Source organism: Cibotium barometz, chromosome 15 (genome assembly GCF_041138505.1).
Source record: "Cibotium barometz isolate CiBa-2024 chromosome 15, ASM4113850v1, whole genome shotgun sequence".
Lineage (NCBI taxonomy): Eukaryota > Viridiplantae > Streptophyta > Polypodiopsida > Cyatheales > Cibotiaceae > Cibotium > Cibotium barometz.
Genome location: NC_141060.1, coordinates 57944696 through 58016784, shown reverse-complemented (window position 1 = coordinate 58016784; position 72089 = coordinate 57944696). Strand labels below are relative to the sequence as shown.

At 41.4% G+C, this 72089-nt stretch overlaps 1 protein-coding gene across 1 annotated transcript; it reads right to left on the bottom strand.

The window, feature by feature from the left end:
* Nucleotides 1-37038: 37038 nt before the first annotated feature.
* Nucleotides 37039-53857, bottom strand: LOC147631473 (SNF1-related protein kinase regulatory subunit beta-2-like). Its single transcript, XM_086809871.1, has 4 exons — nt 53305-53857; nt 52072-52244; nt 51761-51923; nt 37039-37638 (listed from the first exon to the last, which is right to left on the bottom strand). Exons 1-4 carry the CDS (start codon nt 53641-53643, stop codon nt 37282-37284), a joined length of 1032 nt encoding a protein of 343 aa, XP_086665997.1. The 5' UTR covers nt 53644-53857; the 3' UTR covers nt 37039-37281.
* Between the last annotated feature and the right edge of the window lie 18232 nt (nt 53858-72089).

Here is a 72089-nt window from a genome sequence, read left to right as displayed (position 1 = left end):
GGCTCAACAACCAACCAATCAGGAGGACATGAAGATAGGCACATCAACCGAGTGCACGAGGATGTCGATTCCCATCTATACAGTGCAACCAGATGAAGACACATGCACAACACTCCGATGGGCGACATCGAATGGAGAACAAATGCATGATGAACAGCAAAGGTATGGGAACGTGGAGCAAAGAGCAGTCACATCAATGGCATGCAAGATAGCAAACACCTCGAAAACATAGCCCCAAGCAAGGAACCCTAGCACAACCAAACTCCTCAACCCTTGCTCTCCCTAAATCATTTGTAAATCGCTCTCTTGCTCTTTTTCGTTGCTTTGACTTCTCAAGCTCCCTTGCTATCAACCATGTTTCTCTCTTCTTGCTGCAGAACCTACCATGGCTAGCAGCGGCAAGCCAGTGGAGTTTGATTCCTGCAGCACCATGATGGACCCTGTGTTTCAGCAAGATTGGCTGAAGGTTAAATTGTCTTGTTTGACAGCAAAGAACTAGACAAGGCTGCAAGAAAATATGGAAGCTAAAGTGCAGCTAGTAGAGTTGTCAAAGAACATCATAGGCAAGATGGAAGGATGCAAGGCGGTGCCGGTCACGCCAAAAAACATTGCCAAGGCATTCAATCTTCCTGCACGGGAAGGCATCACCAATGCTAACTCCTATGATGTGGGTATTGAGAAGAAGCTCTCAAAATTCGATAAGGAATTCTCTGTTTGCCACATGTTGTGATCCACACAGGCAAAAACAATTCAGATTTTACCTAGACATGATCTGTTTGCTTTCCAAAAACACCAACATAAGTAGCAAAAATTGCCAGAAGGTGAACTGGGCAACGGTGGTGGGTGGTTAAAAACATGCAGCAACAAGCTCAGAAGCTGCCGCTATCCAAGGTCACACAAAGATGGTAGGACATTTAAAAGCCTTGGCACAGGTCGGTGAGATGGAGAAGGATAGCTCCACTACAAACCAGGAAAGTGTGTAGAAGGAAAAGAAAGAAAAAGCAGGACGAGGAAGAGACTAGAGGAAGAGTCTCAAAAACAAAAGAGAGGAAAAGACTAGAGGAAGAGTATCAAAAATAGAAGCGAGGAAGAGTATCAAAAACAGAAGCGAGGAAGAGACTAGGGGAAGAGTCTCAAAAACAAAAGCTGGAAGAAGAAGCAACGAGGAAGAGACTAGAGGAGGAGTCTCAAAAACAGAAGATGGAAGAAGAAGCAACCATGAAGAGACTAAAGGAGGAGTCTTAGAGGCAGAATCTAGAAGAAGAAGCGGCCAGAAAGAGTGTTGGTCGTTGGGCTAGCCTATGCCGCGGGCTAGAGCCGTAGAGCAGCAGCCGGAGCAGTTGCCTTGCCACAAAGTCGGATGTCAGCAGTGCCAATTTTTAGGGGCCTTAGCTAAAGTACTTTATTATGAGAACACGCTTCCTTAACACCCAGTCGATGCACCTGATCACCGGGGGAATCACAGTACCAACGAATACTCAAAGCAAGTAGTATAAAAGGATGGATCCTGAGCTTTGCAAGGCTGGCTACCGATTGTATCATATTTTCTCTTTGAAATAAAGCAAGATTGTTCTTCTATTTCTTCTTTCTATATATGCGTTTTTCCTAATTGTGTCTCTGTATATTCATTTTCGTTCAAATATTACGTTGAGTAAGGTTTTCATTCATATATTATATTGAGTAAGGTTTTATGTTAAGTCATCGTGTCTTTGTACCCCTTTCATTAGGCAATCACCATAGCGTGTGGACTGTGTCTGTTTTGTGTTAGGTTCGTATCCGCCTAGTGTATGTTACACGCATATAACCAGAGAATCTCAACAGATTGCTCAGGGGAATAAGCGGTCAATTCCCTTGCCAACACTTTGGCAACCACGATGCTTTTTCCTGCTTCTGGTTGGTGCCATTTTGCTTGTTGCTTGCTTGTCATTGTGTTTGAATCTACTCTCCTTGTTTTCAAACCCGTCCTTCATGATGTCAACACATGAAAGGCGCTACTTGGTGCGTGACCAAGCTCGGGAATTCCTTTTCCCCGGATCTAAAGAGCAACTCACCACCTCCGAACTAGAACAACTGACTCCCAATCACTAGAAGAGCTAGTCACCCCTAATACCCCACCCCCACCACTATTCATACCACCTTCACCACCACCACCCCCACAGCCACCTTCCCTCAACTACAACATGCTGCAGTGACCAATTGACCATGAAGTACCCCAAGTTCTCCAAGAAATCCTCAGAGGATGCGGACGCTCATATCCTGCTGTTTGATAGTGCTTGGCATGTGAATGTACCCGCCTGATGGACCAGCACCTCAAAAAGGTCGTGTTTGTCCCGTTACTCCAAAAGAGTGCCACTTTCTGGGTTGCTCAGTATGAGTACAACCATTTTCCCACTTATGATGCCATACATGATGCCTTCCTTCAATGGTTCAGGGAAGACAAGACATTCGTGCAGGATGAACCAGAAGAGACTAACATTGGAAGATTATGCTGCAAAATTCAAGAAGCTTCTCCATCGACTAGATGCAACCAATCAGTAGGCGGGAGAAATCCTCAATTCTTACTTCATGAAGGGTCTCAGCAAGCAACTCAAATGCTCCGTCTGGTGCCGACCTAGCTATCATAACTATGGAGCACCTTGTTGACTCAACTCTCAGAGCCAAGCGTGTGCTGGTAGGCTTCATCAAAGGCAAAGGCAAGTCCAAGAGTAAAAGGAAGTCCAAGAAGTCCTCATCCGGGTCTTTGGACAAGGAGGATGATTTCGATGATTCCACAGCAAGTGAGGAATCAAAGGAGGAGGAGGAACATCGCAAGGCACGGTTGAAGAGTAAGAAGGCAGGAAAGACAGCCAAGGAACCAGCTGCAGCCATGGATCAGATGACCATGGAAGGTGCGAAGTCCACTCCAACCATCCAATCAGGCACTTGGTGTGCGAGGTGCACAATCATGGACACAAAGCCAAAGAGTGCGGCTTGAATGAACTCTGGTGCGCCATTTGCAAAATGGCCACACATACAACTGAAGCTTGCTGCTACAATGGCAAGAGCAACCGGTGATCCTAGCTCCCATTGTGGCCGCCATCCAACCTATCGAGCCGATGGCTCCACTGGATATTGAAGACCCTAGTTTCACCCACGCGGAAAATTTTCTCCTAGGGACGTGGCCGATGCTCAAGTACTTCCTTCACATGCTTTTATTGCCATGGACAAGGCCAGACTGCGAACACTGGTTGGAGGGAGCATAGGACAAAAGTAGAGGGAGCCAAGGCTTCAGCATCTGGCCCATTGGCAGTAAATGTCGTAGAAATCCAAGCTCTGGATGAGCAAGTAGTAGCTCGGCCGACCACACATGCGATCGAATCATCCATGGTGGTGACAAGATCCATGCAACCCGAGACTTCGAAGGCGGCGAAGGAACTGACCTCGGATAAGAAAGGGAAGTATAATGTGGTCACCTGGCAGGAACAACACAAAATCTAGACGGAAGTATTCAATTGGGTGGAAAAGTAGCAAGCCAAAGAGCCACAATGGAAAAAGGAGCCAAAAAAGCTCAACCAAAGCTATCGGCCATAATCACAATTCAATGTCTCAGAGATGAACCCAGAAGAGGAAGGCAAAGTATCCTCGTGAGTGGAGATGCAACGGCGAATGCAAGGTGTGGAGACACCACGTTTGGAAGGATGTGCAGAAGCACAGAAGCGGGTGGCTTACCCAAGTATGCGCACAAAAGCCGAAAACCAGTCATACGATCTATGGGAAGATCTGAAAAGCGGCAGCCGATTCACATGTCGATGGAAAAGCTCCTCATGTTGGTGCCAAGTTTCAAGGAGCAACTGATGGGTTGCTTGAAACCTCAAGAAGAGAAGATGCCACCCTCGCAGAGCAACCGCTAGAAGCCTTGAATATTGAGAAGGCAGACACCCCACTAAGGGAAACCCTTGTCTATGTGATGAAGCCATCCCAATGATCTAGGTCAACTTGGCCGGAGTGGGTGTAGCAAAAGTTCTACCGGATGGAGGGTCTAGAGTAGCATCCTATCAAATGCAACATGCTGCATGCTCAGATTGAACAGATGGGAGCCCGCACTGTTCGCTATCAAAATGGTAGATCAGTGGTGGGTGGCCGAGTGTTGGATTGATCCACGAGCTCACACTTGAAGTATCCGGATTTAGTTTCCAGATTGTAGTAGTGGTGCTCCAGATGGAGGATATAAAAGGTGCTTACCCGATGCTTCTTGGCAGACCCTGGCTCTAGCGGGCATGGATAAAGCAAGATTGGGATGCGGATATGATCACTATCTGACATGGAAAGAAGAAATTAAGGATCTTGGTTGTAGTAGGTGGAAGTTGGATAAAACATCCCGGCCAAAATTAGCCGAGTCAACATGCTGGAAGGATTAGACCTCAATGTGAGGAGTAAGAGTATCTCCAACAAAATGCAAACTTGATCAGCCTGTTCGAGGTTGACGTAATCTGGATAATGGACAGATACCGACCAATCCCTCCACACAAGGATGAAGTCACCAAGGATCAGCCTGATCCGTAAAGCACATGGCAAAGTCTAGATGAAGCTGAAGATTTTTACAAGGCTTTGGCCGATGATGGCAGTACCTCGAGCCTACAACAGATCATTGCAGCAGAAAAAGTTTTTAACAGGGACCCGAAGCACTCGAAGTGGGTCAAGAAAGATAAGTTGATGGTAATAAATCTAGGAATTGATGATGACCCAAAGATGGTCTGGGTTAGTGCCAGGTTGGATGTTGAGTTCCAAGAGGAAGTTCGGGTGTTGCTCACGTCCTTCAAGGATGTGTTTGCATGGAGCTACACCAAGATGAAAGGGATTGATCCAAGGTTCTACCAACATTGGATCAATCTGAAGGAGGATGTCATCCTTATCCGGCAACAGAGGTACGAGATGAATCCAAACTGTGAAAGAGGAACTGGACAATTTACTTTAGGTCGGATTCATATATTCGATTGATCGGGCGACCTGGTTGTCCCCAATTGTGATTGTTCCAAAGAAAAACCAAAAGTTGCGGGTCTGTGTGGATTACCGAAAACTGAATGCTGCAACCATATTAGATCCTTTTCCTTTACCATTCACGAATTCCTTGCTTAATGCGATAGTCCGTCATGAGATGTACTCCTCCTTGGATGGGTTCAATGGATACAGTCAAGTTCAAATGACCTCAAAAGATTAGCAGAAAACAACTTTTATCATAGAATGGGGAGCGTTTTCATCCAACGTCATGATCTTTGGGCTCAAGAACACTCCCGCCACATTTCAACGCATGGTCTAGGAATTTTTTGCCAATTTTTTGACCACTTTCATGCGGGTATTCATTGATGATTTCTGTGTTTTCGGAAAATCATCACAACATTTGATGCACCTGCAGCTGTGCCTAGCCAAGTGTCGAGTTTCGAGATTAAGCCTGAATCTAGCTAAGTGTGCCTTTGCCATCCAAAGTGGTATGCTTCTGGCCACATTGTCTCCAAGGAAGGAATTGCAATCAACCCAGCCAAGGTAGAGGTAATTTGGAAAGCTCCAATTTCGACAAATGTGAAAGAGCGTGAAAGGTTTTTGGGGCAAGTCAGATGGCATAGCCACATGCTTTGGTATGTGGCTCATGTAGGAGTCCCCTTAAATCAATAGATGACGCAGATCAAAGTACCAACTACGGTAGGCCGATTTCAACTGGACCGGAGAATGTAACATCGCATTTTGGCATCTCAAGCTCATGCTGTCCAAAGGACCTATCGTTCAAGCCTCAGACTGGGAATTACCCTTTCACGTCTTCATGGATGCCTCAGATGTGGCAATTGGCAGTGTTCTGATGCAGGAGGCCGAGAAGAAATGGTTTCGACGAGTCTACTTCGCCAGTCTCGAAGGCTCTCCGATGCTAAGCGAAACTGCTCAGCCACACACAAGTAAACCCTTGGTATGATCTACTCAGTCACCAAGTTTCATCACTACTTACTAGGTAATAAGTTTACCTTTTATGTGGATCACTCTGCCTTGGTGTATTTGGTGGATAAGTAGAGTTTACCAGTCAAACTAGCAAGATGGATGCTAATACTCCAAGAGTTCGAGTTCGAGTTCACAATAGTGCACACATCGAGCACAAATTATACAACAGTAGATTATCTATCCTACCTGGAGTCAAACTAGCAAGATGGATGCTAATACTCCAAGAGTTCGAGTTCACAATAGTGCACACATCGAGCACAAATTATACAACAATAGATTATCTATCCTACCTGGAGTCCAGAGAAGCATCGAGCGGAGTAGCAGATGACCTACCGGATGCCGATCTATTCCTAGCTGCTGCGGAAATCATCCCAACTCCCAATACCTGGTATGATGAAATGCTAACATTTGTTGCCACATGTCTGATAGAGGATAATCTTTCCAAAGATCAGTAGAAGTGGATTGCGGTTTGTAGCCGGCACTTCCAAATCATAGCCAAACAGTTATACAAGAAGGGAATTAATCAGATCCTCCGACGATGCATTCCACCACGAACAAGAAGTTTTCCTCAGAGAATCTCATCAAGGAATTCGCTGGAGAAGTAACCGGAAGGAAAATCCTCCAAGCAGGTCTCTCGAGCTGACTGTACTCAATGATACCTAGCTGACTGTACTCAATGATACCTACAGATGGGCCAAGTAGTGTGACGTATGCCAATGTCTCGGCTAGCCAACAGATAGACACACAATGGCGCACAACCGGATCCTTCCCCTAGAACCATTTGAGAAATGGGGCCTCGACTTTATAGGCCCATTTAAGCCGCTAGCCCGCTTCACCGGTCTCAAGTATATCCTAGTGGCCACATCTTACAGCACACCAAGTGGGTAGACGCCTATGCTCTCCAGGATAACACAGCAAAGTCAACTGTCAAATTCCTCTATAAGATGATAATCACTAATTTTGTATGCCTGATCAAGCTCATTAGTGACCAAGGCAAGCACTTTGTCAATGATGTCATCTGGGAACTAGTCACCCAACATCTCATCATCCATGTATTATCCGCAAGCCAATGGTCAAGTCGAGTCGACCAAAAAAATCCTCAAGTAGATCCTCTCAAATTTGGTCAATGAAAATTGCACTAACTGGGATGAAAAGTTGTCTTCAGCTTTATGGGCATTCTGCCGGGGGGGGTGCACATGCTATATCAAAGAGTGAAATTAAGGAGAAAGGAGAAACATGTGGAGTCGATATGACTAAGGGTAAGGAGACATGCATGGATAGTGTTGAAGAAAATAGAGGAAAAGGGATCCTATGCAATGAAGGGGATTCCTCAGGTGAAGGGGTGTGGAGAAAAGTTAGGGAAAACTAGCCTAAGATAGGCTAAAGATGAGGCTGGAAAAACTTCCAACAAAGAGGTGGCTAGGGATAAACAAGGAAATAAACCTTTAGGTAGCCTAAGTCCTCTATTGTACTCAAAGCCCTTTAGTCCTTTAGGAGAGGAGGATAGTGGGACCTCTTCTGTTCAAAAGTTCAATTGGCATGTGGTTGAACCCTAGAAAGAGATATAAAAGGAAGGGGATCATGGAGGGAATGAGGAGGAAGTAGACATGGTGCCTAAAACCGCCCTAACATGAGTAAGTCATTGAATATTAATGGTTGTACATGGAATGTTAAGGGAATTAAAGAAGAAAAAAATAATTCTACTTTTTGGGGTTTAATTAAGGAGTGGGGATTCTCCATTTTGGCTATACAGGAACATAACTTATTTGGGCCTAGAACCTTGAGGAAAGATATATTGGGTAGTGTTGTATGGGCGTGTGAATGGGGGTTTTAGTGGAGTTATGACTATTGTAAAAGCAGCCTGAAGCCTAACATTATAGCTAACCATCCTAATGGTAGGATTTTGGTTGTTGAAATATTATTAGAAGGGGAGAGAGTGTGGTTAGTAAATATTTGTGGTGCTCATAATCATAAAATTAGAAGTGGGATGTGGGAAGAGTTGCAATGAAGTCATGGTAAGCCTCCCTTGATGAGTGTGCCCCATGCCCCTATTATATAGGAGGGCCCTCAAGTGACTCTTGACTCTCCATTTCCCATGTGTGACCCTTGGATGCCTGACCCTAACCTTAACCCTTAAGGTTAGTCCTAACCCATGCTCCACTAAAGCTTGTTCCCATGCTCCCATGCTCACAAGCCTAATGTGGGTTAGCCTCCTAGTATATGCACACATAATGTGCATATAACATACTTCCCCTCTCTCAAAACATTGCACTCTTGCAATGAAAAGAAGGAGAACTGCACTGAACAATCTCAACCGACTCCCAAGTAGAATCCTCTATTTCCCTATCTTTCCACCTAATTTTAACCTCAAGAATTAGTCAACTACAAAGTTTCCTTTCCCTGAATTCAAGTACCTTATCAGGTTCATGTGGAACATAGGATAATTCTTCGACTTCAACAAGTTCTTAAGGAGTAACTATGTTATCCTCACCTCCCAATTTCCCTTTCAATCTATTGATATGAAAGACTGGATGAACTCTAACATGTGGAGGTAGTTTAAGTTCATACACAACCGTGCCAATCCGATGTATAAATCGAAATGGACCACAATATCTAGGAGATAAATTCGAGCATTTTCCTATTGACAAAGTCTAAGAATCTTTAAGAACTTTTAAATAAACCAACGCTCTTGGTTTAAAAGACCAAGTTGAGCGTCCTCTATCAGCATAGAATCGTGCCCTATCTTGAGCACTCCTGATAGAATCCCGAGCTTCGGTTAGCATTTCCTACATATCACGCAAGAAATCCCTCGATGCATTAAGCTTGATGTCCTTAAGACCGACATCAATAGGTGCCTTGGGTTAATACCCATACATAAGCATGAATGGACTAAAACCAATAACCGTATGTTTAAAACTATTATAGGCAAATTCCATCATTGGAAGATATTTTTTCCAATTTGATGCTTTTCCAGAGACATATGTACGAAGCATATCCTCTACAATCTGATTCATACGCTCTGTTTGCCCATCAGACTGCGGATGATCAGAGAAATTCATACTCAAAGTAATTTCCTCGTTGTAAACCATTCGGAATAAAGTAGAAAAACATGGCATTATAACAGCAGGAACAATGGATTCATCGGCGCCCCGACGTACCCAAATAAAATCCTATATAAAAGGAATAAGATAGCCTTATCCTAGACTTTCACATACTAAAACCTACTCTATATTCCTAAGACTACATCAAGGAATAACTCTTTCCGAGTACATCATTAGAAAAGAATTTTGAATTATTGGCGCTTTTCTAATGATAACTACCCAATAAACACAATAAAGTTGGGGTAGAAAAATAACTCACCTAGATACATAAGCAACTAGATATCCAAGTTGGAATATGTACAAGAGTACAAGCAATATACTCCAAAATTGTGTGCAAAAAACGAAGGCAAATGCTACCCTCAAAGCACATGATATTATCCAAAAGATCAAAAGATCCTTATAAAACCATGGATAAAAGCATAGAAGCTCCTTGGATCCATGAAAACCATAGTTAATCATAACAATCAATGCGTGCCATCTAATGGTCATTAATCATGCCAAAAGAAGCATTAAAATTGGTGGCCAACTCATCAATCCGGAGTATATGAACGTGGTGTCATTCAAACAAAACTCCAAAGTAAGCAAGTGAAACACATGGGTGTAGCACTCATTGAAAAACCCCTAGACACAAGTGATCTAGGCAGAACCTAATGAGTCCATATAAAACTTGGAAAACATCCAATAAAATCCACCAAAACAAACCGATCAACTGACCCATGATAGAATTTGTCTTAGGCTTAGGAAATTAAGCATAGACCACACTTAAACAAGTGCAAAATAAATTATCATGGAAAAGTGTCAAAGGTGAAATACATTTTGAACGTAAATTATAGCCATCAAAAGAAATTAAGGAACATGTGCAAAAAGAATAGCTAAACAATGGTAAAAAATCATGAAAATATCGTTTAGAATTAATCCAAACAGAAATATCCACTAATGCGAGGTATAATCGTATTAATAATATGCGAATAACTCGTATTTATCTAATATCAACATGAGAAAATGTACTTCAACATTAAATAACCCTCACAAATATTAAATTCTCAAGAAAAAGAATTATCATGATTTTTTTCTAATTTTATAGGGCATCAAAATGTGATAAATTTGAATTCCACCAAATCTATCTTATGGCATTCCAAACCCATATTTTTCTAGAAAATTTTTACAATTAGATTTGCCAAAATACCATTGATATTTTAAAAATACCAATTTTTAAGATTTTTAAAAATAATTTCTAGACTATTCCTAATTTTTCTTGAGAATCCCATCATTCACGAAATTTCTAGTTCCACCCAACAATTCTCAAATCCAATGAAAATTTACAATTTTAATGGATTTTCTAATTTTTTGGGTCAAAAAATATATTTTTAAAGGAATTTGAATGGTCACGGGTGCCCGAATGGACACACCACATGCCAAACACCAACCCCACATTTTTTAGAAATTTAAAATAACCTTTGTCTAATTTTCCACTAATTTCTTATAATTTTTTAAAATTTTTAATTTACCCTGAACGCATTTAGAATACGAACGGTCAAAAAATTTCGGGATCCCAACGGTCTTCCCGAAATATGGAAAGCCAACAGTTTCGAGAAAATGAAAAGACAAAAAAATTCGGAATGTGAAAGGTCAAAAGTTTTCGGAATCCGAAAGGTCAAAAGTTTTTCCGGAATTCAGAAAGCCAAAAGGTTTCCCAGAAGATGAAAAGCCAAAAGGTTTTAAGACAAAAAAATTCAAAAATTTTCAGAGATTTTTTTTCTCAAATCCCATATTTTCTTATAATTTTCAAGCTTTTTTGAAAAATTTCCAAAAGCTCTTTTTTTGTAAATAAAAAACTCATTTTAAAAAAAATAATTTAAAAAAAACAACTTTAATAAACTTAGTTAAAATCTTATGGAATTTTTTTAGGGGAGGGAGGGATGTTTTTTTCGCCAACGGCTGCGCAACCCCCCCTCCCCCCCTCCCCCGCCTGTGCGCAGAAAATCAAGAGAGGGAGAGATGGAGTTCTCTCCCTTCTCCCCTCTCTCCTCTCCTTCTTCTCTCCATTCCATTCTCTCTCCTCCCATCTCTTCTCTCTTTGTTAATCAGAGAGGTTAACATTTCATTAACTTTTAATTAACCTTTTTAATCATAATTATGATTAATATTAATAAAACATATGTTTTTTTAAGAGAGGTTTATACACGCAAGAGAAAAATTCGGAATTGAGAGACGAAGAGGATCCCACGCACACGGGAGAGCATTCCATGCATCAATATGCTGCCCCCTACTACTGAATTTCAGCAGAAAATCGGCAGAAATTTAATCGCATAACCTCGGAAAAACCCACGAAAATATATATAAAAAAATACATTTTTAACCATAAAAATGCTGAAAAAAATCCTTTAAAAATCTAGAAATTTAGAAAATCCATTCTACCAAAAATATCTACAATAAAATATGTGGTATTTTTGTAAAAATTTCCATTAATGCTTATTTTAAACCACAAAAAATAGCATTAAACTCACAGAATTCCCCCGAAACGTCGATTTGCCCATTGAATAGTAGTAACATGCGTTCCAATTGCCATATCGACGATCCACGTGCAAATCATGAACACAATTCAATAAAATAATATTTTTATTAGTAAATATTAAAATTTACTTTTAAAAAATGCCCAAAATTGCAATTAGAAGAAAAATCAACAACAATTAACTAGAGATTGCTCTGATACCATTGTTAAAACCCTAAGATCTCTCTAGATAATTGTTATGCATAAACATGAATAAATCAGACATAAACTTATCCACCCAACCACCCCCGAGCCCAAGGGATGCACACATGAAATATAATGAAATACATCATACCTCTACCTTGATGTCCCATACCATTAAGAGGTATAACTCCAATCCAATAGCATGTAGCTATAGTGTGAAATGGTAGGTGAGTAGATATGATCCTCTACACAAGAGAGCATAACATAACCTTGGCCTCATAAGCCCCCAAGCCTCCAAGTCTCCCTTGAGTGTGCCCCATGCCTCTATTATATAGGAGGGCCCTCAAGTGACTCTTGACTCTCCATTTCCTATGTGTGACCCTTGGATGCCTGACCCTAACCTTAACCCTTAAGGTTAGTTCTAACCCATGCTCCCATGCTCACAAGCCTAATGTGGGTTAGCCTCCTAGTATATGCACACATAATGTGCATATAATAGTTTACGGATGAAAAGAGGCAAGGTATAGAGGGAATTAGTTTGATTGCCAAAAAATGGGTTGACTTTTTGGGCTCAACTCTCAGCCTTAAAAAGGATTGTTCAACTAGAAGATTTCAGGCTCAGAGCAAACTACTAGAACTAGTTAACAATAGAGTGGATCCTGACAAGGCTAAGTGGATAGAGAGAGATATTGAGGTTGATGAATACTGAGATGCCCTTCAAAAGTTGGGAAGAGAGAAATCACCTAGGTAGGATGGATTGTCTGTAGAGTTCTTCATGGCCATCACTAAAGGAATTAATATGGAGAATTTGTAGAGAGGCCTTCATCTCAAGTAACTTGGATAAGGATATGAAGGAGGGGCTAGTGAAACTCATCCCTAAACAAGTAGCTTGTGAAAGTTTTATCTCAAGTAACTTGGATAAGGATATGAAGGAGGGGCTAGTGAAACTCATCTCTAAACAAGTAGCTTGTGAAAGTTTTAACCATTGGAGACCCATTACCCTGCTCATTGTTATATATAAAATTTTGGCCAAAATTATTGCCATTAGGATCACCTCGGTTCTTTAGGAAGTCATCTCTAAGAGACAACATGGATTTATTAAAGGAAGGTCAATATATGACAACATTAAGTTGCCATGCTGGGGGGGATACCTAGCTCTGAGGAAAAATCAGAAGTGTATTTTATTACTTCTTAATCTAGAGAAGGCTTATGACAGGGTGCACAGTCAGGTCCTTTGTGGCTCGGGTAATGGAAAAATTGGGTTTTGGAGTTAGGATGGCTACCTGCATATATACTCTATTAACCCATTCCTAGGGTTAATAAGATCTACCGCCATTATCTTACATCAAGGAGTCACGATAGATATACCAAAGGGTCATACATTCAAGATATGAAGCAACAGTGTCCAAAGCTACAACTTGGACGGGCGCTCGTAATGGTATGACGGAGTATTTATGGCAATTCTCGCTTCAAGAGTGTGTGGTAGCAAGTTAGGATGAAGTCCTACATGATGTACTTCCTGGATATATTATGAGAGTAGTCATTGTAATAGCATTAGGTCTCTTATGAGCCTAAAGTGCCCGGCTGGCCACCACAGTTTAAGTGAGTGTGAATACTTATGGCCATGTATATAAGTGAATATCTCTCATAATACAACATAGTCTCCCATTGTGCAATTGATTCTGGCTCTTGCTAATCCTCTTGCTAATCTCTCTCCCTAATGCATGCTAGTGAGTGTGTGTGAGTGACGTGAGGTGAGAGGAGGGACGAGTACCCATAGTGCAACGCGGCGATGTGACAACGCTCACGGTAGGAATAGTGGAATTGCTTCTCAAGGAGTTATAGAGCTTGGAGACCTCAAGGGGGATGAGCTCCGCCATTAGAAATATCCTCACGATAGTTGCGGTTCACCAGGTAATCTCTTATTGGATGTGTTTCAAGGACGGTTAGGGTGAGCCTTAACATTTTTGGTGCCGCTAGCCATCCCTTGGCTTTTCCTATCGTTTTTCCTCTAATCTACGCATTACCCATTGCCCATTATCTTGATTAATGGTTTCCCATGAAAAAGATGTGGATTTGATGGTGATTTGTGTATGATTTGGTGTAAAATAGCTCTCTTTTTTGTTTTTATAAAGAATGCTTTTTGCTTAATTTTTAGCTTAATTTGTTGTTTTTATTGTTGTTATTACGATTTTTCATGTTCTTAGGGATTGCACATAGTTTGTATTAGGCCTAGTTTGCATCCATTACATCAAACAATGCAATAGAATGCAATTTTTAGTGAATATTAGCTCTCTTTAGTGTTAAACATAGAACTAAGATCATTATTAGTTTAATTGTGTGTTTGTTGTTGAAATTGTTTGGATTAGAGTGTTAGCAAGCATTAAGAGTAGCTTAATCTTTCAAAAAAAACCATCAAAAAATCCTTGAATTTGACTCATTTCTCTTAATGGACTGGTTTTTGTCATTAAGGGTGATTAATCTTGCTCAAGAGGTACAAAATTTAGAAAATGTGTTAATTGGGATCTAAATTGATCATATGGGATCTAAATTGATCATATGAGGTACAAAATTTAGAAAATGTGTTAATTGGGATCTAAATTGATCATATGAGTAGTCGAAATTGGTATTTTTGAGTGTTTTGAGAGCATATAGATGCATCAAAACACCTAATTACATCAATTTTTTCATTAATTAGAGAAATTTAACTCTCTTTGCTTAATTTTACCTTAAAAGAGAAGACCACAATTAAGAGTCTAATTAATCTCTTATTTTAGATTAATTACACATTTGTTGATGCATAAAGATTAGCATTCCCTTGCTCTATCCAATAATGTGCTCAATTGTGTGAATTAATTAGGGATTAGTGGTTAATTAGAGTCCTTGATTAGTGTAAAAAAGGAAAAGATTAATTAGACCTTGATTATTAGTGGTTAATTAGAGTCCTTGATTAGTGTAAAAGAGGAAAAGATTAGTGAAAAGATTAATATTAGATTAATTCTTAATCACTTTTTTACATAACTCATTAAGGCTAATGAGCATTTAATGAGTAGATGCTCATGAGTTGTCAAATTGTCCATTTTCGGGGTTATTTATGAAGGGTGTAAGGGGTGTCATAAGAAGGTTGACTTTTTTGATTCCCACTTACCTTACTGGGAAAATTTCCACTTACCTTACTGGGAAAATTCCCATATCTCTTTCATTTTAAATTCAAAAAATATTCCTCCCAAAAAGAAAAATTTGTATTTTCCACTAGACTCAAAAAAATTAAATTTAATTTTCTCGTGAAGTTCAATTCACGTGTGAACCATTTTGTGCAACTTCACGATGCCTAAGGGTTCACGCCCTCGGAACCCATGCCAAAAAAAAAATTAATTTTCTCATAAAGTCTAGTTCACATGAAACCATTTTCTGCGACTTCACGGCCTAAGGGTTCACCACCCGCGTCCAACAAAAAAATCAAATTTAACATTCCCGTGAAGTCCGGTTCACGCATAAACCATTTTCTGCAACTTCACAACCTAAGGATTCACGCCCTCGAAACCCGAGCCAAAAAAATCAAATTTAATTTTCTCGTAAAGTCCGGTTCATGCGTGAACCATTTTCTGCAACTTCACGGCCTAAGGGTTCACGCCCTCGGAACCCGCGACCGAAAAAAAAATCGAATTTAATTTTTTTGTGAAGTCCGGTTTACGCGTGAACCATTTTCTGTAACTTCAGGGCCTAAGGGTTCACGCCCTCGAAACCCGCGCCCAAAAAAAATGAATTTAATTTTTTCGTGAAGTCCGGTCCATTTTTTGCAACTTCACCGCCTAAGGGTTCATGCCGCCCTCGGAACCCTAGCCCAAAAAAATCCAATTTAATTTTCTCGTGAACCATTTTCTGCAACTTCACGGCCTAAGGGTTCACGCCCTCAGAACTCGCGCTTAAAAAAAATGATTTTAACTTTTTCGTGGTCCCCAAAAAAAAATCAAAATTTATAAAACCCATGAAGTCCACTTCACGGTGTGAAAAGGGGGTTCGTTGGCAAAAAAAAACACCCCTGTTTGAAGGCTCGTATCTCCTAAACCGTATATCCGATGAAGGCGCTCTAAGGCTTATCGAAAAGCTGACATCGAGCTCTTTGACTTTGGACTTGGCCATTCGAAGTCAAAATTGATCATTTCGGCCTCTGACCAAGTCTCAAAATTCGACCCAAAAATCGAGGCAAAAAAAGTCCAAAAACCACGAAAAATCACAAAAACCAGCGCGAAAACGACGACAAACCATATTCGGGCTACTTTTTAAGGGTCTAAACGATTAAATCACGGACAACTCAAGGAAGGGAAACAAAGTTGTAGTACTCCAAAAATACTATAACTCCCTCATACAGAGTTTTTCAAAATTCCTTTTCAAAAACGTGCTGCAAAATAGGGAAAAAAATCCCAAAATTTTTTTTTTCTTGAGAGAGTGATGCAAAATAGGTTTTAAGACTTCCTCTTCTATCTGGGAAGCTACCAGCATACTTTTTTTAGAGAATTATCTCTAAGGTTCACGTGCGTATACCGCCTAAGGGCGAACGGACACCCGTTTGACCCAACGAAGAGAACGCCAAGCCTCTTGAGGCTGTACGGGCTGTGGGAGAATTTAAAAAGTTAAAAAAAACCATTTTTGCTCATTAAGGAGCATTTACGCAATCAGACATGGCCACGATAGAGGGATTGCCATGGATCACAAAAGGACTGAACCCAATGGCCGACATCTTCGAGCCATTGAGATCTATGCTGCAAATGCATCTCCTAATACCATTGGCTATGCCTATAACAAGTGTGTCATCGGGTTTTACACCCCCTATCACTTCGATCCCATTGGGCTTTGGTCCCTTACCTATCATTCCCACAAATCCTATAGGTACCAACCCTTTCTTGGATGCCCACACCCTAGACATACTGACTAGTCTAGGAAGGGGGATAGCCCAAGGACTCAGTGAGTCTCTCCCAAAAAAAGCACTCACATACGGTCTCAATGACTCATACAGAAATACGGCCGTACAAATTTACAAAATTATGGGCAAATACGACGGAAAACCAGACCCTGTTCAATTCATTCAAATGTTTGAATAGAGATGTGAAGCCTTTGGAAATCCCAACTGCCCCACTAAGGTACGTACGTTAAACCTATGCTTAGAGGGAAAAGCTAGCCGTCGATGGTTCATCACATTGATGCCAGTGATCAAGACCAACTTCAAAACCTTGAAATCAACCTTTATACATGGCTTTTCGAGACAAGGTAATCGATGGAGTGCAACAACAAAACTCTATTCAATTGAGCATCAACCAAATGAATCCATCAGAGATTTTATCCTTCAAATAAAACTCTTAGACTCACGATGAACGATTCTCAATTGAAGAGATGTTTCATGATGGGCTTGAAGAATAACAGTTTACACAACTTGATCGTTGTATCCAATTTGGAAAAATTCCATCAATGTTAAAAAAGCAATACGTTTAGATGACAACATGCTGGAAGATGATCATGCTTTGAGGTGTTCCTCATCTAAACCAAGTGAAGCAATGGCAAAAGAAAGATCGATCTTGGAATTGACATTCCTCGAATTCTATGCAGCCTTGCTTAAAAACTTCCAATCGACATCTCTAAGAGAGGATGAGAACCTTCAAAACTAGACATCCTTAATGCCTCTACAAGTGAGGAACAAAATGCCTTGTGTTGAGTGCAATCACTATGACCATCCCAATCCCCTTTGTGCATACAAGGCACCTATTCTTCTATACTGCATATATTGTAAAACCTTTGACCATGATACTAAAAAGTGTCTCACTTTATCTAGAATTCACTCAAAACCTCCATCTCCGCCGGTGCACCAAACAGAAACAATCCAAAGGGTAGAAACTGCCCAAGAAGCAGTTAATCGAACACTCAGTGTTTCTATTATCGTGGACCTCACAAGGTGGCAGACTGCACAGTTTGGAATACTTCCATGCCCATAGTCACTGACACCTTGTGACCCATGTGTGAACAATGTGGCATTAATCACATGTTCCAAGATTTCCCAAGACGAGTTGCTTCAATGCAACTTGCCTCACAAAATATAACTCTTAACATCTTAAGTGTACAAAACGAGCAATTGTCCACGGTACCCTTGAATGTGCTTACACATTTACAAGCCAAGGCATGAGAAACTGTCAAAAGGAACACAAAAGACAATACCTCAACATGGGTAGAAGAACATGCTTTAAAGGAGAACCTAAAAGAAAAAGCAAAACCTTCTAAAACCAAGAAAGACAAGGGACAACAAACTATTAAAACCAAAGGTGAATTAAAAGACAGGGAAAAGGAGCTTGTTGGAGGACATAAACCCAAAAAGGGACATAAACCTAAAAGAACCAAAAGCTACACATGATGCAGGAGCATCCACCTCAAAGGCCACCACACAAACCACAAAACCCATATGTGCGACACATGGTACGAAATCCCAAAAGAAAATTTGATCTTGTCGCATGGGTAAACTTGATGAAAATTTGACAATCCAAAGAAAGTCAGAAAATAAAACAAGTTAGTGAGGATGAAACAAGTTCTAACTATTCACTCAGTGCACCACATAGACCAACCAAGAAACTAGAATCCACCCAACCACCCCAAATGGATAATAATGATCACATGACATATGCGGATCATGCTTAGCTTGGTTGAATGTCTTACAGGATCACCGGTTGTGATTGAGTCTCATAATGCCAATCCTAAAAAAGCAACCAAAATACAAAGCCCAGAGGAGTACCACTTTCCCTTTCAAGAGGAAGACATACTCTCTACATAAGAGTCATTTGAGACAGATTGCACGAACTATATGCTTGAGAAAGCACGTGAGAAATTCGATAATTCCCTTAAAAGATTGAAGTTCGAGTTTACTTGAACTACACTACTCAAACAATCGATAGCGATATGGAATTCACATTCCATGTTACCCTAGATTCCCTTGAGTATGATGTAATCCTTGGTGGAACTTGGATAGGTGAATCGTTGTATTCAATAGATGAATCCATTTAAATAGTCACCTGTAGGCAATGTACAATTGTGATGGAGGAAGAGACCTTGAAGGAGCTAGAACTTCCAACATATCGTACTAAAAAGATCCCTAGGATTCTGGTTGGATTGGAAATTTCCCATAAAATCACCACAGCTCAAGCATAGCTTTATCTAACATGAGAACACAATCTCATGACCCTCGAGTTATGGGATTTGTTAGGTCAACCAACACTCACAGCAGCCCATCCAGAAATAATAAACTTTACATAAGACTTGAACATGCCATGTTTGGGGTACTTTGAACATACAATGTATATTGCAACTAACCCCCTTACTTGCAAGTTCTTTTGTGGTTGAGTATGTGCTGGAAGCATATTTGATCTTGGGGCATAAATGGACTATTGCTACCCAAGCACCATTGTGCTTTGCTAGAAGCGATAGAGTCATCATGATAGTCAATGAACAAAAAGATGACAATACTATACTGCAAGCAAGAGGATCCAACCTTAATGGATTTCTATGATGCTAAACGCAAAAGGTTACAAGCCTCTTCCACACAGAAGCCCCTCTACACAATAACCTAACATCTACGTCTACAACCGACTCTGTTAGAGCATCTACTCCTTCAACCCTATCCTCATTAATAAAGTTTGATGCCAAAACCTCGCAATCAAAAGCTATTCGTGAAGAAGTTCCCATAGCTCAACCTTCTATCTCTAACAAGGAACTCAAAGGAAAATCCCTAGAGCCTATGCATCTTCATCGACAAACCTCACCAAAAGAGACAACCACATGCTTGAAAGCCTCGTCTCATTGACATCCACTCCACAAGAGACTGTAGCCTCATCATCTTCAAAAATGCCCATGAGTCTCAAACCTGCAGCCTCAATGCCAACCAAAGTCAAGGAGGGCCCCAAACCTTCCACACCATCAACCAAAAGAAAACTCCACCACCACAACCACAATCAAGGTATCTTAATGGTATCAAAATGTGGGCGGAAAAGCAGCTACTTGTAGCTCAAGGCGACTATGAAGGTGCCAATCAAATTTGGGTTCCTCGACAATCAAAGCCTCTTCCCCAATGCAGCACTCAGAGGCCAAGGGAAAATAAAAGTACTCCAAAACGCATGCGAGTTCCTCAAAGAACTCCACCAAGTCAACAAGTGTGAGTACCAAAAACACTACTGTAGGCACAAGGGTACTACCAAAGAAATACCAAAAACACTACTGTAGGCACAAGGGTACTACCAAAGAAATACCAAAGCTTGGGTCCCCAAGTGCATCATAAAATCCCCTAAGCTTGCACAAAGAAGGAAGCCTCAGCGCACCAAGCACATCGGCCACCAATTTATAATGTTCATCAAATGGGTGCCTATGCATGTGCTTCAACATGGATACTATGACGGTAATCCCATCATATGGTTGCCAAAATCGAACAATGTGAAAAAAGCCTCACCATCAACTTCAACCTCAACAGCTTCACCTAAGGTTCGACAAGAATGGAGGCCCAAGCAACAACAAGCAAATCACTCAACCACTCTCATGCATTCAGCACTAACATAAGAGCTTGTGTGTTCAAGCAAACAATCAGTAGTCTTCCCTACTTCCTCGACAACATTAAGCAACAAATTCAAGAATCAATACCCACGTCTGCAAACGGAGACTTATGAGCGCATCAAGGACAAACTAACAATGCTCTTATCACTTTCTCTGGATGTGAGAAATAAGTGCACAAGAACCTGTTGCTCGCAAGCCATGACCTAGCTGACCCATAAAATCATTTTAAAAAAAAAACCAGCGACGTCAAAACCTACAACTTCATGAAATTCATCTCACAGAATTACACTTCATAGAATTCCATCTCATGGCCTGCACTTTCACGGAATTCCATCTCATAGAATTACCTCTCACAGAATTCCATCTCATGGCCTGCACTTTCACGGAATTCCATCTCATGGAATTACCTCTCACAAAATTCTAGTTTATGGCCTGCACTTTCACGAAACCACCATTTCACGGGTTTAGCCCATCTCATGGAATATCCCTTCATAGCCAAAAAACCTGCAATCTCACAAGATTAGGCCATCTCACGGAATATCCCTTCACAGCCAAAAAACCTGCAATCTCACGAGTTCAGGTTTCTCATGAATTACAATCTCACAGCTTAAGAACCTGCACTTTCATGATTTAAGCCTCATCACGGATTAAGCCATATTATGTATTAACACTTTCCCAAAACAATCTTCAATAGCCGTTATATATTTGTTAGGCTTATTACTTACTATTCTTTTGGCTAAATTAATGTCACAGCTACTTCATAAGAGTACATATCCATACTCATGCATAGGAGAACATTTGCATCAAAGCCTCACCATCGCCAACTTCCAGGTACATCTCTAGATGGGGGGCCATGGTGGGCAAAAGCCTAGTCAATGGTACAATCCATTGCTTGGAATTTTCCTTCAAATTACACACCTCTCCAAACGACAAACCCATCTTCACAAATCAATGATCTTCAATCCTTAGTGAAGATATATATATTAGCCTCGCAAGTTGACGTAAATCTTTCAATCCTCACCAACAAGTGGCTACTTCAACACAAAGCAGTTGAATAAGAGTCTATATGACTCAATTCTTATACTTCATGTATATTTGCTTCATAAAAGCACTTAAATATACATAAAAACATAAAAATCATATGGGCAGAAGAAAGCACGAACTGGACCTACTCAACAACATTTGACAAGAATCCTGCCACGCAAAGGGACATCATCAAAGGCCAATTTCTTCAAATCATGAATGTCGCTTGAATGAATCGAATGAGGAACTGAGAATCACCATCTCGTTCTGATAATTAAGTCTATGTTCCTCCAGATCCTTCCTTCTCTTCTCTCCCATTATTAACACCTCTTAGTATCCCCACTAACACAAATCACATGTAACCTTGCTTATGATTGCCAAAAATAAAATGAGCCCCAAAAAAAAAAAAAGAGCTCACACAAATATAAAAATGCAATCATTCGCAAAAGAAAACCCCACCCCGTATCCCAATAAACCACTAACCTTTTCATTCACTAACTAGCTTTTCTTATTCCTTCCAGAGGGACAAATACCCTTGAACGTCACTCAACATCAAAGCCATCGACAAAGCTTGTTCATTCTCCCCACACAAAGGTCTTCAACAACAGGATCATGAGGACATGATCACCATCAGGAAAGGGGGGGATGTTAACCCATTCCTAGGGTTAACAAGATCTACCGCCATTATCTTACATCAAGGAGTCATGATAGATACACCAAAGGGTCATACATTCAAGATATAAAGCAATAGTGTCCAAAGATACAACTTGGACAGGCGCCTGTAATGGTGTGATAAAGTATTTATGGTGATTCTCGCTTCAAGAGCGTGTGGTAGCAAGTTAGGATGAAGTCCTAAGCGATGTACTTCATGGATATATTATGAGAGTAGTCATTGTAATAGCATTAGGTCTCTTATGAGCCTAAAGTGCCCAGCCGACCACCACAGTTTAAGCGAGTGTGAACACTTATGGCCATGTATATAAGTAAATATCTCTCATAATACAACATAGTCTCCCATTGTGCAATTGAGTCTGGCTCTTGCTAATCCTCTTGCTAATCTCTCTCCGTAATGCATGCTAGTGAGTGTGTGTGTGTGAGTGAAGTGAGGTGAGAGGAGGGACAAGTACCCATAGTGCAACGCGGCGGCGTGGTGACAATGCTCATGGGAGGCGCAATGGAATTGCTTCTCAAGGAGTTGTAGAGCTTGAAGACCTCAAGGGTTACAAGCTTGGCCATTGGAAAGATCCTCACGAGACAGTTGTGGTTCACCAGGTAATTTCTTATTAAATGTGTTTCAAGGAGGGTTAGGGTGAGCCTTAACATACTCTTACTTTGGGTGGACACTCCAAGCTGTGTTGCTGAATGGGGAGGTGGTAGGGGGATTTTATGTGAACAAGTCAGTAAGACAGGGATGCTCTCTTTCTCATTTATTATTTGCTATTGCCTCTCATCCCTTTTGATAGTGGCATTGGAACATGCTTCTGCTGAAGAGAGGGTAACTGCTTTAAAGCCGAGTAATGGGGAGTAGTTAGTTATTCAATGTTTTGCAGATGATTCTCTACTCTTCCTAAAAGCTAACAATGATAATGAAGACTGGCTCTATGTATTATTCAGGATTTCGCTAATGCCTCTGGATCCAAATGTAATATACATAAATCTAAAATAATAAGTCTATCTGAGGATAATGATTTTTGACCTAGAAAGGTATCGCTTGCATGGGATAGATTAAGCCTACCTAACAATGAGGGAGGTATTGGTATTCTACATCTTCCCTCTCACACAATTGCAAGGATGGCATTACTCCTCCCCAAGTGTCTTTTGGACTAGGATGCTGAAAGAGCTTATGGAAGATTCATATATTTATTTTTAGGGTAGATGGAAAGGCCTAGGATGGAAGGATAAATTATTCTCCCATGCCCCTCTTAAGATTACAAGTTCCCCCTTTTGTAGAATGCTCTGCAGCAGTAAATGGAAAGAGGCTCTAGGACTGATGGTCTAGGATGGATGTGTTAGGGCTTCAGGAAACTCTCTTTTATGCTTGGGGATTTGGTGCACTCGTAAATTTGACCCTCCTTTAGCTCTTCAAGATCCTAGAATAGCTAAAAACCTAAATAACAAAGGAATTAGGAAGCTATCTGATTGTTGGGATGGGACCTCTGTGGGATTGAAGGAACCTGAACAGCTAGAAGAGGAATTTGGACTAACTTACAGGGAAGGGAAACTGGTTAGACAAGTCCTAGAGGAGGTATATAAGGGATGGACTTCCACAGGTTTTGATGATTCATGTTGGATAAAGGATTAGGTCTGGTACAATGGGACTAAACTAGACAACGGGTCAACTAAGGATCTGTCTAAGGTATTGAGAAAGAGTGAGGAAAATATAATCTATTGCAATAAGATCTCGAGGTTAAACTGGAGCTCTAATAGTTGGAGAAAGAGATGGAAGGCAATATGGGAAACTAATATTCCTACAAAATCCCAAGGTTTTCTTCAGAGAGCATGCATGGGGCGGTGTTGCCTATTGGATCTAAGCTAGTTCAGATAAACTTCACTAGTGGTTGTTGTCCTAGGTGTAGAACTGCTCTTGAGGATGGAAAACATGCCGTTTGGTACTACCCTGCTATCAAAGGTACTTGGACTAGAATTGGGAAATGGGTTTATAGTAATATAGGAATACATGGTTAATGGGGGGACCAGTTACTAGGGAGATCGGCAACTAATGATGGACATGCTAATTTGATCTTCAATCAGATTTTGTTTTCTTTGGGAGATATGGAACACTAGGAATTGTATAGTATTTCAAAAAGTATGTGACACAGGGATAGATGTGAAAGGGTTGATGCATAAATATATATATATATATGTGTGTTGGTCCATACATTTGGTAAATACGTTGAATAAGGATGAGATGATACAAATGATTCAGGCCTTGTAGATAGCTATGACTTGACTCCTATTCTTGAGAGGGGGACCTTCATTCATATTTGGCTAAGCCTAACAAGTTGTTTTATATGCTTCAGGGAATTACACGACTAAATCTAAAGATAAATCCAATTAAATTTGGACCAAAGACTAGAAGACGGTATAGGAAAGCGAAGCAGATAGATTACACCACATTTGTAGCTTTCATTGAAACCCCAATTAGAACCAGATCTGTAGTCAAAATCTAGTCTAAGAAGGGGGATGTTCTGGAAAAATAGTCACCTAAAGGATGCACCAGTGAAGCCATGATTGAAGCTTACATTCATCTTGGATATCAGATCTCGTGGGAAAAGTCTTCTTTTGTATTGGAGGATGATAGATGGTCTCTGATTTACAGTTTACTAAATAGGGTCTAAAAGATGATAAAACTGATGTAAAGATGTAAAAATGTAAAGTTGATTTTTGGTAAATAAATATATATCTGCTGGTTCCAAAAAAACATCTCTCTTAAAGACTCTAGGCTTTCACTCTTAGAAGGTAGGAGATAGGCTATCACTCTTAAAATGTAGAAGATAGGCTATCACTCTTAAAAGGTAGAAGATGCCCAAAAAAGTTGCTACGTGACAACTCCAAAGTGAAGCCCTATTAATTATATATAGAAGCTTTAAGCTTTGGTTTCAAAACTCTTTATATTAAAGCTTTTGGTATTCAGTAAGCTTTAAAGCAAAAAGCTTTGGTATTTAAGCTTTAAAACAAAAAGCTTTGTGTTAAAAGCTTTAAAGTATAAAATTCCTTGTTATAAAGCTTAAAAGCCATCACTAATCACTATGCTAATCCTCATTACTAAGCATTGCACTAACCACCTTTGCTAAGAGCTATGCTACTAGACTAACTACTACTAAGCTATCACTAATCACTTCCAAGCACTAGCATGTTAATTGTCACTGCTGCTAATAGCAAACAATCATCTAGCCTCGGTGAAGGAGATGATCATGGATCATAGATGAGTACCACGCAATTGTTGATGGAAAAACATGAGGGTTGTGTGACAAAAATTGTGTCGAAGGTTATGCATGAGCTTGTGTTGAATTACTTCTCAATTGCCATATAGCTAACAATAACAACATGCAAGAAGATAATTTCAGACGTTTTGTTAAGATTTTCTTTTTTGCAGATTTCAAAAACTTTATCCAAGGTTAATTTTTACAAAGATTTCAAAAGGCTTGCTTCTTCAAAATTAAACATTGAGGGTGACAATCAAGAGAAGATACTCAAGGATTTATCCAACCTTAACATCAAAACCTATAAAATCAACAATATCTCATAGTTTTGTCAAGATTTGCTTTTTGCAAAGTAAATCAAGGCTTTCAAATGACAATACATCATCAAGCAGAAACAATCCCAAAATTATTCAACCATGAGACCAACAATTTCGACTAATAAAGGAAAAACATGGACAAAAATCTTTCAAGTGGAATTTCGCAACAAATCTTAGGCACTTTGACGTATTTCTTGCGTTCTTACCGAATTCTGAATCATTCAGATTTTAGAATGATTCAGAATAAAACTTTCAAGTATAAAACTCCTTGTTATAAAGCTTAAAATCCATCACTAACTATGCTAATCCTCATTACTGAGCATTGCACTAATCGCCTTTGCTAAGAGCTATGCTACTAGACTAACCGCTACTAATCACTTCCAAGCACTAGCATACTAATTGCCTTTGCCAATAATCATCTAACCTCGGCGAAGGCCATGGATCATAGATGAGGACCACGCAATCATCAATGGAAAAACATGTGGGTTGTGACGAAAATTGTGTCCAAGGTTATGCATGAGCTTGTGTTGAATTACTTCTCAACTACCATACAACTAACACAAACAACATGCAAGAAGATAATTTCAGACATTTTGTCAAGATTTTTTTTGCAGATTTTAAAAACTTCAAGGTTAATTTTAACAAAGATTTCAAAAGGCTTGCTTCTTCAAAATTAAACATCGAGCGTGACAATCAAGAGAATATCTTCAAGGCTTTATCCAAGCTTAAAATCAAAACTCTATAAAATCAACGATTTCTCATGGTTTTGTCATGATTTTCTTTTTGCAGATTAAATCAAGGCTTTCAAACGACAATACATCATCAAGAAGCAACAATCCCAAAAGTATTCAACCACAAGACCAACAATTTCAACTAATAAAGGAAAAACATGGACAAAAATCTTTGAAGTGGAATTTCACAACAAATCTCAAGCACTTTGACGTATTTCTTGCGTTTCACCGAATTCTGAATCATTCGGATTTCTTGCTAATTGGCAACTTACAAATCAATTCATCCAACATCAAGGACTTATTTTCTTTCTTGATTGCATTCTTCTTCAAATTCCTATTTTCTTATCAACATCAAGCAAGACAAAAAAAAATATTTTTCACTCAATGGTAATCAGATTAAATCAAGGGTTCAACGACACTTTGGGCATTAAGAATTTTCCTATTTTCGGTTTATTTGACATTTCTTTCTCAAAAGCTTCCAAAGGGATACAAACAAAGAGCAAGGCCTTTAGCAAATTGAGCATCAACCAAGAGGAGAATTTCAAAGGTTTTGTCAATGTTTGCTTTTTGCAGATTTCATCAAGGATTATTATATTTCATGAGTCAACCATGACAATGATGACTTCTCTCTTGAGCAACAGGATAATTCTACACATGAAGGTATTTTGGATGATCCAAGTATGCTAACATAGTTTCATATCTTATACTTATGAAATAATACTACTAATAATAATAAATAAATAAAAGCATAAATTAAGGACAAGGAAGTCACCTACAGTAAAATTAGCTCCTAGATTTTATGTATCTTTCAACATTATAGAACAAGACCATCTTATACTTGAATCTATCAATGACCATGACACTATCACTACACGCATTTCAACCACCATCCTAGAAGATGCCAAATGGATGCCAAAAAAGTTTATGTTCTTACCAAAATCTCATCCACTCATATCATCTATGCAATTGAGGTCAATTGCAACTTGAGCAAGAGGGAATGTAACCTCTTAAGGGATGCCCATTATTTTTCGGGATATTTTATTTTGCATGCGCCTTTTATTTATATCATCTACCATGATTAATGTGTTTAATCAAGCTATGTGCGCATTGGTCAAGATTAATGTGTTTAATCACCTGTGTGCAGCACTGACTAATATTAATTGGATGAAGGAAATGATTGAGTGGAGGATTATGTGTTAATCATGGGTGGAACATGTGTTGGACCACTATCGGATATTTTGGAAGACATGTGAACACCTTTTATGGTTTCATATTTAGGAATCAATATTTTTGTAAGGCTAAGGCCTCATACCTTTATACATAAAAAATAGTATTTTATACTTTTGGTAGGCCCAAGACTTTATATTAATGCTTGCTATACTTTTGTAGAGCTTTGAGAGAATCCAAGGAGAGACTCTATGTACGTAAGAGAAAGAGGCATGGAGATCATGATCGAGAGAGACAGAACAGAGAGAGAATCCAAGGAGAGGGAGTAGCCTTCCATAGGAAGAAAAGAGAGAGCCTCTATGTATGTAAGAGACAGAACAGAGAGAGAATCCAAGGAGAGGGAGTAGCCTTCCATAGGAAGAAAAGAGAGAGCCTCTATGTATGTAAGAGACAGAGAGAGGCATACATACAGAGGGAAATAGAGAGAGACGAGGACACTCAATCCATTTGGAGACGCATGCGATGGAGAGGGAAACAAGAGAGTTCAAGGCCAGTCATCCCGTTTTGTAGAAGAGACACAGAATGGATGCCCGAACAATAACCAAAATAGAAACGGAGAGAGTTTGAGGCCAGTTAGCGGGTTTCCAGAAGACAGTAAAAGAATATTTCAAAATAGGAACGGTGTGGAGGCTCATCATTTCATTGACTTTTTTCAACCGTTAATACTTAGACACTAAAATGAAACCTTTAAAAAAAACACTCTGTCGATTGAGAAACTCACAAAATTTATTTAATGCAAATGCAAAAAAAAACATTTTGGTGCCTTATTGTGTTGATCCAACTTCCGCTTCTTACACACAAAACATGAGATCATGGTGGAGAATGAAGTAACAAAGATGTCTTTGCAGACGAAGATATTGTCATATTGTCCATAATGGAAATTTTACCTATTTGATGGTTTTTCTTGTTCTCTCCAATTTGTATAATCTATGTCAATAATGTATGTTAATTTCAATAAGTAATTTATTTGTGCATGGTGCATTGAGGTGATATTCTGGGATAGGGTTTCTTTAAGTTCAAGCATTTGAAATTCTTTTTAAAAATCTCTTAAAATCAGAGGAATTTTTTTTACCTTGGTAGTCTAAGATCCTTGCACAAGATCCAGAAAAGACCACGTGGAAGGTATAAAAATCCTTGTAAAAACAAACAAACGGGCGTATCACGCTAAATACAACTCATGTAAAAACGGACGTGTATTAAAAAAATCCTTGTGCCCCGCTTGACCCCCTGCGTGCTTCCCCTCCAAGGTCGACCTCGCCTGCATCACCATCTTCTCCAGCAATAGCAAACATCATGTCTCCATCCTTTCCATGCAACAGCCACTCCCCAAGTCTCCCGCCCTTCCATTGTCAGCTCATGGATGGCCAGTTTGTTGAAGAGCCCACAAGGAGCTGCATGTGTCGTAGAAGGCTTTGCTGGCGTTTACCTTCGAGGCCCGCAGGCCGCAGAGCCCACAAGGAGCTACCTGTGTCGTAGAATGCTTTGGTGGTGTTTACCTTTGAGGCCCACAGGCAGGTGGTTGAGGGAGAGCAGGAGCTGTTGCACGGTTGGTGGGCCACTGGGTGGCTGTTGATTCTGATAGGCCTGCATGTGGGGGTTGCACTGTCACAGCCCGCTGGGTGCATGAAGAGCATTCAACCGATAGCAGAGGGCGTAGATGTGTAGCATAGACCGTAGGGCCTAGGACGACGAGCGGAGGCCCCTTTGTGTTGATCCATTGGTAGTTTGGATGCAGCTTGGTGGGGAAAGAGCAACGTAGGAACGGTACGTGAATGCTGGATGATACTGTAATAAACTTCATAAGCTGCTCCATTACAATGCCTTGATGTTTGGGATGCACCAACCACCCGCCTTGTTTCTTATTTATGGTGTGACGCTAAGGCAAGGACGGGAGGAGGTGTCGATTGGAGTGCCCACGGTCAGAAGCGAAGGTGCCAGCTTTGGTGGGTGGTGCACGAGCAGAGAAGAGGGCGGCCATGGTCAATGGGGTGACGGAGCAGACAAAGATAGACACTGCTAAAATAGGCACGACTGAGCACAGAAACGAAGGAGTGGGAAGATCCGATGGTGAGCATAGTGGCAGGCAAAGGAGCGAGAAGAGTAGGAACGCAATAGCGGAAGGAGTAGGAACACACCACAAAGGGGAATCAAGTCGTCCATCGAGGGATCGACAAGCATAAAGGGGGCATAAATGTTGCAGCACATGAATTGCAAGCATGAAAGAAAGCAACATAATAGATTAGAGGGAGCACGCAAGCGAACCAGCGAGCCTGCACACAATCAAGTACCTCTTTTGTGTCTTCCTCTTGCCCACAAGGGCATGAACCCTAACACAAAGACCCAGATATTCACTCACTGTTGCAGGCAACGCTCCACAACTTCAAGGGATGCTTTATGTGAGTTGCAAGAAGAGAATAGATTACAGTGCAGTCAAGATTTTGGAGATGGGGGCAGGCTGTACGAGAGCATATAAAAGCAATCGTACTTAATTCAGGCTACTCCACAACATCTATCTCTACTCATGATTAGTCATATTGGCGGTTCTAAGTTGGCGCCACCGTAGGTGATATAAGAGAGCAGCTATGTCGAGTCTAGCAAGAGGTGGAGATTGTGTACTAACAACGCAGATCATGCCCCTAGGCAATTCAACGATTCTGTCATGCTTTACCACGTGATGAAGAAACACGAACCCGGGCCACTCAAATCTACCAACTCGAATTATCTCGGCGATACTCGTGAAAGTCTGGGAATACATCAAAGCACAGAAGCTCAAGGTAATTATCTCTCTTTCTCTCTCACTCGAGCTCGAGCTCTTTGGATTTGTTAACCTTATGAAATGATTCTGCCGAGATTCTGCCTAAAGTTGCTATTGGTGGTTTTGTGCTGATGAACTATCGTGCTTATGTAGCCATCATTGGTGGAACACATGTTGTGAAGGGTACGGCCCTACCATCGTGAAGCCACAGCCGTACCCTTCTCAGCAGATAAAAATACGACAATGCTCGAAATACTCGAATGAACACGAATTTGAAAACATACTTGGAAGCAATGCTAGACCGACATCCGCAATCGATGCACTTGAAGCCTATTCTTATGTTCAATGGGGATTCAAATGTACCTCGCAAATTAGAAAATTACAAATTCATTACCACATTTGAAAATGAGTTTTGTATCATGAATCAATATGTAGGACTGATAGCCACCTTCAACACTGAAGGTGTTTTGGTCCACTTTCGATATCAAAAGTACTATTTGGGAAATGGGAGAAGGGCACGTTCTCCTATGTTTATTAAATTTTGGAGAGGACTGTGCCAACTCCCCACCATACTTTATGTATGGTTTTTTTTTTTACTTCACTCACGCAAAGGAGCACGAAAATCCTATGACTTGATAAATGAAATGTAACTCACATTCAAATGTGGTAATGAATTTGGAATTATCTACCTTGCGATGTACTCTGAGATCTTTGTCGATGTCCAACGATTCCTCACGTCGAATATAATCATAGGCTTAATGTTCATGCTTGTTCGAGCTCTATAAGTTGTTCATATATAAACTTGAGAAAGACACGCATACGAACAAGACATGCTGCAAAAATGGTATGGGTTGTAGTGTCCATCTTCATTCAAGTGCTTCAAGATGTTTATACGTGAACAGAAGGACACATGTTCTTGTAAAGTACGTTGACAACGCACAGGTGCAAGCAATCAAGAGGATAAGGGTACCCAAGAATTTTAGTTTTAACTTGTGATTATTATTAAATATATGTCCTTTTTAATGAGAAGGTATCTAATATATTAGTTTGAGGTTTTTTTCACACACTGCATCACACAATCAACTTGCTGAAATTTCAGAATCAAAGATGTTTTGCGTGTGAGCACGGGGAGAATGGTTTGTTTTAATGCACATTTAATAATCACGAGGAAAGGGATGCAAGAGCCCCATCCCACCAAGGCTAATGGGGAGAGTAGGGCTATACCGTTCCATAGAGGCACCACGATGAAAGACATCATGCAAGAAAGCTATGCTTTGATTATTTTAGCCATTATCTAATTGTTTTTGGCTGATTTCTCACGCCTACTAGCCTTGCTGAGGGACTCAACTCTAAGGCCCCCTTCCCACGTTGTTGTAATGGTGTCTATGCCAAAATCAGCTTTTTCTTTGGCCATACACCTCACCTCAAGGACACATTGCGCATAAATGGGCAAGAAAAGGTGGTGTTTATTGTGATTTAGGGGGGTTTCACAAGCATCCGATGCCCAAGGATAACATGGCAAGGCTTGGTGGGGCTTTTTGGGTGTGTCTATCAAGCCTTGTCACACTTGGGTGCCCGGACAGTTGCTCACCAACAAAAGAAAAACAAACAGAGAACCTCCTACGACTAGAAAAACAACGAAAAACAGAGAACCTGCATGACGAGAAAAACAACGAGTAGAATAACATCAAGTTTTGCGCTTACATTTCATCACCGCTTGTGACCTCGTACAAACAAATAGAGATTTTGACCACAAGTCTTGAAAAATGGCATTCCACGCACAATAGCAAAAAAAAACCATACAATCCATAAACCATTGTCATGGTCTGCAATTTCAGGGCCTCATCTGCCAATACTTCTTCCTCCTCTTCAAACATGCCATGTCCATGATGTCCATATCTGCCAATACTTCTTCCTCCTCTTCAAACATGCCATGTCCATGATGTCCATGATGACAAAGGAACTCCCGATACATGGACCATGCCAGATTGTCGCGGTGCTCTACACCAGAAGTACGAGCACAATATCCAATATTACTGCCATCGTGTAATACAAAATCACCACCACTTTGTCCTCTTTGCACTATGTCACTAACAATCTTCACTTACAAGTACTCGAACTTCATTCAAAGTTCTTCTTGCATGTAATTACGACTCACAGTCTATACTACTTGCTGGGCAAATCATATTCTACATCGTGTTTCTAATCGATAAGGAAAGAGTCTGCATGCATAATACACATGTTATGTAAGACCAAGCAAGTAGCGACCATGCCTGGTACATTCATTAGATCCATGTCATACCTTTTTAGTAGTATACGAAACCTTGCTTTTAGCATTCCAAAGGCTCTTTCAACTGGCATGCGCAAACTAGATTGTATGAAATTCCAATGATTCTTGTAGTGGCTCAAACCATCTTTCCCACCTTCAAAGGGAGGGAGCATAAATGCCCTCACTAGATAGGCACAGTCCCCTAACAGAACATACTTGCCCATCTTGTTTTGGTTACACCTTTGACCTAGAGTACTTCTTGTGAATAACACAGAGTCATGAATCACTCTAGCCCAACCCACATCATAATCCCAAACTCGACAGTCAGGCATAACCGTCTACAACAAAATTAAATGAAAACCCTTCCTATTAAAGCAATCTGCATGGAATAATTGAGGAGCATTGACGGGACTGAGCGACCCATCCATTGCACCTACCACATAAGTAATTCCCCTTAGGGTCTCGAAACATTGTGCAATCTTTGCCATTCCACTATGTGACGGTCACTTGATATACAAATCATGAAGGCCACAACGTTTGACTGCTACACAAAATTGGTTTAGAATGCCACATTTACATTGCACTAAAATATGAGCCCAGTAGACATCTCTCCATGAAATTTTGTGGTCTGCTATATGCCCAACACACTCGATGAAGATGTCGTTGAGCGTTTGAGCACTTTTCTTAATTGCTTTGCCTGCAAAGTTATCTTTTGATGGTGTAACCATGCCAAGGCAAAAACCTTCCATCTCTTGGCTGTCCATGAGTGGCAAAAGCTCTAATAGCTCACCCATCAGTAGTAAGCAAAGCGATGCCAAAAGTATGGCCTCTTCTTTTGTCAAGTTCATCCAAAACTGAAATAAATAACGAGAAAGAAAGAGAGATGGCTGAACACATTAATATGGAAAGCATATAAAACTTGAAAACTCGTGGATTGACATTTTCAATTACTCCATCAGCTACATTACATCATTTAGCTACATTACATCATTTTAATCAAAGTACTGAGATAACATCATTATAGAAAACCAGCTGCATCCCTCTTTTCAGTAGCCTATTGGAGCTAAGATAAAATTTCTCATCCGCTCTCTTGAACGGCAGCGATGAATTCCTCCATCTGCCCATCCTTCTTTATGGCCCAATTACCAGATTGATGAATTGGGGGTTTGTTTGTTTTTGGGAATGGAGCGGGCTCTTGGCTTTCTTTTGGACTTTCATCCGCTGCATTGGATACCTGAGATGGAATTATGCAATTTATCTGCTTTGTATTGGTTATATACACTCGGCCCCATTTTTTGCAATAGGCTTCGGAGTCTTCATCTTCGCCATTTTCTCCATCGTTATTATCCTCTTCTCTTTCATCGTGATTCATCGCCTCCATCCTCATCATTATGTCATCATTGCTAGTGCTTGAAAAAACCATATTTTTCAACCAATCAAAATAAGGACAGCTCTTAAATCTATTTGGTTTTTGTTTTGAAATCTCTACAATATGCCGCTTTTATAACTACAATATATAAAAAATCAGTCCTTAAAATAAGGGCTCCTTAAAATCTCAGCCAATATATGAAAAATCAGTCCTTAAAATAAGGGCTCCTTAAAATCTCAACCAATTTTTCTTAATTTTGGCCGGTACAAATACACTAGAATGCTTTTTTTTAGCACTTCTTCAACCCCCTTTGGCCCTCCTTTCTATATTGTAACTTGTGATTGCTTCAAAATTAATATGAATATAAAAGCTTGCATCAAATATATAAAATTGAATAACATAATACTGGATCCATGTGTTGGGCTGAGTTGCTATAGCTCATGGCCTCTCAAACTAAGAGGCTTGAGTTTGAACCCCAACCTCTAACAAATCCCCTCAAGCAAGCTAAGTTCTATACCCATCTCTTGCAAATATATATATATATATATATATAATATGCGACTATTATAGTTGTAACATTATTAAAGTTTTTGCATCTCATGGAACATTGATAGTAGAACTCTATGGAAGTTGTAGTTCACTGTATGATAACTTTGTACATTGTCAACTTCATTTTAAAAATCCACATCCACGAGAAGACTATTGACCATTCATTAACACCGCAATTAGGAAGCCTTGGTCTTCGAAAGGGTCTCCTATGAAAAAAAATTGTTTTCTTCTGAGTCCTCCTTAGAAATTGCATGTTAGCTCCAAATGTAGCCACAGAAGCTTCACTCTCTCTCTCTCTCTCTCTCTCTCTCTCTCTCTCTCTCTCTTTGCCTCTGCTTTACATATATGCTTGGCCAATGGCCTTCCAAAATAGGACTACCTATGTCACGTGCATCCCGCACTTGGATGCCACGTAGACATATCTGTACAGAAGGTGCAGGACCTGGGATGGTAAACTGGTCCCATGTAAGCCCAGTCCGGGACGAGCCAGCCAAGGATCCATCCTAGTCGTCCGAGGTCAGGTGTGCATTGTCTTCCACAAGAGTCCAAGGTCAAGTGTGCAGTGTCCTGCACATGAAACAGTGCCAATCCGCGCTGTGAGTCTCCCTCTGGAATGATGACAGTGATTCTGTGTATCTGGTATGGTACCGGATGCCAGATCATTATGTAGTTAGTTAGGGTTTGCTTTTAAAACAAGGAGCCAATCCATAGGGCTACCCCAAGTCTTAGTGTGGGCATGGGGATAGTGTGAAACCATCCCCACGAGGGCTAGGAAGGCCCTGGTTGAACCCACCAGCCATGGAGAGGCTTTAGGACAGCCCTAGAGGCATGCCACGGGTAGCCGACAGCACATCTAGTGTTTGATGGCTGTAGGGCAAGTGTGGGGCAGCCCACACAGGTTACCCAGCCCTCAAAACAGAGGGAATTCAATGCCCATCCCCTAGAGAATCAGGCGCATGATGCCCAGCCAGCCATGAAGAAAAGCGCAGCTTTTTATGTGAATTTTCCAGCATTAAATGCTGAATTTACAATCGTGGGACAAAAAGTGAACTGGCCACCTGAATAAGAGCTGGCCGACTGCTTTATGGTAGAGGTATAAATAGTAGAGCCACAATCCCATTTGTGTTATCTCATAATTCACCAAGTGCTCAAGCAAACAAGGGCCAAGACAGCCAAGGAGTTGCTAACGCAAAGGGGTGAAGGACTGCAGGTCAAGGGCAGAGATTTCTCAGCCAACAAAGGTCAAGATTTCTATATTTTCTTTTCAGATTTACATCCTTCTAATAAAGCAAATACACCATCCGTGGTGGCGGCCCTACAGAGGGTATTTGGGACCCAATACTGTGTCCTCTCCTCTCCCCCTCTCTCTCTCTATTTTTTGCACATCTTCATTCAGTTTTGTGTGTTGGTTCCGTCGTGAAAGGTGTGCTGATTTCTGAGCATTGAAGTTACCTATCTCCCCCGAAGCTTCCGCATGTTTTGATGCAGATGACTACATCCCCGATATGGACATATGGAAGAGGAGAATCAGCAGGGTTCTCTCCTCCATCGACATAGGCAATCCATATCTCATTACCCCAAAAGGGGAACAGGCATCCTATGCCAAGGACAAGATCAAGGTTTTGCGACAATCCAAGGCACCAAGCTGTGGCTAGCAAACGAGCTTACACCTATACAGCTCAAAAACAAAAGTGCAAAACTTGCTAAAGTTCGAGAAGCCCACCAAGCTAGAAAGTGAGTTGTCTACCACGAAGGAAGAGCAATAATTGAAGACTTCCGGAAGCCTAAACCCCAATAACTAGCTCTCTCCTACATACCACAAGCATTCATATTACACATGGTAGTTGACCCTTAACTTTTTATTTTTATTTTCACTGTTCGCGCTTATGCGCACTTGCGCCTAAGTGCACCCCGAAGTGGATTGTAATGATTGTGATGTCATGTCTTTTGGTCCCATATGCCTTCAAGGCATTCCGCGGACATTAATATGACTTTCTTTCTCTCTCCAAAACACAGCGGCCCACTTGGTCTCCAAGAATAATGTGTGTTTTTAATGATATTTTAATTTTAAAACAATAACAAATCTTTATTTGGATTTTCTGATCTTTCTTAAGAACACCCACACGACCTCCTCTAAAATTTCGGTTACATAGCATTTTTATATACGGCTATGTTCTGGATAACTCAGCTAGAATTTTATGGATAGAAAGGAAATAGTACTTCATAATACACTTGGTGTTTATATTAGAGTTCTCATTTTTTTTAAGTGCATTATCAAAGTTCTTACACGATTATTTGATGGATTGGATGCTCCAAAAATCTACGAACATGGCTGCTACTAGACCCACCATTCCATCACATACATTACCATATTTTTTTTAGTAACCTCGAGGCAACCTCCATTCCTCAACAAAAGACCATCATAGCAAAGGTAGGCCACCTTATAGAGAAACACCTCTTATTTTCTACAGAAGAAAGACTATTGAGAGACTATTCATGTAAGATTGCTTCCATTTGGGACTCTTACCAACAAAATTATTGAAGCAATGTTTCATGTTTGAGTTTCTCTTTAACATTATTATATGATTCGCAAAGGCTTTTTTGTTCAAAATTTCCCAGGACAGTGGGTTAGAGAAGTTTGTGGGTGTCACAAGAACAGAATCCAGTCCTTGAAAATGCATGACTTCTGTGCCAAGCACTCTGGTTACTTTACAAGTTGGAACCAAATTTTCCCCATACTTGCCATCATAGTAGCATGGCTCTTGTTGCAGCTGGAATTCATCTCTTCAGAGGTTTGTGCAGGATAACAGTGACATACTTGCTACGGAATCGTTGGGTGAAGCCAAGGGTGAGTACTGGGCTGGATGCAGCTTTTCTGGTCTCAACAAAAAGATGGTTTAGGATCACATGATGTGGTCTCGTCGAAGAGTTTGTACAGCCAGCATTTGAGTTGAGTGTTGAACTTGGGTGTTGTGGTAAGCATTCAAGCTCACTATTGTAGTGCAGCTGAGAAGGCAGCAATGGTGGATCCTTGCTGTATTCTTCTGGACCAGGAAAAGGGCTATCATAGCTCGATTCAGGTGACCCTGGAGCCTCAAACTCCGCAACACCATCAAGGTTCTCTGGCACATAAACCTGCAAACAGAAAGATACAATTAAAACTTGTACACTACAAAGCTCGAGGGCTCTTTGTATAGTTTGCTGCCTTACGTAATCCAAGCATGATAATTTAAGCCTTATCTTGCACTTTCACTCTTAGATCCTTGAAAATAAAGCATGACCCAATTCAAAAGTCAAGCTCTGTGTGTGTGTGTGTGTGTGTGTGAGAGAGAGAGAGAGAGAGAGAGAGAGAGATCTTTTATTTGACTTAGACCTAGGCCACTTCTTTTTGAGGGAAGTAAATCTAATTATATCACATCTCGCTTAATTCCACAGACAATCTTATGCAGGGCCTTTTCGCTTCTGTGCAGCCCTACCTTTCTGCAACCTCTTCTTCTGTGTCAAATCCCCACGGATCCCCTCGTTATCGATCTTGGTTCGAAACTCGAATCCTGCAAACAAACGAACAAACAAACAAGAACGGGGGTGCAGGCCTGACTCACCTCCCTACCATGACAGCCGTGGGCGAGCCCACAGTCTTGGCTGTCCCAAACGAGCCACGAGCTGAGCTAACTAGGTTGACGTACCGACCAATCTCCTCCTCGCGACGTCCCATACCGCCACGAAGCTGCCCTCGCGGGCCTCGAGACTGCTGTCGGCCTCGGAAGCACAAAGCAGGTGCACGTCTGCACTAGATCCAGGCTCCAAGACCATAGAGCTCTCACAAACTCGCGAGACTCTCTATATCCCAATAACTAACCTTGGCCACCCTTTTATAGGCTCTTGGCCGGTCATCAAGCGTCCACACTTGGGCGCTCGCCCGTCCATACTTGGGTGCCCGCTCCAAGCTTCCCCAAGCCTCGAAACTAGTCTTGCATGCGTGTAGCACACGGTAGATACGCACTGTGCACATGACATACTGCCCTTCCTCTAAGAGCTCACTCCTGAGCTCACTAAAAAGCCAGGGTAATCTCTCTGAAGAGTAGTCAATGTCTCCCATGTAGCGTCCTCCTCAACACGATCCTTCCACTTGATCTTGTATTCCGTGATAAGCGTATTACGCAATCTTCGTTCACGAAATCCAAGAATCTTTTCAAGTTCGTGCGGAACAAATGTCAAGTCCTCGACATCTATAATTTCTTGAGGAGTAACTAACTGATCTGCTCCACCCAGTACTTCCTTAAGTCTACTGACATGAAATACAGGATGAACTTTCACATGAGAAGGCAAATCCAATTCATATGCAACTGAACCAATCCGTCGTGTAACACGAAATGGTCCACAGTATCTAGGGGATAATTTCGGAGATCTACCTGTCCGTAAAGTCTCGAAATCTTTCGAACTCGCAAATACACTATCGTTCCTTCAGAGAACTCTCTAGGTGAACAATGTCTATTAGAATAAAACCTGTCTCGGTCTTGAGCACTTCTAATAGATTCCTTTGCAACTTGTAACATTTCCTGCATATCTTGCAAAAAATTACGTGCTGCATCATGCTGAAGTCCTGAGAATCCTACTGTAACAGATGATCTAGGTTGAAAACCATACATAAGCATGAAAGGACTAAACCCTGTACTCGTATGCCTAGTACTGTTATATGCATTTTCTAACATAGGAAGATAATCCTCCCATGAACTCGGTCTTCTGGATACATATGCTCGAAGCATATCCTCCAAAATCTGATTCACTCTTTCAGTCTGGCCATCAGATTGAGGATGATCAGAGGAACTCAAATTCAAAGTTGTTTCCAACTTCTCAAAAACAAGTTTCCAAAAATCACTCGTAAAGAGTCCCTATCACTGACTATGTCCTGCGGTAACCCGTACAGTCTAAACAATTGCTCGATAAACTGCCGAGCTAATTGCGTAGCTGTAATAGTCTTCCGGGTCGGTAAAAATCTAGCCATTTTTGTCAAGCGATCTACCACAACCCAAATAGAATCATGGCCTTGATGTGTTCTTGGCAATCCGGTAATAAAATCCATGGAAATACTTTCCCATTTATTACCTGGGATTTGCAAAGGATGCAACAACCCAGCCTGTCTAAAGCGTTCAGTTTTATTTGCCTGACAAATTTGACACTTGAGAACATAATCTTCTACATACCCTTTTATCTTTGACCAATAAAAAGTGTGTTTCACTAATGATAATGTCTTGTGTATCCCAGGGTGTCCAGCAGAAGGGGCGTCGTGACACTCCTTAAGAATCTTAGACCTAATGTCCGGGATCTGTGGTACACAAATTTCGTCATTACGGAATAGCAAACCATTCCGAATCATCCACAGGCCTTCTGCAGCTTGAATAGTAGACTGCTCAGTCATCGAGTCTTGGTCAATCAATGAGGTCCCGTCCTGGATCTTCTACCAAAATGGACCAAAATAACTATCAGTCCTGCAAAGCCCTCTCAATGACTGAAATAAGTCGGTAGAAATCTCGGTGAACGACAAAGAATTCACCTCTCTAATTCGACTAAGCGCATCTGCAATAGTATTCATGGACCCTTTCCGATAACGGATCTCAAAATCAAAATCTTGCATTAACTCTGTCCAACGAGCTTTCCTTCCTCTCAAATCATCCGCATCACACACATACTTGATTGACTGATGATCAGTCAATACCACAAACTTAGAGCCATATAAATAATGTCTCCAAACCTTGAGAGCATGAATCACAGCATAAAGCTCCTTCTCAAGGGTTGGCCAACGAGATTGAGTGTCGTCTAGCTTTTTACTTTCAAAAGCAACCGATCTACTATCTTGAAATAAAGCAGCCCCGATAGCATAGTCACTGGCATCAGTTTCAAGAACATAAGGCTGACTAGGATCAGGCAATGCTAAGATAGGTGCTTCCTTGACTTTATCTTTCAAAAGTCTGAAGGCCATATCCAAATCATTATTCCAAGTGATAGGCTGATTGGACTTACGTCCACGACCTTTCAATAAGTCGGTCATCGGTAGTGTGAGCTGAGAGTACTCCCGTACAGATTTCCGAAGAAAAACAACAAAACCAAGAAAAGAACGAAGTTATTTCACTGTTCGTGGTATAGGCCAGTCCAGAACCTTCTGAACTCGGTCATACAATGCTCAATCCATCTCTAGTAATCTTGTGTCCCAAGTAAATGATGTCGGTCATAAAGAACTCACATTTACTTAACTTTGCATATAGTCGATTATAATAGATAAGACAATCGTGAGGTGTCTGACATGATCCTTAAGAGTACGACTATAAATCAAAATATCATCCAGGAACACCACCACAAATTTCCCCAAATGTTCACGAAAAAGATCGTTCATCATTTGCTGGAAAGTGGCTGGAGCATTGGTTAACCCAAAAGATAATACGAGAAACTCGTAATGGCCATACCTAGTCCAGCCTGGGCTGGCTACGCCAGCCTGGCCTAGTCTGGCGTAGGCGCTGCCTGGCCGCCTGGCTACGCAAGCCTGGCCGGCCTGGGGTGGCAGGCTTGGCCGCCTGGCTACCTACAGGCCTAGGCCGCCTGGTTACGCACCTGCCCGCCTGCCACGTCAATAAAACTCGGCAAACCCACTCGCCAGCGAGTATGCGATCCAGCACTTCTCACTCTCTCTCTCTCTCTCTCGTGCGCCAAAAAGCAACGAAAAGCAAACATGCTTTTTTCTATTTTTCTCTCACTACAGTACATGCAACTGCACAACGATTCAGACCTCTTCTTTGCAAAGCAATCAACCCTACTTAACTACCATCCCCCCCATCAACATGGGTTTCTTTGATGAAGGAAAACACAATACTATTCTGAAATCTGCAGTATGCACAGAAAAAACAGCAAGCTTTTTAACACATACCGTTCTTCGACCTCCTCTTCTCTACCTACCGACTTGCTCGTTCACGAGGTATGCTCTGATACCGCTGTCAAATCCCCACGGATCCCCTCGTGATCGATCTTGGTTCGAAACTCGAATCCTGCAAACAAACAAACAAACAAACAAGAAAGGGGATGCAGGCCTGACTCACCTCCCTACCATGACAGCCGTGGGCGAGTCCACAGTCTTGGCTGTCCCCACCGAGCCACGAGCTGAGCTAACTAGGTTGACGTACCGACCAATCTCCTCCTCGCGACGTCCCATACCGCCATGAAGCTGCCCTCGCGGGCCTCGAGACTGCTGTCGGCCTCGGCTGCACAAAGCAGGTGCACGTCTGCACTAGATCCAGGCTCCAAGACCATAGAGCTCTCACAAACTCGCGAGACTCTCTATATCCCAATAACTAACCTTGGCCACCCTTTTATAGGCTCTTGGCCGGTCATCGAGCGTCCACACTTGGGCGCCCGCCCGTCCATACTTGGGTGCCCGCCCGTTAGTATTTCCCTAACTCAGCTCGTCAATCAACCTGCCTAGTTCCAGGCTTCCCCAAGCCTCGAAACTAGTCTTGCATGCGTGTAGCACACGGTAGATACGCACTGTGCACATGACATTTTGCCCCCCTTTTGTGCCTCATACTCATGATTGCTTGGATAGCTAGAAGGTGCCTTGGATTATCCCATAAGTGAAAGCATGGGAAGTTGAAGAGCCATATATAGGCTAGTGTGGCACCTTGTTATAATCATCTCCTCCGGCCGGTGTTTTGGGAGGCAGCTCACCGGGAGATGGGAGCCCGGTGGAGGGATGCTGCAGTGCCCGTTGGGGGTGTTCATGGTGCTCGATGGTGATGCGTCTCCTACGTGCGTTAGTCTTCCGCTGCGCATTCTGACAAACCACACCCCATCCCTTCATGGAGGCAATGCATGGCCATGGGCATGCAAGCTTTGGCCGTATAGGCGAGTGGGTGGCACCGACAAAGTAATTTTTAAGTGCCGTTCCCACACCCATCCCCGTTCCCTACATACGGCCGTCCCCCGTCCTGTTCCCTTCCCCGTCCCCCGTCCCTTGTGAAGTTGTAGGTTTCGCATTCTCTTTCACATATGGCGAGGGTGTGACCATGACTGTGTGTCTACATCGACCTTTCTACACCGAGCCACTGTTTGGTATGTCTTCATTCTCATTTATTCTTGACAAGCTTGGCACAAGATGCCCACAGATATGTACAATTAAATACAAGGAATACACTATATTGAGAGAGGAGGGGGATCGGGAGGGGGGGGGGTTGGCCTGGCAAGGGTGTGACCATGACTGTGTGTCTACATCGACCTTTCTACACCGAGCCACTGTTTGGTATGTCTTCATTCTCATTTATTCTTGACATTCTTGGCACAAGATGCCCGCAGATATGTACAATTAAATACAAGGAATACATTATATTGAGAGAGGAGGGGGGTCGGGAGGGGGAGTTGGCCCGTGTGAAGAAATAGTATTTTTCCAGCCCTAAAAAAGGGATTTTTCTAGATATTTTATATTTATTTTTGTCTTGGCTGCTGGCCTACTCCTTTTAGGGTGACCAACCAGCACCCCCCCCCCCCCTCAGTATATATAGCCTTGCCTATTATTCATCATTCATGTACCACTTCATTGTTATATCCGGTACCATCTGACCACTACCCGGGACAGCAGCCCACTCTCTGCTACAGACCACCGTGGGACAGCAGCCCTCTCTGCTATCATCTGCTGGCCACTTCCATCAGCACTGACATCAGCGTTTATCATCTGAGCCTTACGTCATTTACATCAGCCTGTCCTCGGGCTTACATTAGCGTTTATCATCAGCTGGCCGCCTACATCAGCACTGACATCAGCGTTTATCATCTGAGCCTTACATCGTTTACATCACCCTGTCCTCAGGCTTACAGCACACCATCTGAGCTTACATCAGCATTTACTTCAGCACACCATCTGAGCTTACATCAGCGTTTCATCATCAGGTGTACATCAGCGTTTACTTCAGCACACTATCAGGCTTACCTTAGTGTTTACATCTGGGCTGACATCAGCCTGTCTTCAGTGCTTACATCAGCGCTTATCTTCAGCCTCACATCAGCATCAGGCTTACATCAGCGCTTACATCAGGGCTCACATCAGTGCTTACATGTAACACACGGAAGCTCTGGGGGTCTTCTTTCAGCCCTAAACACCATCTAGAACATGCTGATGCAAAAACGCAGAAGGGAGAGGAGAGAGAGAGAGAGAGAGAGAGAGAGAGAGGCTCGTGGACAATAGAAGAGCTGGCCGACTGCTGGTCGGCCAGCCGACTGGCATTTTTCCCATAAATGTGATGCCCCTGCAGTCCGCCTCAAATCTGGTCCAGCTGACTACCCTCCTTGCAGCCGACAGGTCATCCTGGTCCCTTCTCCTAGTCCACACTAGCCAACACAACACCTTATGCTCCAACTTCTGGTTCTAATGCTCTTTTTCTAGCTGCCCCTTCTAGATTATCTTCTGAGAATGTCCATGGCAATTCTTGCACATGACATCCCCCTCTGCTAAACTTGATGACGGGATTCCAACTTTTTCCTTGGATGACTGTCATCATCCCATTCTGTTCTTCCCCGAGTCCCTCTATCATCCCATCCATCCCTGGCAACCCTTTTCACTGAAAACCCGGCCCGGTCTCCAAAACCACTCTGACTCTGAATAAGATCTATGCATCTATTCCATCCAGTCCCCAATCCATTCCTGCCCTGACTCTAAACACTGTCATTCCTGAGAAATGAGTCTGGCACTCTCACATCACCCCTTGGAGGATAATCCTCTCTTGGGACCGTTGCCCAAGAGCCTATCTGGCTCACAGGACTGCCATCCCCTCTGGCTTTGTGGAACACCACCAACAAACCTCCTCGGAGCTCTTCCCGATCTTGTGTTTCTTATCTTGGGCTTCGTATCCGTGCTTTCCTGTACCTTGGACCTGTACACCATCATATGGGACTGAATCAGTGTTTAGCTTTGCTGAGCCTGATGATTTGATACCAATGTAACATGCAGAAGCTCTGGGGGTATGCTTTCCGCCCTAAACACCATCTAGAACATGCTGATGCAAAAACGCAGACAGAAGGGAGAGGAGAGAGAGAGAGAGAGAGAGAGAGAGAGAGAGAGAGAGAGAGATGCTGGAAATTCAGTATATTCATATGGTACAAAAAGGTACTCAATCTGCAGCCCTAGGCTGCCTTGCAAAAAAGGTGTAACACACCAAAAACTGTCCTACTCTAAGGACCCAACTCATACGGAGTTGAATTGAGTAACACAATGAGCAAACATGCCTATTTATAGGCTCGTGGACAATAGAAGAGCTAGCCGACTGCTGGTCGGCCAGCCGACTGGCATTTTTCCCATAAATGTGATGCGCCTACAGTCCGTCTCAAATCTGTTCCAGCCGACTAGTCTTCATGCAGCCAACAGTACCCTCCTTGCAGCCGACATGTCATCCTGGTCCCTTCTCCTAGTCCACACTAGCCAAAACAGCACCTTATGCTCCAACTTCTAGTTCTAATGCTCTTTTTCTGATTGCCCCTTCTGGATTATCTTCTGGGAATGTCCATGGCAATTCTTGCACATGACATCCCCCTCTGCTAGACTTGATGACGGGATTCCAACTTTTTCCTTGGATGACTGTCATCATCCCATTCTGTTCCCCGAGTCCCTCTGTCATCCCATCCATCCCTGGCAACCCTTTTCATTGAAAACCCAGCCCGGTCTCCAAAACCACTCTGACTCTGAATAAGATCTATGCATCTGTTCCATCCAATCCCCAATCCATTCCTGCCCTGACTCTGAATACTGTCGTGGTCTTCATTCCTGAGAAATGAGTCTAGCACTCTCACATCACCCCTTGGAGGATAATCCTCCCTTGGGACCGTTGCCCGAGAACCTATCTGGCTCACAAGACTGCCATCCCCTCTAGCTTTGTGGAACACCACCAACAAACCTCCTAGGAGCTCTTCCCGATCTTGTGTTCCTTGTCTTGGGCTTCGTATCTGTGTACTTTCCTGTACCTTGGACCTATACACCATCATATGGGACTGAATCAGTGTTTAGCTTTGCTGAGCCTGATGCTCTAATACCAATGTGACTCGCGAAAGCTCGGGGGGGGGGGGGGGGGGGGGTCTTCTTTCAGCCCTAAACACCATCTTGAACATGTTGATGCAAAAACGCAGACAGAAGGAAGAGTAGAGAGAGAGGGAGAGAGAGAGAGAGAGAGAGAGAGAGAGAGATGCTGGAAATTCAGTATATTCATATGGTACAAAAAGGTACTAAGTCTACAGCCCTAGGCTGCCTTGCAAAAAAGGTGTAGCACACCAAAAACTGTCCTACTCTAAGGACCCAACTCATAAGGAGTTGAATGAGTAACACAATGAACAAGCATGCCTATTTATAGGCTCATGGACAATAGAAGAGCTGGCCGACCAGCATTTTTCCCATAAATGTGATGCGCCTGCAGTCCGCCTCAAATCTAGTCCAACTGACTAGTCTTCATGCAGCCGAGAGTACCCTCCTTGCAGCCGACAGGTCATCCTGGTCCCTTCTCCTAGTCCACACTAGCCAAAACTGCACCTTATGCTCCAACTTCTGGTTCTAATGCTCTTTTTCTGGCTGCCCCTTCTGGATTATCTTCTAAGAATGTCCATGGCAATCCTTGCACGACATTACATCAGCATATCATCTGCGTTTTACCACAACCCATGGGACAGAAGCCCCCTCTGCTATTTATAGAGCATATCAGCGTTTTTGCCTCAGCTCTCACCATCAGGACAGCAACCCACTCTCTGCTACATCGGGACGGCAGCCCACACTCTGCTTAGCTTCACCATCGACATCATATCAGGTATGCAGCACCCGTGTCACCAAAGTTTGCACCACTGGAGACGGCAACCCTCTCTGCTCCTCACCACCCTTCAGGTACGCAACACCCTTGGCATCAGAGCCTGCACCATTCACGTACGCAGCACCCATGTCACCAGTGCTTGCACCACTCGAGAACGGCAGCCCTCTCTGCCCTTCAGCACCCTTTAGGTACGCAACACCCGTGTTATGTAATATGCGGAAGCTTTGGAGAAGAATCGGTAACTTCAAAACTCAGAATTCAGCACTCTTTTCGCGACGAAAATTAACGCACAACTGAAAGGAGAAGTGCAGAAAATAGAGAGAGAGAGGGAGAGATGAAGAGGACAGAGTATTGGGTCCCAATTACCCTCTGTAGGGCTCCCACCACGGATGGTGTATTTGTTTTATTAGAACGATGAGAAAACTGAAAGAAAATATAGCAATCTTGGACCTATTCTTGGCTGGGAAATCCCTGCCCTTGACCTTCAAAAGTCCACCCCTTTGCTTAGCAATTTCCTTGGCTTGTCTAGCCCTTGATTTGCTTGAGCTCTTGGTGAAATAATGAGATGGAGAATGGGATTGTGGCCTCCACTATTTATACTTCCCATCAGGAGCAGTCGACTGGTTCACTTTCCCTCCACGACTTGTTTTAATATCACTTAATGCTAAAAATCCCACGTGTTCACACTGGACTGTCCTAGCTGCCTTTGTGGGCTGCTGTCCAGTCCAGCGCAGGCTGCTGGGCAGCACCTGGGCACTGGCCGCCTGCAGTCCAGGCTGCCCTATGGGCTAGCCAACTGGCTGGGCTGGCCCAAAAGCCAGTCGGCTGCTTGGCCAAGCCCTCTTGGGCTGGCCGACAGCCTGCCCAGCCCCTCCTTGGGCTGGTGGGCAAGTCCTGGGGCTGCTTGGCCCCCCTTGGGGTGGCCCATAGCCTTCCCCATGTCCAAACCTGCTGCATACCTACATCTACACAGCTGTATGACATCTGGTTTCAGACCAAACATTCAAAACAACCGACATCATTCCAGAGGGAGACTCACAGCGCGGACTAGCACTGTTTCATGTGCAGGACAGTGCACACCTGACCTTGGACTCCTGTGCAGAACAATGCACACATGTATTTCATTTCTGCACTCTGCGCAAGCGAGAGTGCGTCCTCAAAGGTGGCTGGTCTAAACATACGCACCTCCCATTGGATTTGCGTGTCCAGGCCATACAAAAACTGCCCTTTCTTGTCCGTATCAGATAAGCCTAATTGCAGACATAAAGTCGAAATTTTATTGGCAAACTGAAGGACTGGTTGCGCGTTCTGACGCGCTCCCCTGAACTCGTCTTCGAGTCGCTCAGTAGTGGGGCGGTAGCAACCGCTGCTTAAGGTCGCGGACAAACTCGTCCCACACATAAGCTGCCATACCTGCTCTGGTGTGGGCATGAGCCCACCTTCCAAATACCAATTGGCTAAGATCACTCTGTGAGTATCTGTTTTCCTAACTGGGGAAAAGTAAGCTTCAAATTGATGTAACCGTGAATAAAGAGTTGTGGGATCGAGTTTACCATTATACTTACTAAAGTTCATTTTCTCGGGAAAATGATTCAAGGGCGCCGCCGGTGTCAATCTGGCGTCCAAAGCTATGAGGTAACGCTCGTGTTCCACGCGTCGCATGGCGTCGTCTTCTCGTTGTCGGATCTCCAATGCACGCATCTGCAACTCAAGCAAGGAGCTTGGCTGCGGCTGTGACCCCGCGAGAGGGTCACTGTGTCGAGGATCTGGTATCTGGGATACGGAAGGAGAGAGAGGAGGAGATGGAAAACGCGACACTGGAGAGCGGGTACGCTCCTCCAGAGCCAAGATCCGCGCCTTCTGCTCATCCAACTTGGCTGTCTGTTCTGCGATTGCTCGCATCATCTGCTGGAACATGTCTGTGACACTCAAGCCTGGGGCCCTAGCTGGGCTGCCTGGTGCACTCTGGTCCCATGGTTCTTGGTCTCTCTCGTCGTCGAAGCTCGCCACAGCAGGAAAATGCAATTCCTTTCCAGAACGCAATCTGACCGTCCACTATCTGTGTGGGAGACTTCCGGACGCTTTCGGAGGCTAAAAACCAACTGTCCTTCGAGGGACAGGAGTCACTCCGAAAGGGGTAGTCCACCGGCGTCTAAAAACCAACCACACGAGCGAGAAAAAATTCTGGTTTCTTTGCTGAATCTTTGTCCTTGAAGTAGGCTCTGATACCACTGTAATATGCGGAAGCTTCGGAGAAGAATCGGTAACTTCAAAACTCAGAATTCAGCACTCTTTTCGTGGCGAAAATTAACGCACAACTGAAAGGAGAAGTGCAGAAAATAGAGAGAGAGAGAGGGAGAGATGGAGAGGACACAGTATTGGGTCCCAATTACCCTCTGTAGGGCCCCCACCACGGATGGTGTATTTGTTTTATTAGAATGATGAGAAAACTGAAAGAAAATACAGCAATCTTGGACCTATTCTTGGCTGGGAAATCCCTGCCCTTGACCTTCAGAAGTCCACCCCTTTGCTTACCACTATTTATACTTCCCATCAGGAGCAGTCGACTCGTTCACTTTCCCTCCACGACTTGTTTTAATATCACTTAATGCTAAAAATCCCACGTGTTCACACTGGACTGTCCTGGCTGCCTTTGTGGGCTGCTGTCCAGTCCAGCGCAGGCTGCTGGGCAGCACCTGGGCACTGGCCGCCTGCAGTCCAGGCTGCCCTATGGGCTAGCCAACTGGCTGGGCTGGGCCAAAAGCCAGTCGGCTACTTGGCCAAGCCCTCTTGGGCTGGCCGACAGCCTGCCCAGCCCCTCCTTGGGCTGGTGGGCAAGTCCTGGGGCTGCTTGGCCCCCCTTGGGGTGGCCCATAGCCTTCCCCGTGTCCAAACCTGTTGCATACCTACATCTACACAACTATCTGACATCTGGTGGCAGACCAAACATTCAGAACAACCGACATCATTCCAGAGGGAGACTCACAGCGCGGACTGGCACTGTTTCATGTGCAAGACAGTGCACACCTGACCTTGGACTCCTGTGCAGGACAATGCACACCTGACCTCGGACGACTAAGATGGATCCCTGGCTGACTCGTCTTGGACTGGGCTCACGCACGTGACATGTTACCAGAGCTTGCACCCTTCAGGTCTTGCAGCACCCTTGTCATCAGAGCTCGCACCACCACCACCATCACTTGGGATGGCAGCCCTCTCTGCTCTATCGACCACCTCAGGTACAGCAGCACCCTTGTCATCAGAGCCCGCATCACCTCATCTTCCACTGCCACTATCACCTCGGAGTGCCTCTACATCCACCAACGCGAGCCTTCTACACCGACCACCACTCGGAGTGCTTTGCCTCACATCGACGCAAGCCTTGTCATTGACCGTGCTTCAGCTTCGACGTTATCTCTGCTTCTGCACTAGTCATATCAGAGGGCTCTTGTACATATTTGCACTAGTCATATCAGAGGGCTCTTGTACATATTTGCACTCACCTTTATATATATATTCACCCACATATTTCATGCTGTGTTGTTTTGCTTTGATATCGCGTATATCTGGTCCTTTTGTCCTTTTTCCCTCTCATGGTATCAGAGCTATCGTGAGCAAAGGGATTGAAGACCTCGAGAGCACACAGCATGGATCGTCTACCCGCACTCTCAGAGGACCGATTCTTCTCACCAGAAGATGCTTCTCCAAACTCTGATCTGTACCACATAGGGAATGGGACTTCTTACTCAGTGGAGAGTTGCGTTCAAGATCTTACTTTGGGAGACGATCAACCCATGTGCATCCACTCATCCACACCACCTTTGCCATCACGATCGCCCTCTCGGATTTTATCAGATTTTGTTCCCAAGGGGGGATACATTCCTTCTGCCTTTGTTTCTGTGTGGGACCCTGGCATCCATCATCTTCTCTCATGGTCCCCTTTTTTGGCCTCTGAGGGGGGGTGTGAAGAAATAGTATTTTTCCAGCCCTAAAAAAGGGATTTTTCTAGATATTTTATATTTTATTTTGGGTTTTTTTGTCTTGGCTGCTGGCCTACACCTTTTAGGGTGACCAACCAGCACCCCCCCCTCAGTATATATAGCCTTGCCTATTATCATCATTCATGTACCACTTCATTGTTATATCCGGTACCATCTGGCCACTACCCGGGACAGCAGCCCACTCTCTGCTACATGCCACCGTGGGACAGCAGGCCTCTCTGCTATCATCTGCTAGCCGCCTACATCAGCACTGACATCAGCATTTATCATCTGAGCCTTACATCGTTTACATCAGCCTGTCCTGAGACTTACATCAGCGTTTATCATCTGCTGGCAGCCTACATCAGCACTGACATCAGCGTTTATCATCTGAGCCTTACATCGTTTACATCAGCCTGTCCTCGGGCTTACATCAGCGTTTACTTCAGCACACCATCTGAGCTTACATCAGTGTTTCATAATCAGGTGTACATCAGCGTTTACTTCAGCACACCATCAGACTTACCTCAGCGTTTTCATCTGGGCTGACATCAGCCTGTCTTCAGTGCTTACATCAGTGTTTATCTTCAGCCTGCTCACATCAGTGTTTACATCAGCATATCATCTGCATTTTACTACAGCCCATGGGACACTCGGGACGGCAGCCCTCTCTGCTCTTCAGCACCCTTCAGGTACGCAGCACCCATGTCACCAGAGCTTGCACCCTTCAGGTCTTGCAGCACCCTTGTCATCAGAGCTTGCACCACCACCACCATCACTCGGGACAGCAGCCCTCTCTGCTCTTCATCGGCCACCTCAGGTACAGCAGCACCCTTGTCATCAAAGCCTGCATCACCTCATTTTCCGCTACCACTATCACCTCGGAGTGCCTCTGCATCCACCAACGCGAGCCTTCAACACCGACCACCACTCGGAGTGCTTTGCCTCACATCGACGCGAGCCTTTGTCATTGACCGTGCTTCAGCTTCAACGTTATCTCTGCTTCTGCACTCGTCTTTCTACTCAGAGTCACTTCATATCAGAGGGCTCTTGTACATATTTGCACTCACCTTTATATATGTATTCACCCACATATTTCATGCTGTGTTGTTTTGCTCTGATCTCTTGTATATCTGGTCCTTTCGTCTTTTTGCCCTCACAACCCATTCTAGCACCAGTGCTAGTGTCATTTTCAACGTTGTTATTGTTTTGTATGTGCCCACTTTATAAAGTGTTTTTAAGTGTTAAACTTTATCAAGGGGAACTCGCTCAGCGTTATCCCACCAGGGGAGACCATCCGCTCCATCTGGCCCTCAAGGAAAAGTGTTGTGCATCATGCACCTGAATTTTACATTACCTCCTATTTTGCTCCTAAAAACCCAGGGCTGTGGAGCATGCAAGACCAAAAATGGCATACTATTCAAAAGGTTCACAGCATTGTATGGATAAACTGACCTTTACATCAATAATATTGATGCCTTCCCCCTTTTCATCATACATATGTGGCAGATCCGGTGCATGCCTCCACTCACCATTTACAAGGAACTTGTAATGGTACACTCCTTCTGGAAGAAACTTCACAAGGGTGAAGCCTTTTCCTGCTCTTTGTAATGGAATTCTGTTTGCATGCAACAACAAAGAAAGTGATGCTTAGTAGGATTCAACTACCAAAAAAAAAAAAAAATCACCAAGGGCTGCACAACTTAAAACTAGCAGAATATGAGAAGATAAGACTTTTGAATTTACACAAAAAGAGGATGCTTCACCTTGAGCTCCAATTATCCCAGGATCCTTCCACAGAGATATCAGAGCCATCATGCTTCCACTCGATCAAAGTAGCAATCATATTCTCATTCTGTGCTTCAGAGTCGTTCCTCTGAGATGGGTGCATCCATGGTTGCCCTAGCTCATCGGCCCAGCACACTGGAAACTGGGGAAGCTGCACATGCAAAGGAGTTTTTGCAAGCATATGTGAAGGGCATACATGAAGCAATCATGCTGCAATCACAATTAAAGAGCTAAACGCATGTGCACTGAGCTTTGAACAATGCAGATAAAAAATGCCATTGACATCAAAAGTATAAAATATGCAAGAACCATGTCAAACCATATACTGAACTACAGCCTTAATTGTTCTCATCTCTTAAGCACCAGTTTCTGGTAAGGAGTTTCCACTTCCTACTTTACGCCTTCAAAACGGCCTCCTGTTCTATTTACCCTTATTTACGAATTCATTTTCCTACTGCTCAATTGAACCCAGGTGCTTGGCAAAATTCAAACCCCACTTTTTGGTGTGACAACCCAAAGCTCAAACCAACAAGTCAAAGGCTTCTGTACGTTTCAAAAGACTTGACGTCTTCTAAATGCACTGTTTCAAGGGACTACAGCCAGCTTCACAACAGATGCCGGTTCCTGATCCGGCACTCTCAAAGGACTTGTGGTCTTCTATCAAAGGGCTTCTACATCAAATGTTATGAAGGATGATGAAGGCCCAGCTTCACAAAGGAACTCAAACATGGAGCATGGCACCCTAAGTATCCATGGCTTCATGCAAGCATCCGGATAGCTTCCATAGTTTCTGTGGTGGTAATGCCCAGCCATGCCCAACTACATGAGTGAAAGGGCCGGGTAGTCTAATAGCAGACAATCCCGCACATCAAAAATCATCCAGCCGCCACTCAAAGGCTGGAGGGCTCTTCAGAGAACTCGGAAAACATTTGGTGGCCTGCAAATGGACTGGCTCCCTTTGTGAAGGGGGCCTTAGATAAGATCCTTCAAAAAGCAATGCAAAAGGGCCACCCACTGTCCAAAATTACAAGGATGCTTCCCTTTTTCAGAAGACCAGGCAAGCGAAGCTAGGCTGAGTCTGAGAGATATCCGAAGCTGATTCAAGAATGCCTTGCCATGCCAAGAATCATATCAGACGGAAATAATGCATTTCCATGACAAGAATTCGAAAAGCTAACAGGCTAATTATGCAGGAAACGTCGCAGAAATACCTGCGTTGTGCTGATAGAAGGGGGGGGTGGGGATGCAATGGATGATGAATCTGAAGGTCCGATGCAGGCATCGCCGTTGTCCAGCGGAGAGCTTCCACGGCCGCCGGCTCCTCCTCCTGCTGCTGCTGCTGCTGCTTGGCCAGAAATTTGCTGGTATCGAGAAACCACATTCGCGTTTGCAGAAGCTAAGTGGCCATCCGAGATCATGTCTGCCACGCCATGAAAAGGTTGCAGCACAGAGGATCCGTTTGTAGTGCCTGTTGCCCTAGCTTCTGCTGATGCAGCAGTGGTAACTGCTGCTTCTTCAAGAACTCCATCCTTGGCACTGACATTTCCCATCCAAATCTGCCACTCTCAGGCCAAGAAGATGGAGAGAACAAAGAAAGGCCACGCTCGTTCTAAGCCATGAGTGATGCTCTCCCTTCTGAATCAGCAAGAGAAAAATCAGGGCGAAGGAGAGGATGAAGAAGGTGGGGAGACGAGAAGAAGAGCTGCGATGACAAGCCAAGACAAGAAGAAAAGAAGAGGAGACGGTGTAGATCTTTTCGGGAAATGGCTCAACGAGTCCCTCTCCTCTGGATAATGCAAAAAAGATGGCCCCCTTCTTTGTGTACGTCGTGAAGTTCGGAGTCCTCGTTTGGACATGCTCCTAAAAAGTTAAGGCCCATCTCCTTTTTTTGCTCACCTACTCGAGTTGTCCGGATATCCATTCCAACTCTATTCAGGAGTCGTGACATATGAGATTGCCATTATTATTTGTGTCAGGGACCAAGGGCCGTTACATGTATGATGATGTATCTCTCAGCCTGCGGGTTTCGCAAGCTCTCACTGAAAAACTCAGGTGGGCAAAGTGATGGACACGGGGAGTCTAGGGATCCACGAGCTCAAGCTGGGGAGATCTCTTGAAAAAATCAGGATTATGCTAGCTTTTCAGTGAAATTTTCAAGAGGGAGAGAGAATTTAGAGAGATTAGAGTGCGTGCATGCATGTGTGTGTGTGTGTGTGTGTGTGTGTGAGAGAGAGAGAGAGAGCTCCTATGTGTGCATGTGGATACGTCATTATACCAAATAAGCCACTCACACCTCCTTTGTGTGTTAAAGTTAAAACAACATTTGGTATGCCCTTCATGTGGTTAGACATCATTAGTTTTCCACCCAATACCCTAGCTTTTTCATTGAATGCTTTGAGCTTCCACCTATAGGCTAAAGCTTAAATCACCCATTCATAAGTTTGGATCCTTAATGAATGATTATCATGAGCAAAAGAGGGGATAGCCACTAATTCAACCAAGAAGTAGGTCTGATGGGATTGATATGCCAAATGATGTGAATAGTCTTATAACAAAGATGTTACAAGTCAAACTATGGCTACTTCACAACTACGATAGTCTCGTGCTCTCATTTGAACGCAACCCATGGTTCACCATGACATAGGTCTTGTCAATTCAAGTATTGCAAGAGTTGCACCGTATCGAAAGTTTGTGTTCCTCAAAAGTAAGTGTGTGTGCGTGTGTGCATGCGTGTGTGTGTGTGTGTGTGTGTGTGTGTGTGTTTGTTTCCATGTACGCTTTTGTAACCCAAGAATGCAAACTCATGCATGTATATCCTTGTTTATTTGCACGTACCCATCTTTTAAAAAGTAGTACATGTTATACATGTACAACCTTGTTCAAAAAATATTATTTCCCTTTAACTTTACAAGTTACAACATGAAAGCAACATGAGATCCTTTGCCAAAATGAGATAAAAGCCACCTTCAATCAATGGAGTATACCCACAATCTTGCATTCATGAACTTTATGTGATAGTTTTGTGTGTGCAATCTAGGACCATGAAATGTTTAATAAGCTAAGGAAAAACTTATTACTTAGAAGTTTCACCACAAACAAGAACGTGTCGTGGCCCTTGGAGAAACTCATAAGTTTCATAAATCACCATCAATCCACACGTATGGGATCACTTTCAAGTGATTCGTTGGGTAGCAAATTGTTGTTTGGAAAACAATGATGCATATCTTTATCTTCTTCTCCTATTAAAATAACCAATTGGCCCTACACATACATGGAGCCCCCTTTTCCTCCTCTCTACATGTGGACAATAGGCCATCTCACATATTCTCTCTTTTTTTTCTTAATAGAAGATATATTAACAAAATCTCTCTCTCTCTCTCTCTCTCTCTCTCTCTCTCTCTCTCTCTCTCTCTCTCTCTCTCTCTCTCTCTCTCTCTCGTGCACATACAAAAAAAAAACCGATTAGTACAAAGATAGAGGAGAATGATTATGAAGCATGAAGGGGCAAGCTATAAAGAAAGGGGGACTGGGTCAATATTAAATGAGACGGTAGCTAATGTTTATCATCAAGGGCATCCAATCTTCCAATATGGATATTAAATGAGAAGGTAGCTAGTAGTCTATAAAGTTTATCATCAAGGGCATCCAATCTTCCAATATGGATATTAAATGAGAAGGTAGCTAGTATTTGTTTGACTCAAAATAGCAATAGAGGGTTTTGTGATAAAAATCTGATTATTTATTAATTTGGTAATTTATTCAAGACCCTTACAACTCCCCAGGAAATTTGCCATCATAGGTTGAAAATAAGATATTGGTAATTTATTCACATAACATAGAAATTTCTCAAAATGTAGATGAAACATTAATGGATTGAAGATATGGATTTATTACTTACATCACTTATGATGAGTGGATGAGAATGAAAGAATTCAAAGGCAAGCAAAGAAAAGATAATAAAGATGAGTCCCATGAGATAAGATAAAGAAGTGGACCTCACAACCTTTGTGCTTTGGAACTTGTGTTTTGGCATATCCTTCTCAACATAAGGCCCAACTTTTTTTCTTGCCTACCTCTATCTATTAGAGATACATTTACTCATGCATGCAACATACATATGATGCCTATGTGGTGTGGGTGGGTCTATTCCTAGAGTGGATTTCTCAATGTCATTATCAAGGAAAATAAACAACTCTTTGTATTGGGAAAATCCATGCATTAGGAATCTAATATCCAGTTAAGAGTTGGCCACACATTATTGTCTTGATAAGTAAAGCCTTTGAAGTTGTTAGTGCTAAATTAACCCCACCTTACCTTTTAGGGGTGTGGTGGTTTTTATTGGGCATGATTAAGGTTAAGGGTTAAATATATGATCTAGCGTTAGTGGGGTTAATATTTAACGTGAAAAAAGATTTAGCTATGGCAAGCCTAATGGGTAGGCTGGATGTGGGTATCCTTATATTCTATTGAACATATAGTTTAAGTCAAGGTTGCCTTTTGCCAAGCAACCCTACCCTTCAAAATTGAGAGATTTCACTAGTTATTGTATGTTCTAATAATATATTTGTTCCAAGTATTTAACTCCTATAATGCACAAAAAGGGGGTAAGACAACCTTCAAAATCAAGCTTAGTCTACATTGATTCAAGTGTTCTTTCTTATTTGCAATTCGTTCTCTCTTACACACTTTGTTATACATACATTTAGGTACTCATATTTGTGAACACATATGTATGCATACTTCACACACACATATCCAAGTTTAAATTTGAATCACTATAATCAATATATGTGCATGTAATTGAGTATTTTCATATATATTAACATGTATGTGCATTTGTTGAACATATACATATAGCTTGTTTGCCTACTTCACCATTTCTTAAGAACCTTTAAGATGATGATATGATATGTCACTTGATGGTGCCTTCTACCATAGGGCATAGAAGCAAAGATGTGTAGGATGAAATCATTTGTCAAAATGAGACCAAGGTCATTTTCTATACCAAGTTTATGAAGGGAAGGATGATCCTAAATTCATACCTTTCCTTTACACTCCATGTGTGCATACTTATAACAATGCTTGCAAAGCTACACAAGACTAAGCGTGATAAGTCAAGAGAAAACATATCATGCAAAACCTAGTCCTAAAACATTGACAAATACTTACAAAGAAATCCAACTTGTTAACAAAGTTGTGAGTATCATGACTCATTAAAAGTGAGTCTAAGGTTTGAAGCTTGAATATTACTCCAGAAAAGCATGTAAACTTGTAATATTTGAAATCTTTAAAATTTTATTTCTACATGTAAATTTTTTAGATAAAAAAGAAACACAGTTCTTTGTTTAAATTTCCTAGACTTAAGCTATGGTTTAAGAGTTATAAGCCTTTGTGGAGTGTGTAGCCATTCTAAAAGTCTATATTCATGAGGAGCATCAACATACATGCAAAAATAAAAAGGTAGATTTTGATTTTAGGAGCTTTAAAAAAGCAAAAGCGATTTAAGTTATCTAACTTTTTTATTTTGGGTTCGGTAAGGTGCCATTTCATTTATTTTGCATAGTTTTTCTTTTTGAGCCTCTTGGATCTTAATGAGTGCTTTGGGCCTTTAATGTTTATGTGATATCAATTTAAGCATATGTAATACTCCAATGGGATGATTTCACCATTCATGATTACAAATGGATCAATCAACTCTAGCTTTTTCCTATTCATGTACCTCCGCCCCTACCTTGTGTGGATACCATACAAAATAGTACATCCTAGTCCCACACCAAGTGAGTGAGTAGAAGCCTTGAGACATTATAGGACTGATAGCCTTTATCTCCTTGTAAGCCAAAATTCCCATAGGTTCCTTACTTCAAGGAAGCCCAAGCCTATGAAGGGATCTTTGAGATTTGATAAAGGGAAATTGCATGCATGGAAGAGTCAGCTAATTCTAGTGAGCACAAAATGGCCAAGAAAGGAAGGGATTATCCAAAGTTCTTGTTAACAAACTAGGTTAATACTTTAAAAGTGATAACATGACAATCTTGGATGGTTATGCAAGAGAAAAGCATTGTCACCAAGAAGTGCTAGGAAATGTGGGGAAACCCTCCTATGCAAGAAACCAATCTAATGGTCAAACTAGCATACCCAACAATTGCAAGACGAGTGGACTCTTGCAGCATCTTAAGATAAAGACGTTTGGCATGAGCTTCCACCGTGATATTATCATTGTGATAGTAAGTTTTCATCAAGGATTGAGCTCTTACAATAGATAATTAAGGTATTTATGATGACTAGGATACTAACTACATTTATCTACAAAAGTGTGACTAGACTGTGAAGATAAAGCTCCAAATGAAGAAAGCCCATTGTATGTGAGTGGATGAATACTAGCAAAAAAACCTAAAATTGTTTACAAAGGTCAACCATAATCAACATTGTTGGACTTGAAGAAAGCCCTTGGGAGATGATCTAAGGAACCCCAAGTTTGCACCTCTTCTTAAGCCTCAAGACTCAACAAACTGATGTGCATTTTAGCCACAGAAAATATACTTTCTCAAGATTTTAAAACTTGTTTTGTAATGCTAGATGGAAAATAAATTGCTCCACATAGGGACAATTGGCTACAATACTAGACCTTAAAAAAGAAGTCTAGGAAGTCAAGCCCGTGCAACTTTGGATGGGAATGACCATAGAATTGGAGCTAGCTTGTAAAAACTAGCTCTTTTTATGACAAAGAAGAAACCCATAGGCTCATGTTCTATAAAAAATTGTGCTCATTGAGTTAACCTACCTTAGCTTCCATGAATACATCCATAAAATCAATTAACTCACATACTATTAAGAGTGCAGGGGTCCTGAAGACATTGTTCCACATTGTAAACAACCCCTTGCAAGGAAACTTCTATATAATGGCTATAAGTACTATACAAGAAGAGGTTCCTCCTGACTAACGTAGCTAGGATTTTGTGAAAGCCCTTGAGTGGTGAAGATAAACCTTCCCCCCCCACTATGCCCCACTTATACCTCTCTCATACAATATCACAACATTATCAATCATGGAAACCATAACTCTTTCCCAAGCCTCTTCATCAGGGTAGCATCCCTTAACATTGGTGGAGCCATGGTAATTACAACTTGTTAGTAATAAATCTTCCACTACACTCACCAACCTCACTATTTTTAGCTTCTCTTTACACCCAAGCCTCTCTTAAGACTTACACATCAATTTTCCTAGAGAATGGAGCCTCAACATTCTCCACTGCGATCCTTTAAAGACCTATCCTCTCTAATGACTAACTTTGTAGATAGGCAACGTTGCTACTCACCTTGAATGTTCAATATCACCTAAAAGAACAGCCTAACAACACACAAGGAAGACTCTACTTACATGAACCATACTCCTAGCTTTACCCAACACCAAGACTTCACTCTTCACATCCCAATGGCCTACACCATATAAAATCCCATCACCCTTAAGGCAAAAAATGGAGGGTCACTTAGAACGTCTTACATGCTCACAGGGAGACTACTATAATGGTAGCACCCAATTATTGTGGGTCCCAAAGAGACCCATAAAAGACACTTGACCACATCCAAATAACAAGTCAAAGATGAAATCTAGGAGCAGAAGGTCACTTCAATGCCAACCTGCTGCTCTCAATAGTAGCAGTGAGTAACTAAAGGCCTCCTACAAGCCCAAGGATACTACAAAGGTAATACATGGATTTGGCTTCCCAAAGGACACTACAAGCCCAAGCCCAAGGATACTACAAAGGTAATGCATGGCTTTGTCTTCCCAAAGATGCTTCTTGTCCCAATCCTACTCTACTATGTATCGATTAATCAATACATATGTACTAAGTCTTTATGTACTTATTCAATCTAAGTGATATACCCATTCAATTCATCCATTTAGTACACATACTCATTCAAGACTAAGTGATATACCCATTCAATTCATCCATTTAGTACACATACTCATTCAAGACTTGTCATACATCCATTTGGTTTACATGCTGATTCAAGACTTGTTATATACCATTTTTTTTTCCAATTCATTGGTATACACTTAATAAAGATAAACACATTCAATAGGTACACTACATATAAATTATAAGTCCAAAAAGAATTGTGAGAAGGATACCAAAAGTTGAGCCTATTTGGGAATTAATAGCATTCCTATAGGTTAAATAAAACCTAGATACATTTCATAAAATCCAAAAAGAATAGTGAGAAGGCTACCAAAGTTGTGCCTTTTTACGAATTAATTTTAATTCTTACATGCTAAAGAAAACCTAGAGGCACAATACATAAAAGCCAAGTAAGCTACACACAATACAAGGAAGTGGAGACCTAGGCATAAATCCTACCAATGGAAATTGAGTGCAACATAAGAAGTTACCAACACCATAAGGCACTGTGAAAGGATGCAAACATAATAGCTACGAAGATCACTAAACAAAACCATGTCTTTATTAAAGTAGCAGAGGAAGCCACTATCTTCTCAAGATTTATAATAAATAATTAAAATTTATAATAAAGTAGCAGAGGAAGCCTTTATAATAAATAATTAAAATTTATACCTGAGCTTACTAAGGTAAAAAAGAACGAGCAAAAGAATGCACACATGAAGGTAATTCAATAATCTACCATTTTCCCTTGTTCCTCTTGTTGAGATATTGAGCTCAACTAGTGCTACGAACATTGATGGGTGCTAGCTTCCACACTTATGCCAACTAGTATGGTTGGTGAGATTATGGGTGATATGTCGCAACGGTTTACAAGCTGTGTGACATCCACTTTGGTGTACTAGATTTATGGCTAGTTATATTGCCAACTCATGTAGTAGTGGACCGACCTTTGTAAGTTATAATAGGAGAGTACTTTCCCATATAATATATACTCTTAATTCAGCTATCCATCTCTCTTGTGTGTGTCCTCTCCCCCGCATTCTTATCATGGTATCAGAATGTTGCTTTGCGTGAAGAGCTCAAGAGGCAACCAAAGGAAGCGGCACATGGGTAAGAGTAATTCCATCTCTTTCTCTCTTTGATTTTGGAGCAACACATTTGGGTAGCTATGAGAGCTACATGCAGAAAGGGAAGTCATTGTCTCAAATTGAGGCATCCTCTTAGGTGAAGGAAGAAGACCATAATATGGGTAGTTAACTTTTTTACCTACAATTTACACATTTTGGGGCGATTTGAGCGCATTTTGAGCCCTATTTTAGCTACGCAAGTTTTGCAAGCACTATGTGAAAGTGTGGATTTTGATTGTGTTTGTCCAATTTCTAGTTTGGTGCAAAGTTGCGACAAAATTTTGGCTGCAGAACATTCTATGCAGAGAATGTGAGATTTTTAGGTTGTTGTTGGTAGATGTATGGTTGTGTGACTATTACATATTAGGTTACAGTATAATAGGTTTACAGTACCACTATGTTAGAGATTACAGGTTTGATGTAAGTAGAAGTTTTTGTAAACAAGCACTATTTGGTAAGTTACTGCATGCAAAGATATCTGACAGCTTGTCAAAAATTATAAGCAAGAAGTTAGACAAGAATAATTTCCTGGATTAGAAATTCAGGATGACCAATTCCTTATGTGAAAAGGATATTTGAAGTTTCATTCACAGGTGATGAAAAGGAGCCAGAGATTACTAAAGAAAATCCCACCCCACCACAAGCGCAAGCATATAAAGCATGACATAAAAGAGCCAGTTTTGTATTGGTTGTATGTCAGTGTGATCGACTCTATGATTGTGCATATATAAGGGATGCACAAATGCCTAAGGACTCAAGCTTGAAAGATTCAGCTAAAGCAAGAACTACGTAATGTAACCAAAGGGAAGATGATTATAAATGATTACTCGCTAAAGGTTAAAGGGCTTGCAGATGCCCTTGCTTCTATTGGATCACTAGTGGATGATGATCGGTGACCTTAAATGGCCTTGGCAAGGAATACTGTCAATTTTAGGCCTCCATTGGAGTTCAAGAGAAATTCTTTATTTTGAGGGAATTGATTGCTCTCCTCATCCATGAGGAGATGAATATTGGGGAGGTTCATTCTCCAAAATTCATATGAGTAGGCCTTCTACTCAGATACATATAGAGGTAGAGGTAGCTCGTCATTTAGAGGTAAAGGTAGGGGTAAATTGTCATTTAGAGGACGTGATGGTGGTCGATTTGAAAATCAAAACCAGAGGGAACAAAAAGAAAATTAGTCTCATAGAGGTGGAAGAGGCCATTGTAGAGCAGGGGAAGCAATAGAGACTGAGAGGTGGTTAGCAAAGAAATCAAAATATAAATAGCATGGAGTGCCATTACTGTGGCACAAACTAGAGCACATTACAAAGAACCACTATAAAAAAAAGTAGAATAATATCAAAAGTGAAAAGGCTACTGTAGAGGTAGGGGGAGTGATAGAGACCGAGAGTTGGTTAGCAAAGAAATCAAAATATAAATAGCATGGAGTGCTATTATTGTGGCACAAACCAGAGCACAATACAAAGAACTACTATAAAAAAAGCAGAATAATATCAAAAGTGAAAAGTTGTAGCAAGGCAAAGTGGGTGATTGGCAAGTTAGGGGGGCTCACACTCGATGTCTTAAATGAATTTTACACCTTAAAAAGACAATCTCTTCTAGCTAGGAAAGGAATTTTGATTTACAGTCTTCTAATGAAACCTCATACATAAAGCCGAGCACCTAACGGTATATTTTGATTGAAAAAGTAATTATTTTTTGGCCATGTTTCATTGTACATTTAAGACAGTTGGTCAGTTGTTTTCTCACTCAAGGGTGTAGGATACTCAACCCTTATAATGCTTATAACTTTTTCATTTACATCAAATGGACTTGTCACTTTGAACATAAGAAGTTCATATGTAATAGCTCTTAATTAAATCTATTAGGATTTTTTGAGATGTTTTGTTAACTTCTATCATTATTTAAAAGATCCAAATATATGATAAGATAGAGACCGAGAGGTGGTTAGCAAAGAAATCAAAACATAAATAGCATGGAGTGCCATTACTGTGGCACAAACTAGAGCACATTACAAAGAACTACTATAAAAAAAAGCAGAATAATATCAAAAGTGAAAAGTTGCAGCAAGGCAAAGTGGGTGATTTAAGGGTGCTCACTTTTATGCACTCAGGTGTCCTAAAGCAATTTTACACCTTGAAAAGCTAATCTCTTCTAGCTAGGAAAGGAATTTTGATTTGGAGTGACCTAATGAAACCTCATACTTAAAGTTGGGCACCTAACGACATATTTTGATTTTTTTCAAAAATAGTTTTTAATCTATGTTTCATTGTAGTTTAATATAGTTGGTTAGTTGTTTTCGCACTTAAGGGTATAGGATACTCAACCCTTATAACACTTATAACTTTTGCATTTACATCAAATGGACTTGTCACTTTGAAAATAAGAAATTCATATATAATAGAGCTTGATTTAATCTATTAGGATTTTTTTGAGATGTTCTATTAATTTCTATCAACATTTTATGGATTTTAAAGTGATCATATATATATATATATATATATATATATATATATATATATTATGTGCAAGATCATAGCAATTAAAAAGCTCAATTTAAGAGATCCAAATATGTGATAAGATAGAGGAAGGTGTGTAGAATATGTGGTCATAAGGTAAATTAACAATTTTAATAGTTTAATTCTCATGGATCCTAATTTGAAAATTCATTCCGACTGTGACAAGGCATGTTAGAGTTTAATAATTTAATTATACAAAATTTCAATATTAATGTAAGTTTCTCCAAAATCATATAGTTTAGAATATTTGTTGTAAAGATAAACTTATGAGAGAAAAAAACATATTAATTTGAGTAAGGGAAGGTCATTTTTTAACTATCTGAAAAGGTAAAATCCTCATATTGTGTCCACTATGTCCTTATAATATTCCTCCAAAGTATAAAACCAATACTAAGGTAAAATCATCATATTATGTCCACTATGTCCTTCTAATGTCCTTCCAAAGTATAAAACCAATCCTGGTTAGGTTTGGTCATCTAGCTTGGTAATTTACCAAACCTAGAGCCCTCGTCATGTGTTAACCAATTAGCTATGGTATCCTATGCTTAGGGGAAACACCTCTATATGTGGAGAGTCTAAAGTATCCTGCCACCTCAACTTGCCATGTTGGCATAGTCAACCTAGTTGACTTACAGTCCACATAAGCATCCTGCCACCTTAACTTGCCATGTTGGCATAGTTGTCAACCTAGTTGACTTACAGTCTACATAAGCATCCTGGCAACTCGCCATGCTGGCATAGTCAATCTAGTTGACTTGTGTGTTGACTCTTTTTCGTACATTAAAAATCCTTGCCCCTAGCCTCAATCGTATTCACATTATGTTTAGGCCATGGGTCCACCATAAACCTTGCATATATGGATAGAGATATGAATTGGGCACCCACTTAAGTTGGGCGGTCAGGCAAAGCCCTATTGTATATATACAATTTTTAATAATATAAATGGGGGAAATTTATCATTTCTCAAGTGCAAATATTTCTTCTTTTGTGGGCTCTTACCTTCTTGCTTGCTTGATATAAATGGGGGAAATTTATCATTTCTCAAGTGCAAATATTTCTTCTTTTGTGGGCTCTTACCTTCTTTTGTGGGCTCTTACCTTCTTACCTGCTTGCTTGCTTGATTGTAGTATGCATGCTTGTGTGTGTTGATGGTGTGCATGCTTGCTTGCTTGAGTGAGAGAGTGTTTTATGGTGCTTATTTTGTTTAATTATTTGTCTCACAGGAGTGGTGGAATGCATTAGAAAGCCTTTGGACATCTTTTGGGCCCTTTGCTAATGACCCTCATTAGCAATGGACCAATGGGAAGAGAGTAGTGTGCACATTTGGTCTCCTTTAAAAGTATGGGGTAACTAGGCTTGTCTTTCTCATTAATACAAATGTGAGGTTCAAAAAGTAGGGGCTTGCCTTCATAAATTGATGGAAGGGGGGGGTAGGTAAAGTAGGGGGGGCTCCATCATTTTCAGCCCCCATCAATCTAGTGGGTCAAAAAACCCTTAAAAATGGTTTTTTCCAAAAATTTCAAAAAAGTGATCCCCCCCCCCTAAAAACCCAAACCAAACCATGTTGTGTAATTAATAAAGTAGCAGAGGAAGCCACTACCTTAGCAAGCTCAAGTATAAATATTTAAAATTTATACTTGAGCTTGCTAAGGTAAAAAGAACGAGCAAAAGAATGCACACATGAAGGTAATTCAATAATCTACCATTTTTCCTTGTTCCTCTTGTTGAGATATTGAGCTCAACTAGTGCTACGAACATTGATGGGTGATAGCTTCCACACTTATGCCAACTGGCATGGTTGGTGAGATTATGGGTGATATGTCACAGCGGTTTACAAGCTGTGTGACATTCACTTTGGTGTACTAGATTTATGGCTAGTTATAGTGCCAACTCATGTAGTATTCAGGTTCACACTATGGACAGACCTTTGTAAGTTATAGTAGGAAAGTACTTTCCCATATAATATATACTCTTAATTCAGCTATCCATCTCTCTTGTGTGTGTGTCTACTCTTGTGTGTGTCCTCTCCCTCGCATTCTTATCATGGTATCAGAATGCTGCATTGCGTGAAGAGCTCAAGAGGCAACCAAAGGAAGCGGCACATGGGTAAGAGTAATTCCATCTCTTTCTCTCTTTGATTTTGAAGCAACACCTTTAGGTAGCTATGAGAGCTACATGCAGATAGGGAAGTCATTGTCTCAAATTGAGGCATCCTCCTGGGTGAAGGAAGAAGACCATATTATGGGTGGTTAACTTTTTTTACCTATAATTTACACATTTTGGGGTGATTTGAGCGCATTTCGGGCCCTATTTTAGCTATGCAAGTTTTGCAAGCACTATGTGAAAGTGTTGATTTTGATTGTGTTTGCCCAATTTCTAGTTTGGTGCAAAGTTGCGACAAAATTTTGGCTACGGAACATTCTATGCAGAGAATGTGAGATTTTTAGGTTGTTGGTAGATGTATGGTTGTGTGACTATTACATATTAGGTTACAGTATAATAGGTTTACAGTACCACTATGTTAGAGATTGCAGATTTGATGTAAGTGTAGAAGTTTTTGTAACAAGCACTATTTGGTAAGTTACTGCATGCAAAGATATTTGACAGCTTGTCAAAAATTATAAGCAAGAAGTTAGACAAGAATAATTTCCTGGATTAGAAATTCAGGATGACCAATTCCTTATGTGAAAAGGATATTTGAAGTTTCATTCACAGGTGATGGAAAGGAGCCAGAGATTACTAAAGAAAATCCCACCCCACAACAAGTGCAAGCATATAAAACATGGCATAAAAGAGCTAGTTTTGTATTGGTTGTATGTCAGTGTGATCGACTCTATGATTGTGCATATATAAGGGATGCACAAATGCCTAAGGACTCAAGCTTGAAAGATGTAGCTAAAGCAAGAACTACGTAATGTAACCAAAGAAACGGAAGATGATTATAAATGATTACTCGCTAAAGGTTAAAGGGCTTGCAGATGTCCTTGCTTCTATTGGATCACTAGTGGATGATGATCGGTGACCTTAAATGGCCTTGGCAAGGAATATTGTCAATTTTAGGCCTCCATTGGAGTTCGAGAGAACTTTCTTTATTTTGAGGGAATTGATTGCTCTCCTCATCCATGAGGAGATGAATATTGGGGAGGTTCATTCTCCAAAAATTCACATGAGCAGGCCTTCTACTCAGATACATATAGAGGAAGAGGTAGCTCGTCATTTCGAGGTAAAGGTAGGGGTAGATTGTCATTTAGAAGACGTGATGGTGGTCGATTTTGGAAATCAAAACCAGAGGAAACAAAAAGAAAATTAGTCTCATACAGGTGGAAGAGGCTACTGTAGAGCAGGGGGAGTGATATAGAGACTGAGAGGTGGTTAGCAAAGAAATCAAAATATAAATAGCCTGGAGTGCCATTACTGTGGCACAAACCAGTACACATTACAAAGAACCACTATAAAAAAAAGTAGAATAATATCAAAAGTGAAAAGGCTACTGTAGAGGTAGGGGGAGCAATAGAGATGGTTAGCAAAGAAATCAAATTATAGCATGGAGTGTTATTACTGTGGCACAAACCAGAGCACATTACAAAGAACTACTATAAAAAAAGAAGAATAATATCAAAAGAAGTGAAAAGTTGTAGCAAGGCAAAGTGGGTGATTGGCAAGTTAGGGGGGCTCACACTCAGGTGTCTTGAAGATATTTTACAACTTGAAAAGACAATATCTTCTAGCTAGGAAAGGAATTTTGATTTAGAGTCTTCTAATGAAACCTCATACATAAAGCCGAGCACCTAACGGTTTGATTGAAAAAGTAATTATTTTTTAGCCATGTTTCATTGTACGTTTAAGATAGTTGGTCAGTTGTTTTCTCACTCAAGGGTGTAGGATACTCAACCCTTATAATGCTTATAACTTTTGCATTTACATCAAATGGACTTGTCACTTCGAACATAAGAAGTTCATATGTAATAGCTCTTAATTTAATCTATTAGGATTTTTTGAGATGTTTTGTTAACTTCTATCATTATTTTATGGATTTCAAAGTGTTCATAAATATATATATTTTATGTGCAAGATCACAGCAATTATAAAGCTTAATTTGAGAGATCCAAATATATGATAAGATAGAGACCGAGAGGTGGTTAGCAAAGAAATCAAAATATAAATAGCATGGAGTGCCATTTCTGTGGCACAAACTAGAGCACATTACAAAGAACTACTATAAAAAAAAAGCAGAATAATATCAAAAGTGAAAAGTTGCAGCAAGGCAAAGTGGGTGATTGCAAGTTACGGGTGCTCACTTTTATGCACTTAGGTGTCTTGAAGCAATTTTACACCTTGAAAAGCTAATCTCTTCTAGCTAGGAAAGGAATTTCGATTTGGAGTGTTCTAATGAAACCTCATACTTAAAGTTGGGGACCTAACGACATATTTTGATTTAAAAAAAAATAGTTTAAGATAGTTGGTCAGTTGTTTTCGCACTTAAGGGTATAGGATACTCAACCCTTATAACACATAACTTTTGCATTTACATCAAATGGACTTGTCACTTTGAAAATAAGAAATTCATATGTAATAGAGCATAATTTAATCTATTAGGATTTTTTGAGATGTTCTGTTAATTTCTATCAGCATTTTATGAAATTTAAAGTGTTCATATATATATATATATATATATTATGTGCAAGATCATAGCAATTTAAAAGCTCAATTTAAGAGATCCAAATCTGTGATAAGATAGAGGAAGGTTTGTAGAATATGTGGTCATAAGGTAAATTAACAATTTTAATAGTTTAATTCTCATGGATCCTAATTTGAAAATTCATTCCGACTGTGACAAGGCATGTTAGTTTAATAATTTAATTCTACAAAATTTCAATATTAATGTAAGTTTCTCCAAAATCATATAGTTTAGACTATTTGTAAAGATAAACTTATGAGAGAAAAAAACATATTAATTTGAGTAAGGGAAGATCATTTTTTAACTATTTGAAGGTAAAATCCTCATATTGTGTCCACTATGTCCTCATAATATTCCTCCAAAGTATAAAACCAATACTAAGGTAAAATCGTCATATTATGTCCACTATGTCCTTCCAAAGTATAAAACCAATCTTGGTTAGGTTTGGTCATCTAGCTTGGTAATTTAACAAACCTAGAGCCCTCCTCATGTGTTAACCAATTAGCTATGGTATCCTATGCTTAGGGGAAACACCTCTATATGTGGAGAGTCTAAAGTATCCTACCACCTCAACTTGCCATGTTGGCATAGTCAACCTAGTTGACTTACAGTCCACATAAGCATCCTACCACCTCAACTCACCATGCTGGCATAGTCAATCTAGTTGACTTGTGTGTTGACTCTTTTTCATACATTAAAAATCCTTGCCTCTAGCCTCAATTGTATTCACATTATGTTTAGGCCATGGGCCCACCATAAACCTTGCATATATGGATAGAGATATGAATTGGGCACCCACTTAAGTTGGGTGGTCAGGCAAAGCCCTATTGTATATATATAATTTTTGATAATATAAATGGGGGAAATCTATCATTTCTCAACTGCAAAGATTTCTACTTTTGTGGGCTCTTACCTTCTTACTTGCTTGATTGTAGTATGCATGCTTGTGTGTGTTGATGGGTTACCTTCTTGCTTGCTTGATTGTAGTATGCATGCTTGTGTGTGTTGATGGGTTGCATGCTTGCTTGCTTGAGTGAGAGAGTGTTTTATGGTGCTTATTTTGTTTAATTCTTTGTCTCATAGGAGTGGTGGAATGCATTAGAAAGACTTTGGACATCTTTTGGGCCCTTTGCTCTAATGACCCTCATTATTAGCAATGGACCAATGGGAAGAGAGTAGTGTGCACATTTGGTCTCCTCCAAAAGTATGGGGCAAATAGGCTTGCCCTCCTCATTAATACAAATGTGGGGTTCAAAAAGTAGGGGCTGGCCTTCATAAATTGGGGGGGGGGGGTAGGTAACTAGAAGTAGGGGGGGCTCCATCATTTTCAGCCCCCATCAATCTAGTGGGTCAAAAACCCTAAAAAATGGGTTTTTTTTTCCAAAAATTTCAAAAAAGTGATTTCCCCCCAATCCCCCCCCTAAAAACCCAAATCAAACCATGTTGTATCAAAAAAGAGATTCCCCCCCCTCCCCCCCCTAAAAACCCAAATCAAACCATGTATCAAAAAAGAGATTTTTTTTGTCTCCATCTTCTCTACACTCCATTCTCCCCTCCAAGCTTACCCTACATTGCCCCCAAAACTAACAACTCAAATCTTTATAGCTCTCTCTCTCTCTCTCTCTCTCTCTCTCTCTCTCTCTCTCTCTCTCTCTATTGTGCATAGTCCTATAGCTTATTCATGCCTACAATAATCTTTCTCTCTCTCTCTCTCTCTCTCTCTCTCTTTATTGTGCATAGTCCTATAGCTTATTCATGCCTACAATAATCTTTCTCTCTCCCCCTCCCCCTCCCTCCCCCTCTTTCTCTCTCAATAGTGCTTCGACTTGCATCTTATTCACGCCTCTCTCTCTCTCTCTCTCTCTCTCTCTCTCTCTCTCTCTCTCTCTCTCTCTCTCTCTCTCTCCAATTATTATAGCATAAGCAACCATGGAGGGAAGTGCATCTTTGTCAATGAGAAGGCCAAGAGGCACAATAGAGCATATGCTCGTGCACACAATGTGAGTGATGAGCACGATGCTTGGCTTGGGGTACATTTTTAGAAGGAAGATTGGGTCTATTTACAACCCATTTCCACTGGAGCTCATCAAATTCAACGTTGAGATGTTGTTGAGCACCATTGGAAGGGGCGTTTACTAGGTTTCAAGGACTCAAGGCATGATGCGTTGGTGGCCCTTGTACAACATGTATACTCAGCACAATGGATATTTTATTACGGCCCCAACGTCACACTACTCTTTTTCCTTGTAACTGTATGGATTTCTCTCTGGTAGGTTGGTTTACATGGGCTCTTGTTTTCAATCTCATTTGATGGGTTTGTTTTTTTCCAGATATTTTCCCCTCCAACTTCATTGAGGAGTAGCCTGAAACGAAGCCTAATAGGGACATTCTATGTCGTTCATGATTATATAGGGGATGGAATACTCTCCAACATTGCCCCTTCTAACCTTGCTCGTCGAAAAGTTTTCTACACACACAACTAAGTAGTGCCCACACAGGCCAATGGGTTTGGTAAGCTTGAAGAAATCCCCTCCCCTTCTCTCTCTAGCACACTGAATCGCCAACGCCTGATGTTTGGACTACGATTGCTCTTAAGGCAAAGATGGAGTGGTATACAAGCCTCTTTGAATTACACCAAGGCCTCAAGATTAGTGGGTCTTACTCGGGCATGCCCTATGCATGTGTTTGCCCACATGTTTCAGGCCTTTAAGTGCACACAAACACCCACCATGTACATGTGCAAGGTTGTGGGTGTTGAAGAGATGGTCAATTTACTTGGTCAAGGGAGGGACCTTGAGGAGGGGGAGCACAAAGGGGAGAATTTCAAGTGCAATGTAGTACAGTCCAGTGTCTCCTTTAGATTCTTGTGAAGCACATGCCACTTTGTGCATTCAGTTTTGTTATGAGCGGTGGATGAGGAAGAAGGAAGCACTCCCTTACAAGCTCAAGAGGAGGTTGCGGAGCCCATAGCTCTCTTGATATGCTTACCAAATGTAGAGGTAGAGGTTGTCCAAGCAAGCTAGAATTGGAGCCTATTGAAGGTTTATGATCACTTACGTATCTTGGGATACGAGGGAATCAACAATGCTTACTTCAAATTGCAAGGCAGGAAGGTAAGGGTTGTTTGCTCTTTAAACAAATGAATTTTCTCATAAGTATCGTCGTTCACTTACAATGAGGTGTGTTTTGATAGGTTGGAAGGTGGCTAGAAGAAAGCACCAAGGTGTCCTCGGATTGGGAACAGGATGATGTCACTTTGGCTCAAGGGACCTAAGTTGGAAGTGTCCATTTTGTAATCTCACTGCTTTTTGGGCAGATGTTTTGTAATCTCACTCCATTTTGGAGTTAGTATGTAATCTCACTTCGTTACAGAGTTTTATAAATATATTTATTTTCTACGGTACTTTGGTTTAATGAATAGGCATATTGGTTTATTGAAATTGTGGTTTTGTGGTATGGTTGGTTTATTTTTATACAAACCTTCTATAAATACCCAAGGCCTCTTTTAGGATTTTTTTTTGGTCCAGAGTGATAGGACACAAACTTCTATAAATATCAGAGGCCTCTTTTATGTGTGTTTTTTCTTTGCACTCTCTAGAGCACCAAAGCACCTAAACAACCCTCCTCATCTCATGACCCCTAAAGCAATTCATGGACTTTATATGTGAGATTGACTTCCCTGAGGCCACGCACCTGCACACTATGCATGGTTGACTAGACCTCCACCATCCGACTGCACTCAGATTTATTTTTGTTGACACGATCACC

What these genes read in the sequence shown, in the direction of transcription:
- LOC147631473 (XM_086809871.1), bottom strand. Translation starts at nt 53,643, where the DNA reads ATGGGAAATGTCAGTGCCAAGGATGGAGTTCTTGAAGAAGCAGCAGTT. An exon ending in CTTCTATCAGCACAACGCAG is followed by an intron (nt 52,245 to 53,304) that starts GTATTTCTGCGA and finishes TTGCATGTGCAG; the next exon opens with CTTCCCCAGTTTCCAGTGTG. An exon ending in TGGGATAATTGGAGCTCAAG is followed by an intron (nt 51,924 to 52,071) that starts GTGAAGCATCCT and finishes GCATGCAAACAG; the next exon opens with AATTCCATTACAAAGAGCAG.